Consider the following 72089-nt stretch of genomic DNA (forward strand, 5'->3'; position numbering starts at 1 on the left):
CCAGAATACCTTGATAGAATCAAGGAAGGGCCTCACAAACCAACCAAACTCGCTGTTGCAGTTGCAGGTGAAGCAGTAAAGACCGTACCAAAGGAGAAGAGTGATTATACTGCTGAAGATATAGCATCAATTGTTAAGGATGCTAAGGTACGACACTTACTGCATAGTGCCATTGATAATGTAATGTCAAACAGGGTAATCAACTGCAAGACTGCTAAGGAGATATGGGATGCTCTGGAAACAAGGTGTCAGGGAACTGACACAATTAAGAAGAACAGGAAGACAATACTCACTCAAGAGTATGAACATTTTGACTCAAGGACTAATGAGTCATTGAATGATTTATATGATAGATTTGTCAAACTTTTGAATGATTTGTCATTGGTTGATAAAGAGTATGATCTTGAAGATTCAAACCTTAAATTCCTGTTAGCTCTTCCTGAATGCTGGGATTTGAAGGCAACGACAATAAGAGACAACTACAATCTTGATGCAACAACTCTTGATGAAATCTATGGAATGCTCAAGACTCATGAGCTTGAGATGGAACAAAGAAGCAAGAGGAAAGGAGGAAAGTCAAGGACAGTTACTCTTAAGGATGAAGAAGAATCCCCCAAAGCAGCTTCCTCAAGGAAAGACAAGGGTAAAGCTCTTTTCATAAAGTCTGAAACTGAGTCATCAAGTTCTGAAAGTGATGATGACTCAGATTCTGAAAGCTTTCCTGAGACTGATGCTGATGAGGAGATGATGAAGCTGTGTGTGCTCTTATGGTGAAAGGAAACACAAAGATTGCATACAGGAAGTTCAGAAAGGGAAAGAAGTTTTCCAGGAAAGGCATAAGTTCTGATAAGAAGAATTTCAGAAGATCTGAAGGCAGAGGAGGAAAGTCTGACAGAGGAGATTATACCAATATTAAATGCTATAACTGTGGTGAGAAAGGCCACATATCTCCTGATTGCAAGAAGGTAAAGGGTGACAAAGGCAAGGCTCTTGTCACAAAGTAGAAAAGCTGGACAGACACCTCAGACTCTGAAAGTGAGGAGAACTATGCATTGATGGCAAATGCTGATAAAGAAAGTGCTGAGAGCAGTTCTGAAGCTGCTGAAACAAAGGTACCTCAGACTACTTATGTTTTTCATACTGATGATATTAATGAGTTGAGAAGATATCTTAAAACCATGTTTGTTAGTTATAGAGATCAAACTTTAACATGTGAAAGATTAACTTCTGAAAATCTTGCATTTAAGAAAAGAAATGATTTCTTAGAAAAAGAGTTAGTCATGTTCCATCAAACTCAGAAGGATAGAGATGATGATTTTTATGTTAGGGATGAAGTGCTAAAAATGAATGAATCTCTAAAAACTGAGTTAGAAAAGGAAAGAGAGATTATCAGGACTTGGACTAACTCTGGCAAAACAACTCAAAATTTGCTAAGTAGTGGAAACTGGAAAGAGGGCTTAGGTTATGGAGAAGATAAGAATGATAAAGGAACTGAAGAAATTAAGCCTGTTGTTAAGCAAAAGCCAAAGTTAAAACTTGTTAAGTTTGTAACTGTAAAGTCTGAAAATGAGAAATCAGAAGTTAAAGAGGAATTAACTTCTGACAAACTAAAACAGGAAAAGACAGCTGAAGTGAACATAGGCTTAATGACGAAGAAGCAGCTTAAGCATAAGCTGAAAGATGTTAAGAATGCAAACAAGGTAAAATCACCTAGGAAAAATAGGAATGGAAAGGAAGGTGTGAATAAAAACAATGATTATAAACCTGTTCCTGATGCTCCTAGGAAAACATGTCATAACTGTGAAAGTTCTAACCATCTGGCTTCTTTTTGCAGGAAGAATAAGAATATTAACTCCTTACCTTCAAAATAAGGAGTTAAGAGTCAGTCTGTTAGATACAAACCACAAAATCCTTATTTTCATTGTGGTAGTTTATGGCATTCCATTTATACTTGTAAGGAATATCATAGCTTGTACTATGATTATTATCAAATAAAACCTTCTTTGAAGAAAGTTTCCATTGTTCCTTCTAGTGTAAATTCTGATTCAAAGTCTGATAGTGTAAGTTCTGATAAGAAAAATGTTAACATAAACTCTGATGCTAAATCCGCTGCAAATGTTAACAAACTTAAAAAGCCCAAAGGATCCAAGCAAGTTTGGGTCCTTAAAACTAATAATTAGTGGTCTTTGTGATTGCAGGGCAACAGGAAAAATATTCTAGTTCTGGACAGTGGATGTTCAGAACATATGACTGGAAATAAGGCCCTGCTATCAGACTTTGTGGAGAAAGTTGGCCCAAGTGTTTCTTATGGAGATGGCAACATTGGAAAAACATTGGGATATGGCAATATCAATCTTGGAAATGTCATAATTAAAGAAGTAGCTCTGGTCTCAGGACTTAAACACAATCTACTGAGTATAAGTCAAATCTGTGACAGAGGTTATCATGTTGATTTCTTTGAAGAACACTGTGAAATTGTGAGTAAATCTAAAGGCAAAGTTGTTCTGAAAGAATACAGGCGTGGTAACATTTATGAAGCTAAGCTTTCAAAAAGTACTGATGGTTCTGCAATCTGTCTGATGAGTAGAGCATCAATTGAAGAAAGCTGGAATTGGCACAAGAAACTCTCTTATTTAAATTTCAACAATATAAATGAACTGGTCAAGAAAAATCTTGTGAGAGGACTGCCAAAGTCAGTATTTGCTCCTGATGGCCTTTGTGATTCCTGTCAGAAGGCCAAACAAAGAAAATCTTCATTCAAGAAAGACTGAATCATCAATTCTTGATCCTTATCATCTACTACATGTTGATCTATTTGGTCCAGTAAATGTCATGTCTATTGCAAAGAAGAAGTATGCGTTGGTCGTAGTGGATGAGTTCACCAGATACACATGGGTGTATTTCTTGTACACAAAAAGTGAAACTGCATCTATCTTGATTGATCATGTCAAACATCTGGATAAATTTGTCAAAGATTCTGTGAAAATTTTAAGCAGTGATAATGGCACTGAGTTCAAGAATTTGATAATGGAAGAGTTCTGCAAAAACCATGGAATAAAGCAGGAATTTTCTGCTCCAGGAACTCCATAACAAAATGGAGTTGTTGAAAGGAAGAATAGAACTCTCATTGAAGCTGCACGTACAATGCTTGAAGAAGCAAAGCTTCTAACCTATTTTTGGGCTGAAGCTGTGCAGACTGCTTGCTTTACTCAAAATGCAACACTCATTAACAAGCATGGAAAAACACCATATGAGATGGTGAAGAAAAAGAAGCCAAATCTGAAATACTTTCATGTATTTGGATGCAAGTGTTTTGTTCTAAAGACTCATCCCGAACAGCTATCCAAGTTTGATCTAAAAGCTGATAAAGGAATCTTTGTTGGATATCCACTTTCCACAAAAGCCTTCAGAGTCTATAATTTGAGAACAAAAGTGGTCATGGAATCTATCAATGTCTCTTTTGATGACAAGAAGATTACTGGTCTTGAAGATTTCATTGACCATGATCAGCTGAGATTTGAAAATGAAGACTCAAATTCTGATACTGAAAATCCTGATAGTCTAAGTCCTGATACTGTAAACTCTGATGGATTGAACTCTGATGTTATTGAAACTGTGGTGACTACGTCAAAGGAAGATGCACCTATGCAGGGGGAGCATACTCAAGATCCTACCACATCTCAAGAAACATCATAACATACATCTGGCTCTTCAAGTTCTGATTCGTCAAGTTCTAATAAGCCAAGTTCTGATAGTGCTGAAAATCTAAATACTGAAGAATCCAACTCAGAGAGCATAGTTTCAGGGGGAGCATCAGAAAATGAAAATGAAGACAGCATGGATCATGGGGGAGCATCCAGTTCTAGAGAAAACCTTTCATCTGCAAGGAAGTGGACAAAATCACATACACCTGATTTGATAATTGGAAATCCTGATGCAGGTGTCAGAACTAGAACAGGTACTTCAAATGAATGTCTCTACAATTATTTTCTCTCTCAGACTGAGCCAAAGAAAGTGGAAGAAGCTTTTCAAGATGCTGATTGGGTGCAAGCAATGCAGGAAGAGTTAAATGAATTTGAAAGAAACAAAGTCTGGACCCTAGTGCCAAGACCAAAGAATAGATCTGTTGTTGGTACGAAGTGGGTATTCAGAAACAAAACTGACAGTGATGGCATAATTACAAGGAATAAGGCAAGGTTGATTGCAAAAGGATATTCTCAACAGGAAGGAATTGATTATGATGAAACATTTGCACCAGTTGCTAGGTTAGAAGCCATAAGGATATTTTTGGCTTATGCTGCTCACAAAAAGTTTACTGTCTTTCAAATGGATGTGAAAAGTGCTTTTCTCAATGGAGAATTGGAGGAGGAGGTATATGTTGAACAACCTCCGGGCTTTGTAGATTCCAAACATCCAGATTATGTCTACAGGCTTGATAAAACACTTTATGGACTTAAGCAAGCTCCTAGAGCATGGTATGAGACTTTAGCTCAGTTTCTTCTGGAAAGTGGATTCAACAGAGGAACAATAGACAAAACACTGTTCTACCTCAACCATGGAAATGACTTACTTCTGGTCCAGATTTATGTTGATGATATCATTTTTGGGTCTACAAATGACAGACTTTGCAAGAAGTTTGCCAAACTAATGCAGTCAAGAAATCAGATGAGTATGATGGGGGAACTTAGCTATTTTCTGGGCCTTCAAGTCAAGCAGAATGAAGAAGGCACTTTTATTTGTCAAACCAAGTACACCAGAAACTTGCTGAAGAAATTTGGAATGCAAGATTGTTCTAGTGCATCCACTCCCATGGCCACTGCAACAAAACTGGATAAGGATACTGGTAAATCAGTAGATATTACTGATTACAAAGGTATGATTGGCTCTCTACTCTATCTAACTGCTAGTAGACCTGATATCATGTATGCTACCTGTATTTGTGCAAGATTTCAAGCAGATCCAAGAGAACCTCACTTAATAGCTGTGAAAAGAATCTTTAAGTATCTTAAAGGAACAGCTGATCTGGGATTGTGGTATCCTAGAGAATCAGATTTTAAACTAATAGGTTACTCAGATGCAGATTTTGCAGGTTGCAAAATTGACAGGAAAAGCACAAGTGGAAGCTGCCAATTCCTTGGAGGCAGATTGGTTTCTTGGTTCAGCAAGAAACAAAAGTCAATTTCCACATCAACTGCTGAAGCAGAGTATATTGCTGCAAGAAGCTGTTGTGCACAGATTTTTTGGATGAAGAATCAGTTACTGGATTATGGGTTAACATATTTCAAAATCCCTATTTACTGTGATAATCAAAATGCTATTGCTATGACAGGTAATCCAGTTCAACACTCTATGACAAAGCACATCAGCATCAGGTACCACTTCATAAGGGAACATGTGGATGAAGGTACAGTGGAATTGCACTTTATTCCAACAGATCAACAACTAGCAGATATCTTAACAAAACCACTGTGTGAAGCCACTTTTACAAGATTGGTAAATGAACTTGGAATGATTTCAGGTTCTTTCTCTAAATCTGCTTAGTCTTGTTCTGTATTATCAGACTTTATGATCAGTATTTACAGAATTTAATCTCGTTGTGTATTCTGTGATTAATTGACAAATGTTTTTAAGTACTGACTGATGTCTGATATATGTTTCTAAACTCTGATAAGTGATATGTCTGTCTAAGTAACCATTCAATCCTATGAGGATAACTGTGCTAGATACTGACTTACTAGTCTTCAATAAACAAATGATCCCATGTAAGAAGTAATTATTTTTGTGGAAATCTTATGACACTAGCAAATTCTGATAATTGAGCTTAGTTGAGTTTACTTTGTTTATCTTATTACTAAGTCACAAATTAGAATAATGCTACTCATCTGTTAAGTTCTGATACTAGTAAAACTGCTGAATGTACTAAGTGCTGATAAACCTCACTTGTAAAAAGAAAAATCAAAAGGATCAAAGAATAAAATCAGGTACTCCTTTGAGATCTAGAGTAAAAATGTGGAAGGGAAGACCCAAGTGCATTGCTGGTATTAAGTAAATATGCATTAGAAAAGCAAAATATTTTCTTGGTGACTTTTCACACTCTATGATTACTGGAGAAATACTCTGATAATAGCATAAATTCTGATAAGCAGTCGTGACTCACTTACACTGAGGAGCCACTGTAAAATAGAATTTAAAAAGATGCATAAAATTAGTACAAAACAGTTGAGGTGGACTCAAGCATGAACTCATTCATCAGTAGGTTTCAGGATAATGACAGCTCTTTAGCAAAATTTTAGTTATGCCTTATTTTTAAGATATACTGAAGTGAATCAGACTTTACTCTTTGTCTGCTATTTAGCTTGATGCACACACTAATCACTCCATCTGAATGATGAAAATTACTGTGGTGGTCTATGTTGTTTTAGATAAACAGTCATTGTGTCATTTTGCACTAACTCTGAGGCCAAGTTCTAGTTGCATATTCTGACGATTAAGTTCTGAAGAGTATAACTCAGCACTTGTATGAGGATTTACTTAGATAGGCATTCCTTTTTCGAGTTAAGAAATTATGTTCTGATGACTGTTAAGTTCTGAAATAAGTCTAAGTTCTGATATTACAGTCTAAATTCTTTACTTGACCTATCTGTGGATAAAATTTGATAACAGTCTCGGTACAAACTAGAACATGTGAAGTGGAAGATTAATAGTCACTATGGTTAGGATTAATGGTACTCGTACTTGAACAGTCAACTTTTACTTGTGTCTTGTGCGCATTCAACCATATTTTCTCTTTCCAATGAATGTTATTCTTTATCCAAGTCTGGGGAGACGAGGTAGAATTAATTCTAACTGTCATCATTAAAACCTTTTATGTCTCCTGGCATTCTTTTGCCTATATAAACAGCCTCTTCACATCAGCCTTCCCATCAAATTCTTTCTCACAAATTTACCTTCATACTTTTTCTTTCAAAAACACAATGGTCAGATACAAAATGTTTTTGAACTACCAAAACTTCAATATGGAGCTAAGCTGTGCCGACTGGCAGCAGGAATGGCACGTCACGGCCATTCCTGAGGAGATATGGGACTCTGTCCCACAGGAGGTACTGACCCACCTCCTGTTCTTCTATATGGACTACCATCGCCATCTGGAGCGATTGGAGGAGGAAAGGCTGGAAACTCTCCGCCAGCAAGAGCGAATCATCCGACTCGCCATTCTGGTTTTTCGAGAGTAGGAAGAAGAAATGATTTAATCTCGTCTTCTTCCTATTTTTCTTCATCATCAGCTTTGTCAGGCTTCTTAGCTAGGACTAAAGCTGTTGATGTTAGGTTTCGTAGCTTAGGGAAATCTTGTATAAGTACTGATGTAATTTCCATTTCATGAATGTATTCTCTTGATATATTAATGAAATTTGTTTTTGTTTCAAGATTTTGTCTCTAAGTTATTTTGTAATGCATTGATAAATCCTGATTGATATTCTGATGACCATATAAATTCTGTTTTAATTTAAGTTCTGACTTTCCTTTATCAGTACTTACTCATATGATTTATCTTGGTCATTTTCACTTGATTTCTTTTCAGAATATTAATGATGCAGTGAAAAATAATTAAATCAGTGGGAACGGTTTCAATTTTGAATTAAAACTGTTTCACCTTGATTAATGGAATATCTGGGTAAATGGAACGGTTTTTCCTTGAAAACAGGCAAGTGGGCAAGTAATGATTACTGTTTTCTCGCGCCCAGTAACTATCCGTTATTACTGCATATCTGACAGGTGTTCAACGGTAACATTTTTTTTAAAGTATAAGTACGACAGAGAAAGGATTTCTTTAATCTTTTATTTCCTTCATACTTTTTCTCTCTACTTGCTTTTACTCTCTCTTTCTCTCACGTTGGTTTTTCATACAGACATTTTATCAAACACCTAACAGGCACTTTTAAATCTCATTTTTTCACATGGCACCTAAGGATTTAATCATTGATGGAGCTAAGTTTGTTCCAAACAACTATGCTGCAATTCTTGATCATACTGAAGCTCCATCTGAATTGCATTTTGTGCAAGATCTTCTTGCACACAGTGAGATTGGGTATGCACTGACCCAGCCTTCAGTCTTTTCGAGCCAACAAGTTCTGACGTTTTGGCGGACTGGGCACTTGAATGATGGTGGTAAACATGGCACTCCCAGTATTGTTTTCGAAGTGGGTGATTCATCTTATGCAGTCACTCCTGGTACAATACACAAAGCTCTACATCTCCCAGAAGATTGTACCTTTTCAATTCCAGAAGAATCAGCTCTTCGGGAGTTAATGGCAAATTTGGGGTATGAAAGGAGTTTGGCAAAACTTGGGCAGTTGAAACGGCCTCATATCAGAAGAGAATGGAGCTTCTTCTTCGATGCATCACCAAAGCTTTTGGGAACAAATGTTCGAATTTTGATGTTATCCCAATTCTGAGTCAGCACATCAGGTATGCTATTATCAATCAAACTCATTTTGATTTTGCAACTGGTATAATTGGTTTTATTGGGGATAGGATGACAGAGGATAGGAATGTTGTCTATTTTGCTAGATTCTGTCAACTTATTTATACTTTTTGTACTGATGAACCTCAATTAGTCAGTTCCTCAACCCCACCTTTTAAAGTTGCAAAACGATACTTTAATGACCTGGTAAATGCTGACACTAAGAAATCAGTGGTTAGACCATTACAGATTCTTCAGTCTGTAAAACAGATCTTAGTAAATGCTGATCCCGATACTTATAGATCTATTTACTCTGATGTCCAACCAACAATAAACACCCAAAAACCATCATCCTCAGCACCTACCACTCATTCTACTCAACCTACCCTCAGGAAATATCTCAAATCCTATCTCTCCACTTCACAGACTGATCATCCCTCAGCCTCAGCACCTACTGTGAAGCCTTCATCCTCCAAGCCAAAGAGGACAAAGACTGTTCCTCAAACACCTCAAAAGAGAAGGAGGATTGCCTTGAGAGATGAATCTGATACTGAGGAACAGGTACCTTCTTCAGAACCTGTTGTAGGTGAAGCTGAGAAAAAGACTTCTCAGAAGGATTCTGGAATTGGGGGATCTAGGCTTCTCAAAAGGCTTAGAAGAATGACAGTCCCTGAAACTCCCAAGGAATCCAAATCAACAAAGAGATATCAGAAACAGTGGGCAAAAAGGCCAGTTTCAGATGATGAAGAGGAAGCAGCTAAGGAAGGGGATCAGGAATCTCTAATCTCACAAGACAAGGAATTTGCTCCAGTCACTTCTTCTCCATCAACTCCATCTAAGGAAGCTACTACTGAAAAGGCCAACACACCATCTGTGTCTCCTGTTCAAAAGTCTGTCTCTCCTGTTGATCCAGGCCTAAGTGCTGAAATTGATATTCAGAACCTGGTTGTGCCTGAAATACTTTTCTTAGAAGCTCCACCAGCAACTAATCCTTCTATAACACCTGTTCCTGATGTTGTTCAAACTCCAGAGTTATCAACAACATCTTCTCTGAATCATGATGCTGATGATCAGACTTTAGGTGAGCATCAGGATTTGGCTGTTGATCAGAACTTAGAACAAGATCAGCAATTAGAGGATGCTGAAGCCTCTATTGCTACTCACACTGTTGTCTTATCAGAAGATACTGATTCTTTAAGTTCTGATGCTGCAAATGCTGGAGATACTAGTGATGTTGCTCCAACTGCAGATGCTGATACAGCAGGTCCTTCAGGACATGCTCCTCAACAGACTATTCTAAAGTCTGAACTGGTTAAGAAGTTTGTTACCGGAGAAGCACCAGTACCTTGGAGTGAAACTCCTACAGGTCAGGAGTGGACTAAGGAATGGAACTCAGTTTCATGTGTTCCAACTGAAAAGCATCTTGCTGAGCACTTGACTAAAGCTGATGAAATGTTAAATTCTGATGATTTCAAAACCCAGCTTAGAGTCACTGCATTGAGTACTAAACATCTACAAGGTCTTCATTCAACTACTCATACAGAGTTACACAAGATTCAGGAGAACTTTATCAAACAGGAACAAGTTTGGAAAATTGATAAGAAAAAGTTCTTCCAACCCACCATTGACAGGATTGCTTATATTGAGAAGACTCAAGATCATCAACAAGCTCAGATTGATGAAATTCTGAAAAATCAAGCTTCTCAGCAATCACAACTGACTGAATCCAATCCTCAGTGGAATTGCTTATCTCTCTTCTACTACCTGCTGATGCCAAAAGGGGGAGAAAGTAATTAAGTCCAAATGCAAGACTGACAAGACACTGACAGGAAAGGATGATGAAAAAGATGATCAAGGAAACCCTGGAATAGGTAGAGGTCATAGTCAAGGTAGAGGATTCACATCAAGACAAGCTAGTCACAAGACAAGTTCTGATACTGGGAAGAGAATAAGTTCTGCTACTGTTAGGGCGAAAACACGCGCTAATATTCACGCAAGTATACGCGTTCGCAAGTAATATAGAATACTTTCTAGTTCGTTCCCTCAGAGACTCAGACTAAATTATTGTCTAATTAAACTCACTCACCAATGTATGATTACTTCTCAATGTTAAGATAATAACACTTAAAATTATTGATTAAATATTAACTATAATTAACTACTTAATTAACCACTTAACTAACACTTCAATTTATCAATAATAAAACACTCATGAGATCACAACTTCATTATTACTTCCTTCTATAGCCATTGTTATTACCTTTAGCATGTGACAGTGATGATATTAATCGAATAACACGAAACTGATAAAAGCCAACTTTCATTGTACTAATACCATTCTACCAAGCATCCACAATTAAGATAGAAGTTGAATAGTCATCAATTATGCTGAGTTCCTATATGTCTACAGAAATTGACAACACAACGATTTAAGCTCAAGTTATTCCTTTTAATTACATAGGGCAAATAAAACTGTTAGAGTTACCCACTAATCATGCTCAACGTACATGAACCTATGCTGGCATGGCAAGTTCTAAATCTCAAGATCCACCGTCGCTTCACAAGAGATTAACACCCTATCTTATATGTTCGCGACGCACATAAGACGAATACGCACAACCAATACTAGATATCATGCAATCATCACACACTAAAGTATTAAAAAATTAACTAAAGAATTCCATAATAAATCCATTGCAACCCCATGATCACGATTAGCCCATAATAGAACTTATCGCCATCATGGGTTCATATGAAATCATGATAAACAAACACAAGAAAATAATAACTAAACTAATTATATTAAAACAGAGTACATCACAAGAGTAAATAAGTCAAAGCAAGAAAACTAGCATCCAACGTTACAACGAAACAAGAATCACAAGAATATATGCTCCCTCTTCGTTGCGGTGTGCTAAATCGGTCTTCTTCCTTATCTCCTTCGCTTCTTGCGTAAAACACAATCTTCTTCTTCTTAATCCCCTTAATACTCTCTGTGAAAACGTCTCAAATCTACCTATATAATAGTCCCATAAAACTCAGATTACATAGAAGTTGGAAGCCAAATAGAAGTAGAAGTCTAAAATAATTTATCTTTTTCCTCTACTGGAAAAAATCCAAGTTTGCTTCGTTTCTTCGCCGTAATCTGCCCATTCCTTTCCTCTCGCAATGGTGAACACATGCCAAGGCTTATTCTTGATGATTCCTCCCCCGAAATGCAACTAATACCCTGAAATGCATAAACACTAGAAAAACGCATCAAATACACAAAATACTTGATTTCAAGACACCAATTTAAGCCATTTTAAGACGTTCTAAGTGGTATAAAATGCCACTTATCACACCCCCAAACTTAAATCGATGTTTGTCCTCAAGCGTCACAGACTCAAAAACAAATAAAAATATGCATGAATGCAATCTATATGAAAATGCAACGATCCCCCTTACTACAATTAATCAACCAAATTGCCACATCTCAACGAATGCAGTTAGACAACTAAAGATCAATAAACTCATGCAAACGGACATACAGCCAGAAACGTGGTGTGTGCAAATGCTTAACAGATATGCTTCGGAACTAGACCAATTACTATGACTAGACTATCCTCAAGGCAATCCTACGATTATACAAAGAATAAAAATTCTAGGCACAAAGTGATATACAACACTACAAGAACTCTGGAGCTTACTACGGAATCGTGCTTTTTATTTACAACTCAAATGCTTATTTGACCGTGCAATGAGTGAGGTCCACAAAAGACTTATACAATGGTATCCATGTAACGAGCGTTAGGTTAGCGGATCCCAGACTCTAAAAGCCTTAGGTCACTAGGCACAAAGTCCCCTAAGAACTTAATAACTTGAATACCAAAGAGCCCACTCTTGATCAATTATGCAAAAAAAAAAAAATTCTTTTTTTTTTTTAATAACTTCTGAGCAAGTGCGTTTCGCTCCATCTTGCTCAACCCTAGACTACTCGCAACATATGCGAGCCGGCTACTAGCCATTTGACGCCTAACCACAACTAGCAACAACTTCCATATTTTTTTCTCCAAAATTTTTCTTTTTCATGTATTTATCACTAAGAACCTATAATCGAATTCTAAGCATAATAAGTAGATTGACCTTGAAAACAACCAAATCATAACAACAATCTAGCCCTTACGTATTCTTTAAGACTTAGTGGACTTACAATTGTTTCTAGCATGCATATCAACCTACACAACTTAATATCACTTTAATGCTATCACTACACTCGCATCAATATCACAATTCAATCGATAACTTATTGCAAAAGGGATCATGGTAAATGCATGAGCTACATGACATTCATAAAAAAAAAACTACATGGCATAAATTATGCAACTATATGAACTAAACTATCATGAATATGCAACTAAATGACACACACACACAATATTCCTTAACTACCACCCCAAAACTAAAAATCTTCACTGTCCTCAGTGAAAGTAGTAGAAAGGAACACAGTGTATACCTACTCGGAGTCATCATCATCATCACCCTCAGTGGGTGGAGTATCAGGCGGCGGGTATGCAGAGTCCTCACCAAAAACTGGCCACTGGATATCAGCTCCAAGGCCTCGAAAAGCAGTCCCTAACGCAAGGGTGAGCTCCTGAGCAAACCTGCTCTGCGTCTCATACATGGCATCCATCCGCCGTGAAAGCCTCCTATACTGGGCATCACCCATCCCAGCACCCTCCTGAGCTCTCGAAGAACCAGCCTCATCACGCCCTGGCCTAGCCATAGTAGCACCTCGTGCTGGACGCCCTCCTGGAAGACGATAACCCAGCCCATGCTCCTCAGGCTCGCCACCGGTCCACTCCTGCATCCCATTCAGAGTGCCAGAATCAATCGGAGCTGCTGGCAACTGCAACTGCTCATGAGCCGGCCAGTTCACTCCCACTGCTCGGCATAGCTTTGTAACCGTGGATGCATAAGGGATGTTCATATGCTTTGCTCCCCTCAAAAACTTCAGAATTCCTTGGTAGATAAACTCACCAAGGTCCTCATATTACTCATCATGCAGAATTCCCCACAACAACTGTGCTTTCTCAACTGTGACCTCGTGTGCATGTGAAGAAGGCAAAATATTAGCACATATAAATGCATTCCATGCACGGGCATACATGTTCATGGCGATCGCCGAAAAGTGACGATACTCATTATTGCCTGGACTGCGGGTCCAAACTGTGCCCGGTCGACAGAGAGTCGCACAAATCAAATCCAAGTCAAAATCCTCAGCAGTCTTTTCATTCCAGTTCTCCTCCTCGGGCTTCCTCTCTCGCTGTCCAATCACACGGCGAATCGCCGCAGGATGATAATCAACCGTCAGCCCACGGACTACAGAAAACCCATTCTTTTCAGCCTTCGCGTTCGCGTAGAACTCGCGAACAACGCTCATCGGTACTGCTTCGGGTGACTCACAAAAAGCTATCCACCCCTTCTCTGCAATCATGGGCAACAACTCACCATCCCTCCCTGATGGTAAAAACCCCCTCTCCTTCAGAATTGGCTTCCCCAACAGCCTAGTGTACTCCTCCTCCGCAGCTCTGTCAGTTAACCGAGGCCTTGCAGCAGTACCCCTCGATGAATCAGCAGTAGGAACTGTGCTGCTGCTGTCAATAGTGCGTGCTCTCTTGGGTGCCATTGATTTGTGAATAAAAGTGTGTAAAAACTGATTTTTGATGTTTGTGAGAGGGTTTAAGTGTAGGAAGTTTTGTGGGAGATATGTAGGATAGGTGTATGTATATATAGGGTGTGGATTAGATTAGGGTTTGGGAATTAAGGGATAAAATGATGGGGTAGTGGGAACAATTCGTGGGTTTATGGGCTAAAACTGTTTTTGTGTTTTTGTTTGTTTTTTTTTTCTGAACTGTAAAAAAAATTTCTGGAACTCGACCCCTGCGCGGCAGCTCAGCATAGCTGCGCGGGCGCGCAGAGGGTCTCTGGAAAAAAAAATTTCAGCCCCTGTTTTCTGATTTTTTTGTGTTTTTGGATAGGTTATTAACTTCTAAGGGTTCCTGTAACAACAATTCATGGGTTGCCTCCCACGCAGCGCTTCTTTTTCGTCATTAGCTTGACGTTCCGTACCTTTCTCAAGTAGTCAACAAAATGGCACTAACCACCTCTCGGTTTGCCATGTCCCCATAGTAGTGCTTCAACCGCTGACCGTTAACCTTGAATGCTTGGTCCGAATCATTCTCAAAAATTTCCACCGCTCCATGTGGAAACACAGTTTTGACAATAAAAGGTCCAGACCACCTTGATTTCAACTTCCCAGGAAAAAGTCGGAGCCGAGAGTTGAATAAAAGAACTTGTTGCCCTGGCACAAATAACTTAGGATGTAGCTTCCTATCGTGCCACCTCTTCACCTTTTCCTTATACATTTTGTTATTCTCGTACGCTTGAAGTCGAAATTCATCAAGTTCATTAAGCTGAAGCATTCTTTTCTTACCAGCTGCATCTAAATCCAGGTTCAATTTCTTTAATGCCCAGTAGGCCTTATGCTCAAGCTCCGCCGGTAGATGACATCCCTTACCGTACACCAACTGAAACGGTGACATCCTAAGTGGAGTTTTGTATGCTGTTCTGTAAGCCCAAACAGCTTCATCAAGCTTTAAAGACCAATCCTTCCTTGACGGACAAACAACCTTCTCTAGAATACGCTTTATCTCTCTGTTAGACACTTCCGCTTGACCATTTGTTTGCGGATGATAGGCAGTAGCTACTCGATGATTCACATTATAACGCTGCATCATAGAAGTGAACTTACGGTTGCAAAAATGCGATCCTTCATCACTTATGATTACCCGAGGTGTTCCAAAGCTTGTGAAAATTTGCTTATGAAGAAAATTTAGCACTGCCTTTGCATCATTTATCGGTAAAGCTTTAACTTCGACCCATTTTAAGACATAATCGACTGCCAGCAAGATGTACTGATTATTGCAAGACGCGATAAAAGGCCCCATGAAATCGATTCCCACACATCAAAGACCTCGACTTCAAGCATCACATTTAATGGCATCTCATCCTTCCTTGACAAATTTCCCACTCTTTGGCAACGATCACACCTTAAAACAAACTGATGAGCATCCTTGAACAAAGTAGGCCAGAAAAAACCTGCTTGCAGAATACGAGCTGCCGTCTTCTCACCTCCATAGTGTCCACCATAAACCGTGGAATGGCAGTCTCGTAATATCCCCTCCGTCTCACAGAACGGGATACATCTCCTGATGATCTGGTCAGCTCCCTGTCTAAACAAATATGGTTCATCCCACATATACCACTTCACCTCATGCAGAAACTTCTTCTTTTGAGCGGATGTCAAATTAAGAGGCATTATATTGCTGACGAGATAGTTTACAATATCTGCAAACCATGGTTCTTCCTCCTGAATTGCAAACAACTGCTCATCCGGAAAAGATTCATTGATTAACGTCCTATCTTGTGAAGTAGAATCGGGATTCTCCAACCTAGAGAGATGGTCAGCTACTTGATTCTCAGTACCTTTTCTATCTTTGATCTCTAACTCAAATTCCTGAAGTAAAAGCACCCAACGAATGAGTCTCGGCTTCGAATCCTTCTTAGAAACCAGATAGCGAATAGCTGCATGATCAGTGAATACTGTTACTTTCGTACCAAGCAGATAAGATCGAAATTTCTCAAAGTCAAAGACTATAGCCAAAAGCTCCTTCTCAGTAGTGGTGTAGTTCAATTGGGCACCATTTAAAGTCTTACTCGCATAGTAGACCACATGGAAGAGATTTTTCTTGCGCTGTCCCAGAACTGCACCTACCGCATAATCACTCGCATCACACATCATCTCAAATGGTTCTGTCTAATCTGGTGCTGTAATGACTGGTGTCGTGATCAAACTCTCCTTGAGAGTCTCGAATGCTGCCAAACATTCATCATCAAATTTGAACGGCACATCTTTCTCAAGCAAATTGCACAACGGCTTAGATATCTTTGAAAAATCCTTGATGAATCGCCGATAAAAACCCGCATGACCAAGAAAACTACGGATTCCTTTCACAGAATTAGGTGGGGGAAGATTTTCAATGACTCCCACCTTGGCCTTGTCCACCTCCAGACCCTTGCTAGAGACCTTATGCCCAAGGATAATGCCTTCACGCACCATAAAGTGACATTTCTCCCAATTAAGCACCAAATTAGTTTCCACGCATCTTTTGAGTACGGCGCGCAGATTATTCAAACATTCATCATATGAGTGTCCAAAGACGGAGAAATCATCCATGAACACTTCGACGTTATTTCCAATCATGTCAGAGAATATAGCCATCATACATCTCTGAAAGGTGGTCGGTGCGCCACATAACCCAAACGAAACTCTGCGAAAAGCAAATGTGCCAAATGGACAAGTGAAGGTAGTCTTTTCCTGATCCTCTGGCGCAATACAAATCTGATTATACCCGGAATAACCATCCAGAAGACAAAAATACTCATGACCCGCCAATCTGTCAAGCATTTGATCAATAAATGGAAGAGGGAAGTGATCCTTCCTTGTGGCTTTGTTCAATTTTCTATAATCCATGCATACTCTCCATCCTGTAACTCTTCGAGTAGGGATGAGCTCATTCTTTTCATTTGCGACCACAGTGATACCTCCCTTCTTAGGTACACATTGTACAGGGCTCACCCACGAGTTGTCAAAAATAGGATAAATGATGCCTGCATCTAGCCATTTCAGAATTTCTTTCTTCACCACCTCCTTCATGATGGGATTCAGTCTTCGCTGCTGTTCCACAGTTGGCTTACTACCTTCCTCTAGCAGAATTTTATGCATACAATATGAAGGACTTATCCCCTTGATGTCTGCTATGGTCCATCCTATAGCCGATTTGAATTCTCTCAAAATCCTTAAGAGCTTGTCTTCCTCACTACCTGAAAGGTCAGATGAAATAATAACAGGTAACGTAGATAAATCACCTAAAAAAGCATACCTCAAGTGTTCAGGTAATGGTTTGAGCTCCAAGGTAGGTGCTTCCTCTATTGATGGTTTGAGCTTCCCTTCAGCATTCTTAAGGTCAGAAGTACCAAGAGATTCAAATGGTATGTCCAGCTTTCGCTTCCATGGAGAAGCGTTCAGATATTGTAATTGCTCGTTGTTATCTTCATCATCGCTGTCAAAATCCCCCACTAAGGCCTTTTCCAATGCATCAGACATTAGCATGTGATCGAGTTCCGAAGTAACCGCACTATCAATCACATCCACTTTTAAGCACTCCTCATCTTCTGTAGGGAATTTCATTGCCTTGAATACATTGAAGGTCACATCCTGATCTTGGACCCGCATAGTAAGTTCACCTTTTTGCACATCTATCAAGGTACGGCCAGTAGCCAAGAAAGGCCTTCCCAAGATTATGGGAATCTTCTTATCTTCCTCAAAATCCAGAATAACAAAATCTGCTGGAAAGAAGAGCTTATCCACCTTGACGAGCACATCCTCAACTATGCCCCTTGGGTAAGTAATGGAACGGTCAGCCAATTGTAGTGACATGTACGTGGGTTTTGGATCAGGCAGATCCAGTTTTTTAAAGATCGACAACGGCATCAGATTAATGCTTGCTCCCAAATCACAAAGGCACTTGTCAAACGTCAGATTGCCAATGGTGCAAGGAATGGTGAAGCTTCCTGGATCTTTCAGTTTTGGTGGTAACTTTTGCTGCAGAACAGCGCTGCATTCTTCCGTGAGAGCAACGGTTTTAAGGTCATCCAGTTTCACCTTCCTTGAAAGAATAGTCTTCATAAACTTCGCATAACTAGGCATTTGTTCCAGAGCCTCAGCGAAAGGTATATTGATGTGAAGTTTCTTGAACACCTCCAGAAACTTCCCGCACTGTCTATCCAGCTTTTGTTGCTGCAATCTCTTAGGAAAAGGTGGTGGAGGATAGAGCCGTTTCTCCCCTGTATTAGCCTAAGGCAGAGTGTGTTCAACAGTAGTCTTCCTTGGTTCCGCCGCTTTCTCCTTTTGCTTAGATTCTTCACCTCTAATTTCAGCTTCTCCTTCTTTTGCCTTTTCAGCATCAGCTACTTTTCCAGACCTTAAGGTAATAGCCTTGACTTGCTCTTTAGCTTCCTTTCTGCCTGGTACTTCCGTGTCACTGGGAAGAGTGCCAGGTTGATGATTGAGCACTGCATTGGCTAATTGACCGATTTGATTTTCCAAGGTCTTGATAGAAACCGCCTGACTCTTGCACAACAGCTTAAGTTCCTCAAAATCCGCACTAGTAGGTGCAGCTGCACTTCCCTGTTGAGGATATGATTGCCTTGTAGCATACTGTTGTGGTTGCTGGAATCCAGGTGGGTTAAACTGTTTACTCACTCCTTGCTGATATGGTGGCTGAATAGCATTCTGATTATTCCCCCAGCTGAAATTTGGATGATTTCTGTTGTTAGGATGATAGGTCGCTGGCACAGGCTGTTGTTGTCGCTGATAATTATTCACATACTGAACAGATTCGTTTACAAGAGAACACTGATCCGTAGCATGAGAACCTGCACAAAGCTCACAAACCATAGCTATTTGATTAACTCCATACGTAGCCAAAGAATCAACCTTCATTGATAGCGCTTGGAGCTGGGCTGCAATAGCGGTGGCTGCATCAACTTCCAGAATACCTGCTACCTTGCCTGACGTCATCCTCTGAGTTGGGTTTTGATGCCCATTTGCAGCCATCGTCTCGATAAGATTATACGCCTCAGTATAGCTTTTAGCCCATAAGGCGCCTCCAGCTGCTGCATAGAGCATGGGCCGAGATTGGGCCCCCAAACCATTATAAAAACCAGTTATCACCATCCAATCCGGCATTCCATGATGTGGACATTTTCTCAACATTTCCTTGTAGCGTTCCCAAGCCTCGCACATAGATTCTGTAGGTTGCTGCGCAAACTGAGTAAGAGCACTCCTCATAGCAGCAGTCTTTGCCATCGGATAAAACTTCACCAGAAACTTTTACGCAAGATCTTGCCACGTAGTGATGGACCCAGCTGGTTCAGAATGTAACCAGTCTTTAGCCTTGTCCCTTAGTGAGAATGGGAAAAGCCTCAACTTGATAGCCTCATCAGTCACGCCATTATACTTAAAAGTGTTGCAGATCTCGACAAAATTCCTTATGTGCATGTTGGGGTCTTCAGTTGCCGCTCCTCCAAAAGAAACAGAATTCTGCACCATCTGAATAGTGCCCGGCTTGATTTCAAAGGTGTTAGCTTGAATAGCCGGATGAAGGATGCTTGACTGAATGTCATCAATTTTAGGCCGAGAAAAATCCATAAGAGCTGGATCAGCTTGAACAATACGATCTCCCATGTTTACTGGTTCTTTCTGCTCAGTTCCTGAATCTGAATCCTCAAAATCTAACTTCTCCGGAATATCAAGAACTTCGTCTGTCTCCTCAGCTGTATCTAAAGTCCTCTTGCGAGCACGAGAACGAGTTTGCATAAACGCTTGCTAAAGTACCTGAAACACAACCGAAAAAAATAAGTAACTACTACGTCCTAATCACTGAGTCCTAATGACCAATGATGGTAAGTACATAAACTAAACAAATACGCCGAGTCCCCGGCAGCGGCGCCAAAAACTTGTTAGGGCGAAAACACGCGCTAATATTCAGGCAAGTATACGCGTTCGCAAGTAATATAGAATACTTTCTAGTTCGTTCCCTCAGAGACTCAGACTAAATTATTGTCTAATTAAACTCACTCATCAATGTATGATTACTTCTCAATGTTAAGATAATAACACTTAAAATTGTTGATTAAATATTAACTATAATTAACTACTTAATTAACCACTTAACTAACACTTCAATTTATCAATAATAAAACACTCATGAGATCACAACTTCATTATTACTTCCTTCTATAGCCATTGTTATTACCTTTAGCATGTGACAGTGATGATATTAATCGAATAACACGAAACTGATAAAAGCCAACTTTCATTGTACTAATACCATTCTACCAAGAATCCACAATTAAGATAGAAGTTGAATAGTCATCAATTATGCTGAGTTCCTATATGTCTACAGAAATTGACAACATAACGATTTAAGCTCAAGTTATTCCTTTTGATTACATAGGGCAAATAAAACTGTTAGAGTTACCCACTAATCATGCTCAACGTACATGAACCTATGCTGGCATGGCAAGTTCTAAATCTCAAGATCCACCGTCGCTTCACAAGAGATTAACACCCTATCTTATATGTTCGCGACGCACATAAGACGAATACGCACAACCAATACTAGATATCATGCAATCATCACACACTAAAGTATTAAACAATTAACTAAAGAATTCCATAATAAATCCGTTGCAACCCCATGATCACGATTAGCCCATAATAGAACTTATCGCCATCATGGGTTCATATGAAATCATGATAAACAAACACAAGAAAATAATAACTAAACTAATTATATTAAAACAGAGTACGTCACAAGAGTAAATAAGTCAAAGCAAGAAAACTAGCATCCAACGTTACAACGAAACAAGAATCACAAGAATATATGCTCCCTCTTCGTTGCGGTGTGCTAAATCGGTCTTCTTCCTTATCTCCTTCGCTTCTTGCGTAAAACACAATCTTCTTCTTCTTAATCCCCTTAATACTCTCTGTGAAAACGTCTCAAATCTACCTATATAATAGTCCCATAAAACTCAGATTACATAGAAGTTGGAAGCCAAACAGAAGTAGAAGTCTAAAATAATTTATCTTTTTCCCCGACCCTGCGCGGCCGCTCAGCATAGCTGCGCGGGCGCGCGGGTTGCTGCGCGGCCGCTCAGCATTGCTGCGCGGGCGCGCAGGCCTCTACTGGAAAAAATCCAAGTTTGCTCCGTTTCTTCGTCGTAATCTGCCCATTCCTTTCCTCTCGCAATGGTGAACACATGCCAAGGCTTATTCTTGATGATTCCTCCCCCGAAATGCAACTAATGCCCTGAAATGCATAAACACTAGAAAAACGCATCAAATACACAAAATACTTGATTTCAAGACACCGCGCGGCCGCTCAGCATTGCTGTGCGGGCGCGCAGGCCTCTACTGGAAAAAATCCAAGTTTGCTTCGTTTCTTCGCCGTAATCTGCCCATTCTTTTCCTCTCGCAATGGTGAACACATGCCAAGGCTTATTCTTGATGATTCCTCCCCCGAAATACAACTAATACCCTGAAATGCATAAACACTAGAAAAACGCATCAAATACACAAAATACTTGATTTCAAGACACCAATTTAAGCCATTTTAAGACGTTCTAAGTGGTATAAAATGCCACTTATCAGCTACTGGTAAAAGGATAAGTTCTGATGAACTTTTAGATCTTGATGAGGAAATGTCAAGATAGTTATTTCTTCAAGAAAATCCAGGAATGGACTTGGAGAGTTTAATGAAAGAAGAAGCCAGGCTTAAATCAGAGAAAGTCACATCTAAATTTGAAGCTTCTGGTAAAAAGCCACTTCCAAAACTCAAAGGCATTGTGATCAAAGAAAGGACACTTACTGAAGCAACATTGGCTAGATCACAACCGCAGATAGATCCAAGATCCAAGGGTAAAGAAAAAGTTGGTGAACCTATCAAGGTTTATGTGCCTCCTGAGGATGAAGAAATTACTGATGAAAGGGATGATCTTGCTCTGACTTCAAGAAAAGTTCTTAAAACAACCTCTGACATGGCTCAAGTTGTTCAGAGTCAAGAAATTGTAAGTTTTGATATTCAGAAGAAGCAAGTAACCTCTGACATAGCTCAAGTTAACTTGATATCAGAAGATAGACCAAAGACACTCCTACCAGGATTCACTAAAGCAAAACAGACTCAACCTTTGAAGACTACTGCAAGTGGTTTTAAAGTAAGAGTAGTTACTGGAAAGGAAGCTAGAGATAAAACTGGATTGGGAAGTGCTGATGAAAGAAGAATACATAACACTACCAATTATCTAACTTCCTTGAGTGAACCAGGTATTGGAGCAACTCCTGAGAGATTGAATCAACTGGAATCTGTACAGATGGTTTACCATACCTATTTGAAAGAATACATCATGTTGTATTTCATGACAGATGGTAGGGTTTATCATATAAGACAAAATGCCATTCCATTGAAGTATTTTGAAGAATTGGAGCATATACTTTTCTTACTTCAAGTGGATGACAGAATAACAGGAACTGCTGCAAACTATTTAAAAGAACAGATTCAGAGACAGAAAAGGCTTTATTCTGTTAAGTCTGACAGCACATACGTTCCAAAGTACAGAGATCACAATGGTGATATAGTTGAAATGAAGTCCAACACTGCTAAGATTATAATTACCTTTCTGGGGTACAGGGCTGTTGAATTCAATCTTGAGCCTGATAAAACTTATTTGATCAGACTGGATCAGGATATAAGAAAAGCAAAGATCAATGATCTCAGAGCTGCAATCTTTCAAATTGGTGAAGATACTGCAGAGCTTAAAGATGCCAAAAGGAGAATGATTGATGAACTCAGATATGCTGAGAAATATTTGTTGAAGAACTATCTCAGAACAACTCCTGATATCAGAGAGATCAGATGATGAAGCCAAGTCGATGATCTACAACTGCTTAAATTCTGATATTTGTACAGACTGAAGTTGTTATCAGAAGTTAAATATTGATAAAGCTTTAAGGACTGTAAGTTGTAGTTATCTAGTCTAATTCTCATGCATTTGTACTTAATATTTTTGACATCATCAAATATCTGTTAAACTTGTATATTATGCTAATTTACAAGTTGGGGGAAATTGTTAGATATATTTGATAATGTCATGGCTAATATAATTTATGTTTAGATTTCAGATCTTACTTAACAGGATAAATCAATACTTATACTGGAAGTCAGGACTTAAGGATATCAGTACTTATATTATCACGAGATAATCATCAGAAGTTAGATATCAGAACTTAAGTGCTGAAGGACGATCAGATAAGAACAGTAGCTGATTAAAGGAAAGAAGATCGAGATAAACATAAGAAGAGATATGCATGAAGGAGGAGTTTCGTGAAGAATGGAATACTTGGAAGAAAAGATATCTGATTGATATATTTTAGGAAGCAGAATTATATTCCATATCAATTAGCGATTATCTTGTAACTGTGTAGTATATAAACACAGACTTAGGGTTTACACTATAAGTGTTATCATATTCGAGAAGATTATTCATTGTAACCCTAGCAGCTCTCGTGATATTTGTTCATCACTGAGAGGTAACAGTTCCATACTGTAACAGAGTTTATTGTTTCAATAAAGTTTGTTTTCTGTTACTTAATATATTAAAGTTCGATTTGATTGTATTATACACTGTATTCACCCCCTCTACAGTGTGTGTAACCTAACACTCTAGGTATTTGTTGTTATTGTCTAACAAACAAATAGGGGGAGATTGAAAGGCATATGTCATAGCATATTTGTTTATTCGAGGATTTAACTCAACTCAAATAAGGATGTAACAACTAAATAGTGGTTATATCGTCAGAGAGATCTCTCAAAGTAACATATGTCAAAGGATTAAGTAACATTGTTCGTCTACAGACTTGAGGACTTAATTCACTGGAAGAAGCTCAAGAAATTGATCAAGCCTCAGTGATATAAATCAAGATTGTGGATTTAATCAAATGACAGAGATCTCGTCAGGGTATCAATTAATTACAAGGATTTAGTCTGAAGAAAATCAAGAGTATCAAAGTCAAGGTATGAAGAAACGTCACGAAAGTTAGTCACTCATGAACCAGACAGTACATCGAGTGTCAACATTGAAGTGGTGGAATTGATTCATAATTGACAGTGATTTTCAGAAGATTTTCAGAAGAATGGTTGCTGCTCAAGATTAGTATTAATTCTCTATTAATTAATTAAGTCATATAATTTAATTAAGAAAATAAATTAAATCTGCAAAGATTAATTTATTGATTAATTGAATTAATTGATTAATTAATTCAGAATTATTATTTGATTAAAATCTGTTTTAATCCGGCAAGACTATCTTTTGTATTAGCAAGACAATCGGTATGACAATCAATAGTCATACCGAAAATCATGCTAGTTCTCATTTAGATTGTCTTGCCGAAAGTTCTATCAGTTCAATGGATAGTCCTACCGAAAGTCCTACCAGTTAAAAGGATTGTCATGCTAAGCTAAAAGGATTGTCTTGCCAGTTAAATCAAGGACTGATTTAATATAAAAGAACTGAAACTGATTTTCAATAGAAGCAGTGCATTGAATATCAAACACAGAAGAACACAGAACAGAGAAAAACAACAGAGAACTTATTGCAAATTCACAGATCATTTATTTCTAGTATTTATTGTTAAATCTAATCCACTAGAAATCCTTTTCTTGTTCTTGTGTAACTATCTAGCGGATCAAAATCCCTAGAACTTAATCTCAAATTGCATTTAGCATTTGATCCTTTTTATTACAAAAATAGAAAAAGTTCATGTCGAATTTATTCTAGATTTGGAATAATTTATTTGAGATTAATCCCTTGTAAACGATACCGTTGTTGTAACACCTTTCAAGTTTAATAATAGGTTTATTTAACTTGAATTTTATTTCACTTTTTGTTATTCCGCATTTTATTCGATTAAACGGTATTGTTTGTATTCAACCCCCCTTCTACAAACATATTGAGACCTAACAGATGATAATCCCCGCACCCCCACAACATCAACTTTTTGAGTAAAATAATTATCATGAGCTGTAATTGCTCCTTCAATCCTTAGGACTAGTGAGCGACGCATCTGAAATCTTCTACGAAATATTATTTCTGGATAAATAGGGGTATCAGAAAAATAGTCACGATAAAGTCGAGCGTGACTTTCTTCCCTATTGCGATTGATAACACGGTGATTCACTGTATACCCACCATGTTGTGAAACTGAACTTTCATTTTGATGTTGTCGATATTGTTGTCGATATTGTTGAACATCAGTAGTTATTGTTAACATTTATTCAGCTTCTTCTTCTTCCGCCCTCATCATTTCATGCATCAATCGAATAATATTTGACATAGTGATATATAGGAATTATACTTTGAATTGAATCTTATTTACAATTTTTACAAATTGTGTTATCTATATATATGATATGAAAATGTAGCCGTTGCAAAATAGCTGTTACAATAGAGCCGTTGAAAATATAGCCGTTGAAAATAGAACCGTTGAAAATATTATAGTTAGGATTTGATTAAAAAACAGTAAAATATTGAATTTGAATTATAGATAACCAATATAATGAATACCATTGGAACACACCACCTTTTTGATTCTCTATAATTTAGAGAGTCATTAATATATATTATTTTAGCTAATAATTATAAAGAATGAGGTTAGAGTTGCTCTTAACATTGCATTGGTTTAAAAAAACCAAAGTTTTTATAGGAACATGACCATGTGGTTAATTTCGGAATCCTAAATCTTGTAGTAGTGCAATTATGCATATATAATTACGTAGATACAATTATGTCTTCTATATGTCTTTTAAATGTTAATTCAATTTAAAATTCACAAATTAAGCTAATTAAATTGAAAAAATATTTATTTTAATTTATTTAATTAAAAAAATATGGCTTATAAGTAAAATTATCCAAACACTTATATAATTTATAAGTATGTATCTACTTAGTCACTTAGTTAATTTAAATTATAATTTACTTATTTTAAAATTTCTCAAAAGGCACATATAAAGTACAAGACATTTGAGCTGAGTTAACTGAGTTAAGCATGTAGATAAAAAGAAAATGAAAATCATGACTACATACTCTAACTTATAAGTAGGTTTGACTTGTAATATCTAACAACTTGTGGACATAGTTGAATTTATAATTAGTTGATATGTTGAATTTAAGGAATAACATATTTTTTATTAATTTATTTTTATTTTTAAAATATATGTTTTAAGTATTTTTGAAATTTAAAATTTACGAATTAAAATAATTATATTTAAAATTTATTTATTTTATTTTATTTAAATTAAAAAAATTATAACTTTTAAATAAAATTATCTAAACACTTACTAAATTTATAGGTATTCACTAAATTATCACTTATAAATTATTTATTTATTTTAAATTATAATTTACTTATTTTAAATTTTTCAAGATATATATGTATATATTTATGTAAAGATGGTAGTTGAATGAGTATAGACACACAAACAAATTATCATTAGGTTATAATTATAAAATCCCAAAATAACAACGTCATAACTGAAATATGCTTAGTTATTGTTATATTAAAAAATATTTTTTTGATGATATAGATTTGAGGATTCAATATATATAGTTTTAAAGTAAGAGAAAGATAAAATAATTGAAAATTTATCAAATTTACGAAAACAAAGATACGAGTTATATGTGATTATTTTTCCAAATATTTTTTACAACATAGATATTTTATGTAAAAATCTCACCAATTAATTGAAGACCCGCGACTTAAAGAAAACGAATATATGAAATTGAGAAAATATTTGTGATTGGCAAAGAGGCAGGCCTAAAACAAAGCAAAACAAGAATTACTAGTTGTGTTCGGGGGTAGTTGTAATTGTAACTCGAAAACAATAAAAAAAAACACACCCATATTTGACTCGGTCTGTGTTGTTGTTCTTGTTCTTGTGCTGCTTCAATCTGGAGGATCATCAATACATAAGTGGGTATTTTGGTAAAACAGACAAAGGAAGATGAAAAGCATGGGTGTGAAACAAGTTATTAAAAATCTTGATGCGTTTCCTCGTGCTGAAGATCACTTGTTGCAACGCACTCAATCTGGCGCTCTTGGTATGTCCTAATTTTACAATTGCTTTTGCTCATTGTTATTTTTATGTGTATCAATTGATTGTGTTTAATTATACTAACCCCCCTGAATTGTGTTTGTAATTTCTACTGATTACTATGTCGTTGATTTCTATGATGAGATTTGTGTAATTGGTAGTAGAATTTCTGAATTTGCCCCTGTATGTGTGTATATATTTGTTTATTATGTTTGTTATACATTATACACCCATCGGAGACCCTTAATAAAGTTTCCATTTTGGTAATTGATGAAATTAAGAGTATAAGTATGCAGTTCAAACAAGAATTAATACCATCAGTGGAGTGCTTGAGGTTATATGAGTTCGTAAAGATGGGCTGTTTAAATAAAATGTATGTCAATTTAATTATAGGAGCCTCTGCCTCTTACCATTGGAAAAATGCACTCTTAGGTTGTGCAAACTTCAAAGAAAGTGTAAAATTGCATCCCTCTCAAACAACAAGGCCAGTGGGGCTAGTGAATTAGAATCTTAAAACGTTTTGTATTTATGTAAGAGGTCAATACCTGTAGAAACTTTTTAATTAACCTCTTCAAGCTCCAGATGATTATTTCACCTAGAGATATCAGAAAGGAGAACTGTACTTCTTTTGTGTGTGCTATCCTTTGGTTTACTCCTAATCAGTGACCAAAATTTTAAGCTTCATAGAAGTAACGATATATAAAGTGACAACTGTTCTTCACTATTATGGAGAATGCACACCGTTCTTGAGAATGCCACCTAGACTTTTTTCCGTTTTTGTGCTACATTCTTTGATCAATTTATTGACTTTGGAGGAGAGGGTTATGGCAGTTCACGACTCAGTATAACCAATTCTAGAGGAGAGTTGTGATATTCAGATACAGTTGTGTAATTAATAAGTAATGAGAATGAATACAAATTTTATTAGCTTTTATTTGGAAATTATCATTTGGCTTAATTTTGAGTTCAGCTGCCAGGATTGTCTTCCTTTGTTGGTAACTTTAACATGTCCATGGCCAATAAGTCTTGTTATTTCTGTATGTTTCTTTTATTTTAATATTGTGATTTAGTACTTTGTTTTTGTATTTTTATAATTCTTCTTGAGTTAGTTGTAACTTAATTTGTTTCCTTTTATGTACTAGTATCTGTTATTGGTTTGGTGATAATGTCCACCTTGTTCTTGCACGAGCTGAAGTATTATTTTACAACATACACGGTTCATCAGGTTTGTATCTGTTCCCTATCCCTGATGACATGAAGTCTATTCTCATATCCTTCCTGATGCTTTTTTCGTTCCTCTATGGTTTTTCTTATTGTCATGCTTATGTCTGACTAGATGGCTGTTGATTTGAAACGTGGGGAAAATCTTCCCATCCATATTAATATGACATTCCCATCCTTACCATGTGAAGTTGTGAGTGTGGATGCTATCGATATGTCTGGCAAACATGAGGTGGATCTTGATACAAATATATGGAAAGTAAGGTGTTTACTTGATTTCAGTCATTTTACTCCCCCCTCCTCCCCATCTTCCCCAAATCTCTAGTTCTATTTTCTATTTACGTGCAGAATTATTTTAATGGAAATTTCTTGTGATTTGTTATTTTGCTAAAAAATGTTCTTCTTTGCTGAGTTCAGATATTTTATGCTGTATTCTTTATGATCATTTGTGGATTTGCTAAGTAGTTGTGTGTTTCTGCAGCTTCGCTTAAATAAGGATGGTTATATAATAGGCACCGAGTATATTTCAGACCTTGTGGAAAAGGGACATACAGCTCATGGTCATGGTATATTTTCAGCGGCAACTAGCTTAAGATGATATTTTTTTTTGAATTAGCAGCGACTGCTTTGGCCTCTGAAGTTCTGTTTTAACGTTGTTAGTCTGATTCCTCTTGACATACAACAGGCACCAAATCCATTAGCCATATTCAGTATCTGGTTACCTTTGTGTAATATGTTATTGAACTTTAACATGTGCTTCTCAGTGGAGATTATTAAGTTTATCAAGTTGAGATTTATCTGAAGAAAGTAAATTTACTTTTTATAATCGATTGTCAATGCATAAATTTCACTGATTGCGTTTGATTAGATGAAGAAAAAGATCATCAGGAAGTACAAAAACTGCATCTACATGGTTTTGATCAAGAAGCTGAAGATATGGTCAAGAACGTCAGACAAGCATTGGCTAATGGGGAAGGATGTCGAGTATGAGCTTTTTACGCACACCTCTTTGTGCGCCCTTTTTTAATACAGAACTTTTGTTTATCTAATCACATTCTAACCATGTATTCCTCTTTAAACTAGGTTTACGGGACGTTAGATGTTCAAAGGGTTGCTGGCAATTTTCACATATCAGTTCATGGATTGAACATATTTGTTGCACAAATGGTCAGTTTTTCTGTAACTTCCATTTTCCAAATTATAGTGTATGCCAACAAAGTTGCATGATCATATAATCATCAAGGCAGTTTTTAGATGTATAAAAGTCCAAAAGCTGCACTTGAGGAATATGATACTTGCTAAATATGGTACCAGGGATGCAAATGATGATAAGTGGAGTATTTTCTAGCATGTGCTTATGTAGTATACATAATGATTTAGTGTAAAATGCATTAGCTAAAACATTGCAATTAAAAAACTAATTCATGTTTTTAAGAGATGTGGTTGGAAAAGCAAACATCACACTGCAAGCACAGTTCTTGGTGATTTGCTAATCTTCTAACGAAAATTTAATACTGTGAACTCGTGATTGTTAAGCACGTCAAAACATGTAGATGCTGAGGCCTGCTTGCCCAAAATTTTACCCTGAAATCACAATATCTTCAAAAGACAAAGGCATTATTCAGATACTTTTATAGTCATCATGGAAGCCTTTCAAACTTGTCACCAATTGCATCCTATACTTGTAGAACAGGAATAAATATAAAAGAAATCATTGAAGATACATTTTGGATAGTTATTTTTTTTGGTGAAAGTCTATGTATCTAGGAAATGCTGTCTGTTAAATTGCTCTTATACCTTTGTCATTTTGTTCTAGATTTTTGAAGGGGCCAATCATGTGAATGTAAGTCATATTATTCATGATTTATCATTTGGGCCAAAATACCCTGGCATTCACAACCCACTTGATGGGACATCTCGAATTCTCCGGGGAGCAAGTGGAACCTTCAAGTATTACATTAAGGTTAATCTAGCTTATATCTCATTTCTCTCAATACCTAACTCTTTCTTCTGTAAAGTAACTTGCACAAGTATCTAATGCCAGGCTCTATCTAATTTATACTAGACACCGCACATGATATATACATAGATAGAGATGGAGTTACTTTCAGCCCGACTAGTATATATACTATAAGCTATTTTTTGTACAGTATCAGATATATAAAGAATAATAGAGTTTGTAACATTCAGAGGCAGAATTTTTCTTTCATAGTGATCATAAACAAGCATCTCAATGACTTTTCACTGATTTAGTACCAAAAGAGAATAAGGAAAAAGAAAAAAGCTTCCACGCCAGAGGAATTGTGGAGATTATGATACTTTATGTTTTCTTCTTGACGTAAGAAATTGATTATGATACTTGCCTAGGAGATTTTAACTACTTTTTTTTTGCTAGGTAAACTACAATTTTTTTCATAAACATTTAGCAAGTACATTTTATATATTTTTTTGACAGGTAGATTAATGTAATGTGAGTAGTTCAAGTATTTGATTTCAAGATTGGGTGTAAACATGAGTAAAATTGGTAGTATATGAGTTCAAGCATCTTATTTGGGATTGTGAACTAACGGAAAGCTTAAATTAACAAGAAAGTGTTGCTGGAAGGGAAGGACATCAATTGGTATAGGAAAATACCAGTTACCTAAAAAAAGCTACAATAATCTTTAAATGTTGATAACAGTAAACTTTACAAAATAAGTTACCAGAAAACTTCCCTGATTTTTACTTGCTTTAATGATCGGGATGTCTGTAACTCCTCCCATCACCCTGCATAAGCAAATGTCAATCTGTTTGGATATACTGACTTGCTTAAATTGCGAAAACTTCCTTCCTCCGGTTTCCTTTTAATTCTCACTACTATGGCATTTGAATTCTAGTTTAATGTTTCAGTATCCTGTTTGTGTTTCCACATATGCTTATTTGTGCTTTTGTATTGATAGATTGTTCCGACTGAATACAAGTATATCTCAAAAGAAGTTCTCCCAACTAATCAGTTCTCAGTCACGGAATATTTCTCCCCAATGAAAGATTTTGACAGGACGTGGCCAGGTATTTTTTAAGTTCCACCATTTAATGTCGGATTTTCTTTTGTCATTTTTGTTGTTCACTACATAATTATTTACTATTATTCTTTTCTTTTTTTATGTATTGCAGCTGTTTACTTTTTATACGACTTGTCGCCAATTACTGTGACCATCAAAGAAGAACGACGCAGTTTTCTTCACTTCGTAACCAGGCTCTGTGCAGTTCTAGGGGGTACATTTGCTTTAACAGGTGAGGTCATCCCTTTTATATGGTAAAATACTTTCTTACTAATTTAGTAATTATATAATTTGATCAACTCTTTGCTGTAGACAATATGAGAAGGCAAACAAATGCCTTCACCGGTTTCTTATCTTGTAAAAGCTTATATTGGTAAAAAGTTTGATTCTAAGAGTATACGAGGCAAGAAATGGTTAATGAATTTTAAGAAATAAATTTGTTTAGTGTTCTGTAATGGCTGCAGATGCAGTTCTAATGAAAAATAATGTGAAAATTTGCATATGCTGAACTTGGTAGACTATATAACCATTAAGTGAATGTCTGTGTGGTCGTGGGGTTTAACATGCTCAGTGCTACCTTGCTTTTGAGTTCTTTCTGCATCTGTTCTCTGTATTTCGACTTATTGAGTATGTATACTTGGCAGGAATGCTAGATCGTTGGATGTACAGACTTGTTGAAGTGTTAATGAAACCGAATGCTAGAAGTGTATTGAGATGAATTTGGAGATTTCCATGAAACTTTGCAGTTAGGAACTTTTCCTGTAGCAAGGATTCCGGTGTTTTTATGAAAGATAGCTTCCTGGCCATACCTACCAAGGCGCATGACACTAGATCACTTTGAGTTCGTTATCTCTTTCTTGTTTATTTTCTGTAATGTAACAACTACAAATTAATTATGTAGTCCTAGATTGTAGTCCCGAGCAATGTAAGCAGTACCTTTCTTGGAACATTATTTTTTGTCTAATTATGTACGAGAGTCGGTTTAAGGTAAACTACATCAACATATTCTAGTTAATGTGTAGATGGGGGAAACCCCTGGTTATATCCAAAGAAAAGCATCCATTATCTCTTCTTCCAAAATTTCTACAAGAAAAAGAAACTGTTATTTTAATATGGTTCTGTATTGAGCAGTGCTTGAAGATATCTTCATCCAAGTGTTCGATATGCAGGGCTTGGTAAAGGTAAGAAAGGGAGTGAACAACCATGACAAGAGTGACTATGCAAGTGGCACCCATTTTAACGGTCAATCTGTATATTAAAATGCTACATTCATGTATATCTGGGCTTAAATAGCTGACCAACTACCAGTTTTGTAGTATCTATGAAAGCTACAATGCTACATACAAATTCATGTATATATGGGCTTACTTAGCTGACCAACTACCAGTTTTGCAGTATCTATGAAAGCTTCAAATGGATCGTGCTAAACATCATCAATTTACTAACTGTGTGCGCATACAAAAGTATAATGTCTACTCTAGTTTGTTTTGAAAAATCATGACCACACCTTAAAGGAGCTGAAATTTAGTATGCCTTGTGCTATCTACAATCGACTGAAAATAATTCATTCATTTCTGGGGTTATAAACTCTGTCTGCCGGAAAATTGTTGTCAGCTAGATAGCACCCATGGGTTGCAAGATTTGGGAGTTGTATCAGCAATTGTTGTTTTGGCTGTTGATGATGAAGATTATACTTGGGATTGCTGGCGGTGGTTGTGGTGGTGTATATGTTGTTGATGCTGCTGTGGCTGAATGACGCCATTAATATTTATGCCAGAAGGCTGTGCATTTCTACTTGCTTTCCATCTTAAGTACTCCACAAGAAGAGAGTTCGTGCTGATTGAAATTCCAAATCCAGTAAATGATGAAAGCAGAACAGACAATATTGCATTTACATTTAGCTGCAGTTAGCAAGGCCACTGTTAAGCATAATCTTCAAACAGTCATTTAGAAACATTGTTTTAACAGCCATCTTCTTACCACTGTATAAAAGATGTGAGCAAACAGGATGACAATTGCAAACTGAAATGAAGCGTATGCCCAAATATAACTCTTGCTTACTGTCACCAAAACATGTCATCAGATACAGCTATTCTAGCTTAAATAAGAATGATTGCAAACTCTGTATATTCAACATAAAATGTGTATGTTATTCAGAATGGCATTGCAAAATACACATATTTCATTTCTGTTTAGTTAGTGTCATGATCTTGGCAAAATAGAGGTCCATCAACCTCGATTCTCTCATGCTGATTACAAAACCACAAATGTCGTTTACCTTGTGTTTCTTAATTTTATGCTAGTAAGACAAGTCGATAATCTTACCCATGGTTGAGGCTATCATGGATGAGACGAGGCCTAGGACACATGAAAAAGGTAAGGAAATTGCAAGAGCACTAGGTCCCATATCTGTCACCTGTTCAATTCAGAACAACTAATATAAATTTAACTACAAGTGTGAAATCGTGATATGTATGTATCTGTGTAAACAATTCAAATAATATTCAGCAGAAAATGTAAGTTACAGCAAAATATTTAAAGCAATCTTACGCGAGCTACACTTATCATGATCATACAAGGATAAGGCACAAAGAGCACCCCTTCTTATTTTAACAATGAAAATAATCATGCAAGAACTGATGGTACTATCCTCCCACTGGGACAAAATAATAAGTAAACGAAAAAATAGAATTTACATTCAGAAGTGCAAGGAAATACCAGGAGCTGCTCCAGAAAGCAGAAATATGCAAGCATGCTGACCATTACAAGAATTGGTACATCTTGCCAGACTCTGTGAAGCAAAAAACATAAAATTGTATTTATGTCACAACTCACAATCATGTTGAGAGATAATAATTTGTGGATATAAAAAATCAATGTACAGCTCCACAGAAATACCAACCATATTTCCTAGCATCTTCCTGCAAATTTGTTTCATTTCTCACTTTGACTGTGGTGCCATTTTTGGATTGGGAACTAATGGAAACTTAAAAGGTGTCGAATTCAAAATTAAGACAACCTCAGAATTTATATAAACATCGGGTTCTATTGCAAGCTTTCCAGCATATCAAGAAAAAACAAAATGTGAATTCATTGACACAATCAAGCGAGATTAAGTAGAAAGGATGTTTAGCAAAATAAACAAAAGGAAAGTGGACTTTCAGTCTTCAAGTGATTCTTGTGCATCTTCTGCTACATTAACATTCCACTCATCCATTCATCCCTCGATACAGAGTAACGATAAATCAACACATTGTAATACATAATGTCATATTCTGTGTATAATATAGTGCACAGAGAGTTGTCTAGAAGTTGGTCCGTCATCGTACCCCCAAGGTGTATTTAAACATATTACGATTGTTTTTATTTCTTAATACTAAAAAAGGACAAGGGTTTGATTTCTGACAGCTAAAAAATACACATTGACATTAAAATACTTAATTAATTAATTGCCACCCTTTATAAATGTTTGCATTTGAACTTTTAATTATCAGTTTATCACTAAAACAAACTGAACCACAGGACTTCGTATCCCCTAAACCTAGATAATTCTCTATTATCTCAAATTATTGATAACGTGCTTTTAAATATTAGGAAAAAAAATAAGCAGAAGTTGAGACTGCCCTCTGTCAGACTTGCCTGTAACGAGAGACTACCCTCTGCTGTACTACCGTAGGTGGCCTTCTTGTAACAGTCTGTGGATTTTGTATTTTTAGTAAAGTTACTGGAAGGTTTCGAACATCTTGCTTGCAGACATCACAAGTCTTGTTTCCTTTAATGCTAAACCACTTAACAGCACAATCTCGATGAGCAAGTGCAAGCTCTCCTTTACAGCTGCACTCCAACTTTAGAGTTTCACCCCCTTCCCCAAGCTCAACGAAACAAATTCTGCAAACTGCCTCTTCTTCAGGTATATCCTCAGCAGCATCTTCACTACCTAGATGAAGTGCAGCATTTAAAAACACAGCATATCATTCCTAAAAAGATCAAATTCGAACCAGAAGTAACATTTTATTATGTCAAACCAGTTCCCATTTAAATCTAGGGTAGTTGATGGAAATAAACATATCTATGGAGCAATTTGTACATTAATTAAACACACATGTACACTTGGCTGGTAGAACTAAGCAGTCACAAGTTACAACAGCAGTTTAGATATGCTTATTTTTTTCCCTATAAAGTCGAACAATAGATGCATGCATGCAGCTATAGTGTTTTTACAAGATCCGGTCACAAAACAGCAGAACTGAAGTGCACCTTTAGATTAGACTTTTCTTCACTCTGATGGATTAATATTAATTATGTAGGTACAAATGCATTGAGAATGAGATTACCCGCTTCTGCTTCTGATATATCTAGTGAAGTGCTATTAGCCAAAGTAGACCGAGGGGTTGCTGATATCACACGGATTAAACCCCCCATAGAATCCATGCGCTTTAAGCTTCGAAGTTTAACATTAATAGGAACTGACAAGGAGCGTGTGATGTGATGCTGAAGGGCACATCATCATACAGAAATGAAGAAAATAAATATAAAACAGAGGTACATGAGGAATTAGTCATAGACAGACAACTTTAAAATATTTACAAGGAACATAAAACACTCACAGAAGTTTTTGTATCATGATCCAGCTGCCTTCCCTGTACACAGTCAATACCTGAATTTGCAATTGGTGTCACTGGTAAGGAATGAGCTAATTTTGTTGGCGTAGAGAACAGAACTTTGTTGAGAGAGCATGACTTGGAGGTGGTAGGCTTATCTGAAGGTGGAGTGTCTGGGACAATAAGAACAGCTTTCTCACCCTCCTCGACTGAGTTTTTTTCCTTGACAAGGCTCTTCTGGAAAACCAGATTTCTAATAGACGGCCTAAGCTTGGTTGAATGTGGTCTGGGTGGCAATCCTGCTCTAGCCGAACTAGGACTTGGAATGTCTATCCTTGTAAAACTAGGCAATGCATTTTCTATAGACCTCAAGGGTATTTCTAAGGATGAAAGATTGGGTCGCCTAGATTGTTGTTGCTGCTGAACTGACGTTGATTCAGGTTCTTTTATATCTTCTTTCTGATTTATCATACCATTGAACAAGAAGCATATTAGAAAAATCAAGAAAAAAATTTACTACCTAAAGTTTTTTTTTGCCTAAGTTACTTAGAGTGAGAAGTAAGAAGTGAAAATTATAAGTTAGTATCTGTTTGAATAATTTATGATTATTGGTAACTTATGAGTTTATAAAATAATCAAAATAGAAATCAATAGGTTGTACATTATTCATGAATGATGACATCAATTTGTATCAAATAAAATTACAAAAATAAAATAAGTTGATCACAATAGTACCTCCTATAACTTAACTGCCATCTTTAAGCTAGTTTTTTTAACTTCGAGTCACTTTTTAACTTATTACTAGCTTTACACGGGGGTGTGTATGTATATATAGGTCCTGATCAAACAGAAACAGAATTAACAGGTTCCGGGCCAATTTTTAATCACAGTTTTTACCTACACAAATCACCCGTTTATACATCCCCCGTTTATACATCACATACATCACAAATCACTATTTTGTATATACCAAATCTATTAAATATAATATATACCTATCGATATATGTAATACAAATATCATCATCAACAACCATACATCCATTAGGAACCTCAAACATTATGACCAACACCTTCCATGACTAATCACTGCCGCTTATCACCACAACTACTCACCGCAGCTTACCACCATAACTTCGACAAGTAGCGACTACTAATCACTACCACACATCCCCTCTCATTAATTACTACCACGATATACCTCATGCAACTACAATTTACCATCAACAATCAATCACCAATAGCTAAATTTTCTCAATTACGAAAATTAAGTATTGACAATTTTTCATTGATCAATTGTGTATAAACGGGTGATTTTGTAGTTATAATTGGTAGTTCCCAGACTGTTTCTAGTTTTTATTTTAAGATTTGTTTCCATTTGACCATTTGCTTATATTGTTCTATATTGTTTCATTGTTTCTAATTTTAATATAAGTAATAAAATATTAAAATTAATTAGCATAGAATTATAACATTATTATGAGATTTTTTTTTGTAGGTAACCCGCAGCCGCTACAATTCGGGTACACAATGGGTAAACCCCACGGGCTCACGCAATAGCTTGCAAACCACGTGAACCAAGATAAACCGCTTAAGTGCGAAATGCTCTAGTTCAGGAGGCATAATGACAAATTCTCCTCCCGTGATCAAGAAAATGATCCCCTTTTTTTTAACCAACTGAGTCAACCCCATAATTTTAGTTTGAATGATCAAATATTGTAAAATAGTATATGCTTATTTGTATCTTTATCAATAATAATATATATGTTTGTTGTCGGGGGATTCCAAAACGAGAGCTTTTTTGTATCTTTATAAATATAAATAATAATTTAAATATTTGTTGTACGTGGGTATGTTTGTTGTGGGTAGAATTTGAACCTTGGAACTTGGATAGTGTATAAATAATAATATAAATTTTTGTTGTTGGCAAAATTCGAACCTCAGAACCTCGGTAGTGTATTCTTTTGTTATTTGGATCTAACGGTCTTGATCATTCGATTAAGAAAATTTGACGGTCGTAATTGAAATGATAACTAAACCAACCAAAATAAGGGTTATACCGCATTCCAATTATTATAGTTTAGTTATAAATGTTTGTTGTTGGTGGGATTTGAACCTCGGAAATAGTGTAATTTTATATTATTTGGATCTAACCGTCCCCGATCACTCGATGATCAAGAAAATTTGACAGTCATAATTGAAAAGATAACTAACCCAACCAAAATGAGGTGGATACCAAATTATACTCATTCTGGTTATTATAGTTTAGTATAAATTACACAAACACGGGTCAGAATTCACTCCAGACTTAAAAAGCTTAGAAAAACCGCTCTCAACTAGAATGAAATAAAACCGCTCTCAACTAGAATGAAATAATTACACTTGTTGATAATGGTAATATGCAGATATACAAAACTTGGGCAGGCATATAAGCCTAATTATTAAAAAACTCAAAAAAAAAATTGTATTTACGAAAAATATCATTTTTGTGTTAGCAATTACCCATAAAAAAAACTAAAATAGTCAAACAAAAATCAGCTCCAAGTCAGATATAGATTCACTGACAGCTACAACATTTATATAAATATATAAAGTGCAGATTTATTACTACTTCTTTTTCTCTTAACACAATCAAGAACATTCAACATCATTATATCTGATACATACACACACATACAAATAAAAAAAACTAAACTTTTAGCTGCAAAAAAAAGAGAAGAGAGATGGACCTGGAGATTGGGTTGGTGATGAGATAGTTGATGGGTTTGTTGAGCAACAAGAGAGCTCTCCTCCATTCTCAAAAACACTGTTTAAGGGTTAAACAGAGGCCCTATATATATATATATAAATGAGTTGGGTTTGCAAGACAATTAGTTTGGTATTGTTGTTAAGAATGAATAAAATATAAAAAACATCACAAGTGTTTTGCTTTGAAGATGAGTCAGATGACAGTGGTGCCACTGAAACAAGAAAGAGAAAAGCTTCTTTCTTGGTATTAGAGCTGCTTTTATTAATACATATTACTATTAATTTTTATTTACTGTAACACACTAGAATAATTATCTACCTGTAAAACGAAATTAAAAAAACATTATGGGTTAAATTTTTTAAGTGTGATCTCATCTTGCTCATGGCTCATGGATGTGTATTATTTTCTTTTGTTGCTATATACATACCTGCCCGCCACTTGATCTATGTTGTCTCCTCCTGATTCGTTTTCTTGTATTTCATTGTTAAATGCTGCAAGTCGCAAGGGTGTACTATTTTCAATTAGGATTTTTTTGGATTTTAAAATTTTTGCAGTATTTTATTTGATTCTATTTTTTTTTAATCTGATATATTCAATAAAAATTGAAATAAGTCTTTTAAAATATGGAGTATTCATTTTAAATTTTAAAAAGTCCATTAAAATCTGTTAATATTCAGTTTGAATTTTAAAAAATTCATAAAAATCTGGTGGTAATCGAAAGTGCATGGATTTTTTTGTATTTTATAAAATTGTAGATTTTAATGAATTTACTAGTGTATTTTATGTTTTCAAAAATATTAGCAAAATCCAAGAGATTTTGATAGATTTTAATTGATGGATTTTAAAAAATCACTACTCAAATCAGGAAAACTCTACCAGATTTAGGCGCCGTTTGGTATTATTGTTGCAGTTAAACTCTGGAAAAGCGTTTTTGGTCTAAAAACTGTTGTTAACAAAAACATGTCCCCCATTTTTTTGGAAAAAACTGTTTTCAGCTTTTGTAGAAAATAACTATTATATCAAACATTCTCAAAATATTACTTTTATATATTATATCTCAAACTATGTATAAATTAAAAAATATATTAAACAGTCATCTGATTTTTCTGACAACACTTTTTCTCACAGCACAACAGTTTTCAAGAGCACTCCCAAATAGAGCCTTATTCAACAACTCCGCTAAAATCCGCGTATAACTAAAATTAATCAAAATCAACAACAATCATTCAAAATCAATTAATTATTATAAATTTTCTAAAATCTGAATTGAATACACCTCTAAATGTTAATGTCTCTCGTAGTCGTACATAATGCACATAATGATAACACGTTATTCGATTGTATGGTTATTTAGCTTTGGGTCAATAGGGGAGGGGGTGTTTGAGGTGTTTAAACCGAAATTATTGATTTTTCAAAGCGTTAGGCACAAATTAAACCATTAAATAAAAAAATATTCAAACCAATTCGCTTAAATCCATTCAATCTGATATCAGTTTAAACTACTTAAGGTTCCATGACAATGTAGCCTTCAAAACCAAGTTTGCTACACAATTCTTTCATCTTTGCATAACTACTCATTATTTCACTTAGAAAAATAAACGAAGGACTCACAGTATTGGTTACGTCTTTTAAGAACTGAATTTTTACAGGAGAACGCAGACCTTGACAGTTTCAAGTTAGAGCATTCATAATGAGTGGCAGCCCTTCAATAATTCATTTTTTGACACTATCTCATAATCATACGGTGTTTCCATTTCTGAATCGATATATTGGGCTTTTAGCATAAGTTTCTCCTGATCAATGCTTAACCTCCGTCTCTTAGGGTCAAGTACAAATAACCACTAGAGTCTGACCCATTTATGTTTTCTTCGAATTTGAATTTGAGATTTAATTATTTATCTGATTTGGCTCCAGTTGCTTAAATCTCTCTAACGTACCACCAACACAGCCTACATTATCTCCCTTATCAGTTAAACCATCTCTCAATCAAATCCCTAATTTGATGCTAAGTTGTTGCATCTGAGTTACTTTCTCCGTATTATCTTTATCTACATTATTAGCATCGCCTTCACTGGATGTCCTCGCCTGAGAACTTCCTCCATTTCTTAACCATTTGCTTCCTATCGAGTGTGTCTTTCTTCTAGGATCTGCACAAAGCCAGGCATCGTATGGTTTATCAATGTTCTCAAGTGGAGTTTGAAGGATTTTGTCACATAAACGTTCACCATGACCAATAATCCCACAAATAAAAACAAAACTATGGATTGCCTCATACTTAGAATTAACCAAGCACCACTCCTTATCTGATTTCCTCAGTTTCATTATATGTTTGATAGGTGTGTCAATTGCTACTGACACTCATATGCGTATGAATTTCCTACATACTCCCACAAAATTATTGGGGTCTCCATCCACGTAATTGTCTATGTAATTATCGATGTTCGTAGTCACCCGCTGTGACATGAACCCAAACATTCATATTGTGTAGTTGCACCCAAAGATCAATATTCTTAATCTCCATCGTTTTGGGATTATCTCATTCTCTAAGCCTTTTCAGTACCAAATGAAATTTCCCAAACGTCCATGGGCTTCTTTCTATAACCCCTATAACCCCCTTTACGTCAATCTCATGGTAGAATTGGAAAAGGAACTTGTTAACATCTAGTTGCTTTACATATAACCCTCTAACAGGTCTTCATAATGAGGCCATCTTATGTTGCATGACTTGAAAATCAATATCGATTATGTAAGAAACCGTCCCACGAGACACCATTTTATTTCAATCTCGTTTAACTCATCTGTATCATTTTCATAACTAAGTCCATCATGTTCTTCGTCTTCGATTTGGATTGTTGCAAACGTCTCCTCCATTTCCTGCATGTGTGGTTTTTGCTTCTCCATGATGACCCTAGGTGATAAGATAAATAGTGATTACTTTTTAAAACTTAATGAAATATGATAAAATCGGAAGACAACTGAGATAACTATGACGAATTGACTATCACTTCACATATCCATACATGTCACCTGCAAGACCACCTCAGAACTCCTAATTTTAAACCAATCACATTATATTAAAAATGTCCTTATTTACCATTGCCATCTAATTATACTAACCACAATTAAAAATATTCAACTTTGAATATAATAGATATCCAATTCAAAATATTTATAGATTTAATTTTAAAAAGTTATTGAGTTAAGTTTGATTTATTTCATTTATATCCTCTTCAGTTATAAAAACCAGATTTTGAGGAACTCTATAGTTAAAAATATTTTAATTTTAATTTAATAGATAATTAATAATATTCTAAATTTATAATTTAAATTTGATAGATAACTAATTTAACATATACATATATTTTATTGTAAAAAAAATTTGAGCAAAACCGAACCGAAACCGAAAAAATGAAAAACCGAACCAAACCATGTTAATTCGGTTCAGTTCAATCCTAAATTTTTCAGAAATTCAGTCTATTCGGTCCAGACCGAATAGACCGAAATAAAATTCAATTCATTTCGGTTCGGTTCGGTTCGTTTAACAAATATTTCGGTCCGGACCGAATAGACCGAATAGACCAAATCATAAATACTATAATTTCGTATTATATATATTTTACATATATCTTAAAAATATAATCAAAATTTTTAATTTGTAATTATATTTATGGAGTATTAGAACTCTACATATCACATTACTTTAATTATATTTTAAATTTTATAATTTGTGATTTAATTTGTAATGCAATATTCTTTTTTTAAAAAAAAATCGGTATATTCGGTCCAAAACCGGACCGAACCAAATTATTTTGGTTCGGTTATGTCCGGTCCATAATATAACTTCGGTCCGGTTCGGTCAAAAAATGCCTATTCTGTTTTTCGGTCTATTCGATGTAGTCCGGTTTTGGATCGAACCGGCCGAATTCTCAGCCCTATGAATTTTACAAAATTATCTATAATTTAGCAATGATTTAAAAATTATTAACTAACGAAAGTTATCCCAAAATTAAAAAGAAAGGACATGTACGAATTTCACATTAAGTATTCAATTAATATTTAGAATGCCTACTTATTTTTTTGATTTAAATAATAAAAATATAGAATTCCGTTTTAGAATGAACAACTACCATGTATTAATTTCAAATCTAACCGTCCTTTGAAAGAGTTGAGAAAAAATATAGTCAAATTGGAGTTGAAACAAATAAGAAGAATAAATATGCTTAGCAATTTTTTAACTGAATTCGTTTGATTTTATTTTTGTTTTAACGTGGACTCTAAAAATCTTATTTTGGCAATTTTACTGTACAAGAAGAACTAATGAAATAATACATAATTAAGTGACGATTTAAAAGTAGTTTATAACTAAAATTACTCAGAGTTCGAAGAAAAAAGAGAGGTACGAATTTTGCATAAATACTCAATTATTTTAGACCAATAATATAACACTTCTTAAATTTTATACCGGTCTCATTATATTAAATGATTTCCTTATTCATCATTCTGATCCTCCAACACTAACAGCAAATAGTGACATATTGCTATTCAAATTTAACCAATGCGAAGCCACATCTAAAAAAATAGATCAATCAGATTATAAATCTAATATTCTAATTTATATCATTCCTCTATTATAAACTCTCTGACCATAAGTAGGTAGGCAATTAGGAAATCATAAAATTTTGAATTATTTTAGACTAGTAAAAGAGAACTCCTCAATTTTAGATTAATCACATTATATTAAAATTTTTAATATTCGTCATTATCATCTAATTATAGTAACCATAATGAGTTAATAATTTTAATTTAAATATAATAGTTACGAACTTTAACATATTTATATATTTTTATTAAAAAAATAAAATATAATCAATTAACTAATATAATCAATTGATCAATTGATCACAACTTTAAAAATAACCAAATGAACTAATTGCAAGTTTTTGTAAAATCTTAGGTGTGTCGTGTTTCATAATTTTTTTGATATATATATAAAGATTAGTTAAATCAAATATAACTCAAAGAAAACGATAATGGTAGAGCATCAAAAAAGAGGGAGACTAGGGCTCTGTTTAGGATTGCTGTTAAAAATTACTGTGCTATTAGAAAAAGTGCTGTTGAAAAAAGTTCTGTTATAAAAATCAGATGACTGTTTGATAATTTTTTTAATAAGTATATGTTTTGATGCAAAAAATTAAAAATAATAATGATTTTGGTAAACTTTGATGGTGAAATCAACATCTGCTTCCCGCAACAGCTAAAAAACAGTTTTTTCTAAAAGTATTGGGGCACTTGCTTTCTGTAACAGTAACTTTTAGATCAAAAGCACTTTTCCGAAAATCAGCTTTTAAATTTTACCAAACAGTATTTTAACTATTTTTCAGCAAAAATCTGCTGTTTATGTCTGTAACAACAATACCAAACACAGCTTAGATGATGATATAAAATTGTACATGATGAAAGATTGATGATGATGATGAATGACGATAAAGACGCGATGGAGGATACATAATGAGAGAAACAACAACTAATCGTATTGTTAAAAAAAGAGTATGGAAAAAATGTAATAATGAAATAAAAAAAGGAGACACCATAATTTTAAAATAAATTGGTAAAATGTATTTTTTGTAAATCCTCTAATTTTTTAATTCTATTTTTATATTATAATATAAGTTTAAGGATTATGGGGTAGATCTTGAAAAATATTATCTAAGATAGTAACTGATTTGTGTGTATTTTACTACAAATTTACATATTCATTATCCTAATTTCAAAATAAAACAAAAGATAATAAGTAAATACATATCAAGAGTGGGTTATGATTTTCACATAATCTTGAAAAAAGATACTAGATTAACATCATGATTCTTACTATCTTATTTACTAGATTAACATCATGATTCTTACTATCTTATTTTGTTGTAAAGATAATTGTGGGTCGTCGGTTCGGTGCATAGCACAGATAAAACACTAGTATATAATAAAAAGTTGAAGTATATAATATTTTAATCAATAATATGTATTTTTTCAGTAATTTATGTTTGAATGTTAATTTCTTTATTTAAATTGTTCGAACTATTCTGTTTACAAGAAATGGTGGGCGATTACTAATTATACATAATTAAATTTTCCAAGAACAAATAATTATCTCAAATATCAAAAAGAAAAGTAAATAAAAAATGTCTACTTTACTCAAAATAAAAACACCACTACAAAACCCTTCACTTGTTCTTCTCCACGACCTAAACTCATTTCGCCCCTTCTTCCCTTAAACCCTAATTAAACCCATCTTTTTTGACTCCAAAATGAACAGCCTCTTTCTCCTCCACTCACTCAACAGATCAAAGCGAGTCACACTCGCACTCGCTTCTCTAACTCACCAAGCTCTCTCGCTTCTCAACCCCACCACCACTCCTCTCAATCCCCACAATTTCTCCACTTATACAAACAATACTTACACTACCAATTTTATAAATAAACCACTATCCGAGTTTAATTCGAGGAGATATATTCACAACGATGTCGTTTTGAGTGTCAGGGCTACTTCCAATGTGTCGAGGCTCGCGGCCGAGGTGGATGATTTTTCGGATGAGGATTTGAAGAAAGGAGGGGCTAGTAAGGATGATCAGGGTCTTGAAATATCGAAACTCGGTATTGCCGATGAAATTGTTACTGCTTTGGCTAAAAAGGGTATTACTAAGCTTTTTCCAATTCAGGTATGGTGGAAATGCTATTTTGTTTTCGTTGTGGTTAATTTTATAGTTATACTGATAAAGTTTTAATCTTTAAGTTGATGTGTGATAAAATAGGGGATTTACAGAGTGGGATCATAGAGATACTCTGTATAGACTAATATTTGTTGTTGCTATTATGACTCTTCTGTATGATTATCTAGCGAAAAAAATTATGTAATGTACTAATTGTGATCACGTTGAGCGTGTGGGATTACATAATTTCTCTTGAGTGAAGTGTTGTGAAAAATATGGTGTATATAATTGAATTTTTGAAGTTATAAGTAGTGTGTTGCAGTATGAAATTAAAATAAGTGGTCATATTTTTGGTTAATGATTTGAAATAAACAGTCTCTGTGTTCTTCTAGTTTATCTTTGCCTGATGAAGTTTTTGGTTTATTTTCCCTTTTAGAGAGCTGTGCTCGAACCAGCAATGCAGGGGCGTGACATGATAGGTCGAGCTAGAACAGGGACAGGGAAGACTCTTGCTTTTGGGATTCCAATTATAGATAAGATTATCCAGTTCAACAAGAAGCACGGGTTTGTTATTTTCTTTTATATTGTGTTTCTTTTCATATTGTGAATTAACATGTTTATTGCTACTTGTGCTGTTTCCTTTTATCGGGACTCTTTTTGCAAGAAAATGATTTATATTTAGCTCTGTAAACAATAAATTAATTATCTCTGTCCTTCCTTTTTGTAACAGACAAGGAAGGAATCCTCTGGCTTTATGTTTGGCTCCAACTCGGGAGCTTGCTTGTCAAGTTGATAAAGAATTCCATGAGTCGTGCAATTTGGATACACTCTGTGCCTATGGAGGTACTCCAATTCAACGCCAAATGGAAACACTAGATCACGGTGTTGATATACTTGTGGGAACACCTGGACGTGTTATTGATTTGATTAAGAGGGGCGCACTTAATTTGTCAGAGATTCAGTTTGTGGTTTTAGATGAAGCTGATCAAATGCTTAATGTTGGGTTTGCTGACGATGTTGAAACAATCTTAAAGCATCTGCCACTAAACCGTCAGACCTTGATGTTCTCTGCTACAATGCCAAAATGGATTGTTCAACTTACACGGAAGTACCTAAAAAATCCTTTGACTATTGATCTAGTGAGTGCCAAGATGAACGAACATCTCCTAATGTCGACATATCTCGAAGACATCAAATGTTCCAGAATACAATCACTTAACATTTATTTTTGCAAATTTGCTAATTGTAACTTAATTTCAGGTTGGAGAAGATGATCAGAAATTGGCGGAGGGGATCACACTATATTCAATTGTATCAGATATGCATGACAAACCTGGAATACTCGGACCACTAGTAACAGTATGATCACAGTGCTTTTTTCTTTATACAGTATATAGCTGCTCCGGATTTTGTATTTTTCTTAATCCTTGTATTTTAGACCAAAGACATTATAACATCTTCTTTTATCTTTGTTTTTTGATTGGTGTTTTCAGGAACACGCCAAAGGGGGTAAATGCATTGTGTTCACTCAAACAAAGCGTGACGCTGATAGATTATCATATGCAATGAAGAAGAGCTTTCCATGTGAGCCTCTTCATGGAGACATCACGCAAGCTCAGAGAGAAAGAACTCTTTCAGGCTTTCGTAATGGACAATTTAATGTTTTAATTGCTACTGATGTTGCTGCTCGTGGTTTAGATGTACCTAATGTTGATTTGGTGAGTACGAATATGCAATGTGCATTTGTTTTTAAGTTTATCTTGAATCTTTGATGTTATTTATGTAAAAGCTGTCTTCTTTGAATATTAAGAAATGATAAAACGGAGAAGCAAATGACCCCAAGCTCTTCTCCTGTCATTAAATTTAGACAATAGAATGAAAAAAGATCATGGCTTAAGCAGAATGAATACGAGTTGTAACAGAGAAATGGAGAATGATATATGAACTTAACTGCTGAGGTAGAACCGAACTTTATAACTTAAAATTTAGCTATCAGGTTTTCCGTGTTCAGATCTTCCTGTGTTGTTTATTCAGTCATTGTGTTTTTGATCATTTCTTGTCCTGACCTGTAATATTGTTCAGGTGATTCATTATGAACTTCCAAATTCTTCAGAGATTTTTGTGCACCGATCTGGTCGGACAGGTCGTGCTGGGAAGAAAGGAAGAGCAATTCTTATTCATTCATCAAATCAATCTAGGGATGTTAAGGGCATTGAAAGGGATGTAGGGTGCCGTTTTCAAGAGGTAAGACGAATCCATATTAATGTCCCTTGTGGTTTGCATTTCATCATTCCAATTTATTGAACTAATAGCTGCAAGTGATTATTTTGTGGAATCAGCGTGGTGAAATATTTTTTTTATTCTTGTAATTCATTCATTTTGATGTTACTTGAGGTGTTTCTGGGTGGTATTGCTTTAAATAAATTCCTTTGCGAAAACAGTTGGGTAACATAAATATGCATAGTTAATTGCACCCATTTTTCTCTTTCCCCACTCCTCCCTCTCTCTCTCTCTCTCGCCCCCCCCCTCACTCTCTTTATATATATATATTTATCATCCTTTAAGTTAGTTAACTGATTTATGTTCTTTGTAATCAGCTATCGAGTATTAAAGTTGATGCTGGAACCAGAGACATGTTTAGAGACATGGGAAGTAGTGGCAGCCGTTTCGGATCATCCGGAAGTAGGGAGGGTGGTCGATTTGGTAGTTCAGGGTATGGTCGATCTAGTGGTGGATTTGGAAGCGGTAGTTATGGCAGTTCTGGAGGCTCGTCATATGGCCGTTCAGGAGGTTTTGGTGGGTCTTCAGGCCGATCAAGCGGCGGGTTTGGAGGATCAGGATCTAGGTCAAGTGGCGGGTTTGGTGGATCAGGATCTAGGTCAGGCGGTGGGTTTGGTGGATCAGGATCTGGACGGTCGGGTGGTTTTGGAGGATTTGGTTCAGATTCTGGACGTTCAGGTGGTTTTGGAAACCTGGGAGGCTCTGATCGTTCAAGTAATAGAACCCGGTCTAGCGGTTTTGGCAAATTTGACGACAGCATCTTCTGATCTTTTAGTAAGGTAAATTTGTTCCCTCATCTCTCTTCACCCAAGGGACTGTTAGATTTTATGAACATTAGAGGTAGAATTGAATAGTTCTTCAAACCTGCATTTTGAGTGAACAACTTGTTGTCTATTTTAGTTTTGTGATTGTATTAGGCGTTGACTTGATTCTTTTATGGGTTTCTTGTTGCTAGAGGATAACTTATTTTGAACAAGGTATCCCACCTTTTTTCTTTCTTTTTGGTCATCAAGCCCTTAAGTTCTATGACCCTTGCAACCTTATCAAAGAGTCGACCATTTGCAGTTCAGTCCATCTAATATTTGATTAGCCTGTGAACTTGTACATGTTTAGCATGGATATAGGGTTTTCAACAGATTAGAATCAACAGATTAGAAGAACAAGATGACTCTGCTTGTTATGAGGATGAAATTCTAGGTGGGTTATCACATAAAAAAGGGAAGTCTTCGGAGAAAGATAATCCACTGTATGCCATATGTGATGTTTATTAATAATATACATATAGTAGAATGGTCCTATCACCCTTTTCACTACAATAGCCAAAAATTATGTTGAGCTGTGACATTGTTAAAGTGCAATAACGAATGCTTCATATATTTAATAGTTGTAAATATCAAGTGTTGCCTTTTCATTAATGGGATGTTTGTTTTAGTGTAGCAGGAAAGAATGTTGGAGAAAAGATGGCTTTTCAAGAGAGGAGCCTGCAAAAAATAATTCGCTAGCATACACATACGAAGTTCGTTCACAAGGGGGCAAGTTCAGGAACTTAGCTGGTGATATTACAAATTTTTTTGTCATGTGGAGACTGTCTTTTTAGGAATATATGTTGCTTAGCTAGAATATTAGATTCCTTGCATGTAATATTAACATTTCACTATGAGGTGAAAACAATATCTATTCGCTGTTATCTATCATGTTTATAGTTTGGTACTCTTCAGAGCTGACATTTATGCATTTTATAATTGGACTCTGTACAGTGATTTACCTGCTAGACCTCATGTTGAATTTATTAAATATTGTTTTTATATTTTAACATTTCCAAGTTCTGAGTTAATACTGTTTTATTGCAGAACAATCTGGGTGATGTGCATCCTGCATGATTGTTCAGTCATGTTTTTGTTGACCTTTAAATTTACCTGAACCCAATATGTTGAATATGAAAAGACATGACAAGTAAACAATGCTTCTCACCGGAAATTAGAGTAATATAATGGATATGATCACACGCCTTAAGACAAATGAAAGGTGATTTTTTATTGCATATTTTCCTAAACATACCTGAGAATGTATTTAGTGGGATGCTGAACGATGCAGCTGTTGAACCTGTTTGTTTAGTTATTTCACAAGTCGGAATCAAACTAGACTTTTCAACATAAAATCATTTCTTATGCAAGAGATTGAAAAGTTTATCTAACATACAGAAGTTAATTTTATAACTTGCACTAGCCCTTCATTTGTAGAATCTCCTCACATATCTTAAAGACGTCAATAAGTAATAAAAAAGGTCACATTGTTCACACTTCTTAGATGAACCTCCAGTCAGGGCGATAATCCAGCTGGTAAATCAAAACATATATCCTCCTTCAATGTGATAAAATGACTTTAAAACCAATAGTATATTCTAGTCTCATTGTACAAAAAAAATATATTTAACTGCTTGCAGTTTGCATTATGGACACATTGTTCTTGACACATTAATGGATACATCGTAGCACAACACAGTTCCTTGACTTACGTCTACGTTGTCACAAATCATACATATTTAATTTCTTTGCAAATACAGAGTACATAAAGTAACCTAAGAGGTACCTAAGGCACTTCAGCTAGATTACAATCATCAACCAATGCAACAGATAATAAGGCGCATCGGAGGACAAGAATATGCATTTACCTAAATAACTCGGAGATATGCACTCTTAAAACTAAATTCGTGAAATCAACAGTGGAACAGACACTGGGGTGTCCTCTCCCATGACTGGCTGGAATAGATCCACCTCCCCATACCTTTCCAAAACACGCATTCGGCAGTCCTCAGCAGCCAATACCCCAGTTGCATATGCACCATGTACAGAGCCAGGGTAATCCATACTGGTAGCTTCCCCAGCAAAGAATAAGTTATCTACAGGGATCCTTAACCTCTCATATAGATCATGGGAATTTCCTACTACATCATAGCTATAGGATCCAAGTGAGTTCACGTCTGTGCCCCAATGAGAAACAAGATACTGAATCTGCACATTGGTGTTGGTGGGGGAAAGTTGTAAAGTAATGGTCAGAATAGGACATAATGTGGGAATATACATGCTATACGGAGTAGACCATTATTCAAGCTAAATTGAACAAAGCACACCAGAAGATTAAGAGGAGCAGAACTTACTGGATTAGATGCATCTGGAAGGATCTTTTTAAGTTGGGTAAAAGCAAAATCAGCTGCAGCCTCATCTGACATTTTCTCGATGTCACGGGCCAGCTGTCCTGCAGGCATATACACAAGAACTGCATGACCAGTAGCCTTGTGAAGATTCAAGAAGTAGCTGCATTCATAAGATGTCTCTGCAACCACTCCCAGAAACTCCACATTTGGCCAAAATACCTCTTTAAAATGCAATATTATCTTGTTTTCAACTCCTACCCCAAGGTTCGCAATTGCTGTTTCCTTCCACTCAGGCAGTCTTGGCTCAAACTTGATGCAATTTGATTTCAAAACACCAAGAGGGACTGCAACAATAGCAGCATCAGCAATGAATGTTCTCCCATCTTCAACAGTTACCTTCACACCATTGTTTCGTCTAACTATATTTTTAACCCTTGAAGAATACCAAAAAGAACTGAATGTAAGTCGCATGATCACACGTAGCTACATAATAGAAGTCACTGCAGTAATTAACTATTATTACCTGTGACCCAAGCGTATATCAAGGCCTTTAGCAAGTGTATTTATAACAGGGAAATAACCACGGACCATAAGCCCATGCCCACCTGGAAGAAGCTCTTCCTAAGTATGGGAACAAGCAAAATAAGATAACATGATGTCTTGCAGCTGACATATAATGCTATTAAAATATAAGATATTTTAGTGCTGAAATACCAATCAACAAGAAAAAAAAAGAAATATGTTTAGCAACATAAATGGAGATGAAGTATTATCTCATCAGAGTGGGTGGAGCTCTATCCGCCTTGAAGAATGTACAAAAGCGTCTCCAATGGGAATGAATAAAAGAGTTTAAACATGTCAACATGACATTTGCATTCAGTGGGAACACATATAATGGGAATGAATTAAAGAGTTTACATTTGCATTCACAATTTTCGCACATGTTATAGCATTAAAAAGAAAGAAGAAAAGAATTAAAAATTGAAAATAAACGAGCTAAAAAAATGCTTGCCTCATCCCAACATTTGAGTGATATGGTATCAGCATCTGCAGCGAACCAACCTTCCATTCTACATAGGTACCACTGCAACACCTTATGAGGCAGTCCGTCAAGCCTGCAACAAGACTATCCTTATATTCCAAAGATTAAAAAAATAAAAGAATAGAAAAATAAATTATTGTAACACATGTAAAACCTTAAGTCAGGGCGTCTCTTGAACACAATTGATATTGCACGGGATACTGACATGTCCTTACTGTTTTCTGCTCGTACTTGATTTGCCTGCTTAAAGAATATCAACTTTAGAACACCGAAGTTATATATATGCATTAAAAAGTTACAAAAATGCATTAGACAACAAAACCAACAGAAAAGACATGCCTCTTCCAAAATGCTCTCAAAAGCCTCGCCGACCTTTGTGACTAAATCTTGAGGAACCTTATTTCCATCCATGTCAAACAGAGCATAGCTGAAAATGTAAAAGAGTATGATGAAACATCGCTCATGTGTTTTGCATATACCCTTTAAATTTGTACAAAAGGTTGTTAAAGGTAAAAAAGATGATCCATAATAAGATACACCACCTTCACAACAAGAAAATAACTTAATGTCCATAACCCAAACAAAAACTAAAGAACAGACAAAATGAAGCCGGGTACCACTACCCGTTGGTCGGGTATCTTAGGGTTTCTGGGAGGTCCGCTTTTGGAACAAATGTTTAAACCCGACTTAAATTGACATGAACAACACTTAAATATCTACTTGAAACTTGGTGTAAATTACCAACAGCAAAACTGTTGTTACCTTTCCAAATCATGGTCATATAATACAGAGTTATCTCCGCTTGTACGATATAGAGGTAGTCCTAATCTTCCAATAATAGGTGCCAAGGGATTCTCCTCACACACACCATGCAACCTAAAAGCAGTTGTCAAAAACTTAGGATGCAGATATTATATGGTAGTATTTTGCATTTAAAAAGAAGAATTTCCCAACTCTCTATTACCATGAAGCACCTAAGTCAACAGGAAATCCAAATGAGTAGTCAGTGCAAACTCGACCACCAATTCTTTCCCGTGATTCCAAAAGTACAACCTGAAGAAAAATAAAGATATGTTATATCAATAACTCCACTAGTGCCATGAATGTTAAGTAAAAAGAAAGCAGTTCACTTGCAGCAGTATTATGTACAAGTCTTTAAGTGTTTAGTATAGAAGAAAATCTTTACTAAAAGCACTAGATACAGTTATAGTGGTGACAAGTATCTAAGTAATCATGCCAATATATATGAACCCCAGCATTGAACCATAGGAATTTTTGCCAGCATCGCCTACCCTTATTTAGGGTGAACTGGCTAAGTACCTGAAATGAAGCATCATGGAGAGCTCGAGCAGCTGCAATTCCTGCCATTCCAGCGCCTATGATGATAACAGATGGCGAGGCTGTACTCCTGCCTTCAGTACTTGAATAGCAAAGAGCTACAAGTAAAAAATATAACGATTGTCAATCGCTAATACTTCAAAAATAGGCATAACACAAACTTTTCCAAATCAAGAACATGTTCAATTGTTCATGAACATATGAGAAACCTATGGTACATTGTACACCGACATCTAGTCCATATCTTTAATCAGAATTCTTTAATCTTTTGCAATATATACATTTTTATACAGGGTCAGGTTCAAATTAGAATCGGAGAACGGTGTTCTGTTTGGTACTTAAACACACTTCTCTAGACAAACAAAGTGTAAAACAGTACATACTGCATCATTTGAGCTAAACCAACACATATAATCCATATATAACATAAACCACTTAAATTAAAATATATCTCAACAACATTCTATACAAAAAGCTACAATCTTTACTTCTCTACCCAAGAAACTATAAAGCTACGATCTTTACCCAAGGAACTGTATAAGCTGAACAAAAATCACACAAAAATCACAAAAATACATAAAATATATGAAAAAGAAGAAGACAAACCTCGATTTAATTGACGATCAGTCCTTGAAGCCATGATGAAAGCAAGATTGAGGAAAGATTAAAAAAAGGTTTAAAATCACTTAACAATAATAACAACAACAACAATTTATTAAAATTATAATTGTTGGTGTTGAAGAAATAAAAATTAAAACCCAGGTTGATCAAACAGTTCATGCGTATGCAAAACCGATCCAAAAGCAAAATCAACGATGTTTCGGGGATGTTTGTATGCAAATATAATTATCAACCAGCTTAATCTTAATCGGGGGGATGGTGTGTATTTATATATTTCTAACACCAAGATATTTATTTTCAACAAGGGTCGGTGGGTGGTGTCTTTATTTTTGCCGGTAATTTGTAAATTTGGGATGCGTCTGAGTTTTGATATTTGAGTTTGGCCGGTAATTTATTTCAACGATCATCTCAATTTTGACTTCAAATATTTTATAAGATAAAGGTTAAATTAATTCTTGGCGAAAAAATAATAAAAATATCACTTTTTTTAGATTATGTGACAATAATTTCACTTTTGAAAATTTTTGGTCAAAAAAATACCACTCTAATATATATTTATAATCTGAGTATTAGTAATACATATTTTAGAAATAGATAACAAATATTCAAAAAAGATTTTTTTTAAAAATCAAAAAAATATAAAATAATGATACACATTACCACGACTTTAAAAGTTGTGATACACATTCTGGTAATGCTTGTCTCATTTACTGATTTTTTTTAAAAAATAATTCATTTTTTTTAAATTTTTTACATGATATCCATTTATCAAATGCGTATTAGGTTACCCATTTCTTAAATACGTATTAGACTTATATTTTTGGCCAACAGTTTCAAAAAGTGGTATTTTGTCATATCATTTCCCGCATCCGCTATCATTCAGTTGCGCACTAGATAAATCCTACGGGCTCACGCAATAACTCGCCCTTCTAAAATCCCCGAACAATATACAATTTTGGGGCCCCTTAACTATAAATGTAAATTTATAAGTTATTCAATTTTTCAATTTTTTTCGTTAAATTTGAAATAACATCATTATATTTTTGGGTTTAAAACAGTTTTAAAAGTTGAAATTTGAGTTTCGAAGATCAAAGAATTTCGCTAGGAAAGTAAAGAACATCCTACCGGAATCTTGGAAACCCGATTTCTAGCCGGTGTAACTCTAAATTCCGGCCAACACCCAACAAAAAATCTGATGAGCTCGAATTTTTTGATATACCAAAATCGACCCAAAATTCAATTAATGTGATACATAGATAACATCATATGAGTATATTAGGCTAACTTATAATTCTAAATAACATCAAATCATGTCGGAGAAAAGAAGAACACCAACGACATTAAAATTTTCTAACGACGCTAATTCGAACACCAAAAATCACAAAAATTATATGAACATGTTCACAACCGCACGATCTATCAATCAACATCATTAAAATCACTGAAAAGCTATTCGAATCAAAATTAATATTCAAGTCAAAATTCAAAAATTACCCAAACTAAAATTTGATTGTGTAGATGGATATGAGTTTGAAAAATGAGCAATTTGGTTACCCGATTTTCGATTTTGGATACTAGATACACCTTCAAAGTTGTCTTCGATTCTCTGAAATTTTAAGAATATTCCTGAGAGCTAAATACACATTTTTTTTATATTTTTTATAAGATGCCACATCATAAAAAAATAACGGCATTACTTAAAATTTAATTGAGGGACCGCGATGAAAAAAAATTCAAAAATTGGATAGGTCAGAGACCTTGAAAAAAGTGCCTATAATTCAGGAACGTTAGAATTAATTTTCCCTAAAATTAAATTATCTCTGAGTTAAATATTGTTCAATAATTTTTTTTTTCATTTTTAATATTGTTTACCTATAATTTTTTAGAAATGTTAAGCAGTTAACCCCATCCTTGCTAATAGGCCTATAATCGAAGTGCTAAGCCTTTGATTAACTATATATTCTCTGTGATTCAAGGTCGGCGTTAACTCCAATAATCTCGAGTAAAAGATTTGGCCACTGCATTTCGAGAAATTAGTCGGACTTCTAAGGCCCGTGATGATTTCGCTATAGTTGGTACCCGCGATGGCCCCAATCTTATGGCTTTGGGAGTGAGAAATCTTACTCACAGAGGTTTTTTATTCTTCATAAATTACGTTTGGATTTATTTCTATAAATAAGGGCTATGCACATTATATGTCACAAAACAACCCACTCGAAAAAAGAAGATAATTTTACTGTCTATCTTAATTACAATTCGTTCTTCCATACAATCTCTTTCGATCCCATAATGCACTATCTACGTTATTCTCGTCGTCAATTAGCACCACGATTCCATAATCCCTCCTAAATTTATACTCTGTTACCAATTTAAATTGTACAGACACCTAAATAATTTATAGATATATTTTATTTTTTGCACTACAAAATTGCGGGAAGCATTCTGATTAGTAGATTTTGATTATTTTGTCTAAAATAATTGAGTGTAAATTAAATTAGATAATTTACGAAGTTTACTAAATCATATAATATTCATCCCCTAGGTTTTTGTATTTATGGCATTTTCGAGAATCAAGTCTGTTAGGTAATGAATTACACACAGGGGGTGAATGTGTTTTACTATTTTTAAACTTTTCTTGAATCTTTTATGGTTGAACAAAGTAAATTAAATCTTGTAGTAAAAGTGTGTTCATGCAGAAATTAAACTTGCAACAATAAAGAACACAGATTTTCAAAACTCACTTAATTTTATATTAAAATTAAGAATGTTTTGCTATAAAATTTCTAGGCTCTTTGTTGATAAATAGCTTAGCTTCTTCTTAAGAGTGTTACTAGATTTTCTATCTAAATTGTTATAACTGACTGAAGGACCAATGCTAACTTTATAATTCAGTTAACTGCCGGTTTACACAGTGTACAATAAGACATGCTATTAGCTTTAGTAAACAGTCACTTGTCATTTTCATTTATAGAAAATTATATCTTTTATTTTTGGCTTCATCTTAGCATCCCGTGTTTACTTTGATCTTCCTTTGTCAGTTAATCTTTACCATTGATCTTGCACATCCTTCAAGCTGCTTTTTGTAAACTTGTCAGTCCAGCTGTTTGGATTGTTTGTTGATTGTTAATCTTGGATATTGAACTGATCTACAATTTTATACTCTGAGATTTTACCTCGAGATCTCCATTTGGTCTTTAGAGAACTTGACATCTCGATAAGTATATTGGCTTATCGAGATATTTAATATCCCATAGCAAATTTGACTTGTAGAGGTCTCTGAGTTCTCTATAAGAGAATTTGGCTTGTAGAGATCTCTAGTCTTCATATCTTCACTTTGACTTATCAATATCTCTGAGTTCTCTAGTGGCTTATTGACTTTTCGATAAATCAAAGTTCTCTAGTCAAATTTGACTTGTCGATAACTCAGAGTTCTCTAGTGAATTTTGGCTTATCGATATCTCTGAGTTCTCTAGTGGAATTTGACTTATCGATAACTCAGAGTTCTCTAATGAATGTTGACATGTCGATAACTTTGAGTTCTCTAGTGAAGAAATGACTTGTCGATATATCCAATCTTCATTTCTTCAATTTCGCTTGTCGATATCTCTGTGAGTTCTCTAGTACCTTTCCTGACTTCTCGATAAGTCATTTGGAGTTCTCGAGTGACTTCTCTATAATACTGAACCTGAGACTTGTAGAGATCTTGACTTAGAGTATTTTTCCTAAAACAGATTTATTCAACTCCAAGCTTCTTCATAATTATTCCGAGGCATGATCTTCTTGATCTTCTTCTAAATAGAATTCTTAGGCTTGACACTGTTTATAGAAAAAGACTCCAGTCTGCTCCTTTGACATTTTTATAGACTTTAAATATTACAAGTACAAAATACAAATTAAGATAACAATACAACTTACTTAGGGTTGCCAAGTTGTCTTAGTTTTGTTAAAGTACAGGCATGTCTTGCACAACAATCTCCCCCAATTTGTGAGAAGATTGCTTAACACAAATTCATGTCTGTTAACAAGACTAACCCCAAGTTTAAAATGATGGAAAATAAAATTAATACACAAAGCTTGATATAATTATAACTTTTGTACAACATGAGATTTACAAAGTTCAATGGTTACAAGCATCAGGTAAAGATAATTTTTGTATCTGCTTCTTCCCTAAGAACATCCTTCAAGTGATCAAGAATTTCCAATTCTTCTATAATAGGTGTTCCACTTAGAGCTTATACAAGTTTTTGTCTTGCTATCTTGGGATAACCACTGTCTAGCAGATCTATTATAAATCTTGAGAATCCACCAACTTTGATGTTTAGAAATTTCCCATCCTTAGAGATTCTGCTCATTCCTTTTGCCTTGAGCTCTTCTGATCTTTTTATAAACATCTCAATTTCTTCATCATACTTACTCCTTCTATCTTCAACTTCACTTCATTCCTTTTTCTTATTTTTTCCCTTTCAATCAACCTCTCAGCTATAACTGATCTCCATGCCCTTGTGGCAGTATCCTTATCCTTTAGCAAACTTATTATTCTCTTAATTTCTGTGGGAGAGAGAGAATCCATTAGATCACTGCCAAGAAAGGTGAAAGAACCATCTTCATAGAAAATTCTAACTTCCCTAAGAGATACAACCCAGACTCTGACTATTTCCTCAGCAAGTTGTTGAAAATGATCTGCATCTGAGATGCACCAATTTAAAGGTAGAAAGTCAGATTGCTTGAAACAGTTCCAGATGGCTTTTTCAGTGACTTCAACTTTTTCAGAAGACTTGACTTTCTTAGTTTTTCTTCCAACAGATTTAAGATTGACTTTTAGTGAAGGCTTGGTTAAAGGTAGGGTTGAGATTTTCTTGAGAGTTGTTTGGCTTGTGGTGTTTGGAATTTTTAGGAATGAATTTGCAGTTTGTTTGTAAAAAAATTTAGGCTTTGGAGTTTGGGAGGATATAATGTTTGAGATGGTTGTTTTTGAAGGTTGAGATAAAGGTTGAGCTATGACTGTTTGGATTTTTAGGGCTTGTATTTCTGAGCTATCATGATTCTTTTTGCTCCTCCTCTCACTTCTTCTCTTATTCTCTTCATCTTTCTTATCATCCTCCTTCTTTTTCTCTCCACCCTTGTTGCTAGATGGCTTACTGGATTGACTTGGATTTGAGCCAGAAGGTTATTGATCATCTTTTTTCTGCTCATCATCATCCAAATCATCCTTGCTGATTTAAATTTTGGGCAAGTGGGCTTCTGCATTATTCAAGTATCTCACCAATAACTTTATCATCTCCATGTCATCAAAGTTCTTGTTCAACCATTCTTTTGTCCAAGAAATCCACCTTGGTTGCAAGATCATAATTTTTCCTGAGCTGTCTTTTGATGTCTGTCATTGTTGTCTCTGGAAGTCTAGCTTCCAACTTGTCAGAGATGTCTTTCTTAAGCTGATCAACTTCATTTTTGATGAGGGAGACATTTTGACTTTGTTGGTAGCCTGAAATTTGCTGTAGTTGGAGAGATACAAGATGTGCTTGCAGAGGCTTCTTGGTGCTAGCATTTGTTATTGATTGAAGTGCAGACTGTGTTTGTTAGGAGTGTATGTGCATTAGTTTGATGATATGTTTAACAAAATACTTAAGTAGAAATTTAGTGTCTGTAGCCTCAACGGATAAGACCACTTTGGCTATCCGTTGATGGTGTAGCTTTACTTAGAAATAAGTCTAGTGTTGTAGCATGTTTCAGTCTCTGCATTTAAAATGTAATTCTTGGAAGTTGAGAGAAACTATGAGTCATGTTGACTGCTAGATGATATGCAGATAGGAAGGCCAATTGTAAATACTTCATGCCTTGTAATTTTGTATAAGTGAAGTGGTATCAACGGATGACTTAAAGACCTTCAACGGATGAGAAGCTAAGCTTCAACGGATGTCTCTAAAGCTTCAACGGATAAAGTCATCAATGGATAACATCCTTCAACGGATGAGTGCATCAACGGATGAAAGCTTCAACGGATAACATCCTTCAACGGATGAGTACATCAACGGATGAAAGCTTCAACGGATGTTCTGATGATTAGCCGTTGATAAGGGGTAGTTGTACCTTCAAACAAAGGCACATGGGTTGATAGAGACAACTGAGATGTGGTAGCCGAATTTCAGGAACAACAGAAAAAGCAGCCGTTCTTCTTTAGTACAAAGATGCAATAGTCAACAAAGTACTGGAGTGAACAGGAAAAGAAGCAAGTGAAGATCTTATTTTATTACTGTATTTTATATTGTTCTTCACTTGTACACTTGGTAATATATAAACCAAGTAGAAGCTAGTAATTAGAAGAGAGATTTTCCAGAGCTGTTTAGAAAAATATTGAGAGAAAATTCATCTAGTTTGTACTAGGATGCAGCTGTGATCAACATTGTTTAATCACAGATTTTCTAAAATACCATCTCTGGTGGAACAACAAATCCACCAGAAAAGTTTTTAAGGTCTGTTGTGTTCTTTACATTTGTGCTTGAATATATATCTGTCTGTATTAGCTTAAAGCAATTCACACACTTGTTCTTCTTGAACACACAACTTTCATAAACTGCTCAAAACTTGAAAAAGTTTTGAGATTTACATTCAACCCCCCTTCTGTAAATCTCATTGTTAGTCCACTAGGAATAACAATTGGTATCAGAGCAGGCTCTTGACATACAAAGAGTTTAAAGATCTTGGAATCTAACAAAGATGAGTAAGAAGGATATTGGAGTAAAGATCCCAGTTCTTGACAAAGACAGTTATCACCATTGGAAGGTGAAAATGCACCTTCATCTACTCTCCCAAGATGAAGGTTATGTAAACTGCATTGAGAATGGTCCTCACATTCCCCACAAAGTAGCAACAGTTGCTACAGCCACAGTTGCTGTTGGTCAATCCATTCCAAAACCTAGAGCAGAATGGACAATGGAAGACACAGAAGAAGTCCACAAGGATAAGAAGGCTATGAACATTTTGTTTAATGGTCTTAACATGGATATGTTTGATAATGTGATAAATTGCACAACTGCCAAAGAGGTTTGGGACACAGTTCAACTACTGTGTGAAGGTACAGAACAAGTGAAAGAAAACAAAATGCAGCTTCTCATTCAACAGTATGAATACTTTCATTTTGAAGAAAATGAATCTTTAAATGAAACATTCAATAGGTTCCAAAAGCTGTTGAATGGACTGAAGCTGTATGGAAGAGTGTACCAGGTGAAGGATTCAAATCTTAAATTTTTAAGATCCTTGCCAAAGGAATGGAAACCCATGACTGTCTCCTTAAGAAACTCTCAAGATTATAAGGACTTCACTCTTGAAAGATTGTATGGAATCTTGAAGACTTATGAACTAGAGCTGGAACAGGATGAGATATTGGAGAAGGGGAGAAAGAAAGGAAATTCAGTTGCATTGGTAGCTGAAGATGAGAGGAAATGTAGACAAGAAACTGCAAGATCTACATCAAACTCCAAAGATGGTATAAGAAATCAGGAATCAAGCAAGGGGAAAGAGCAAGTTGCTGAAAATGAAGACAACTCCAGCCAAGATGACTCAGATGGTATTGATGAGCATCTTGCATTTCTGTCCAGAAGATTTGCAAAGATGAAATTCAAGAAAAACACTAGAGCCACTAAACCTCACAAAAACACTGTGGACAAATCCAAGTTCAAGTGTTTCAATTGTGGTATAAGTGGACACTTTGCAAGTGAGTGCAGAAAGCCAACTTCTGAAAAGAAGAAATTTGAACAAGTAGATTACAAAAAGAAATATTTTGATCTACTCAAGCAAAAGGAGAGGGCTTTCATTACTCAAGAAAGGGACTGGGCAGCTAATGGAGATGAAGAGGATGAAGATGTGGAGTATGTCAACCTTGCTCTCATGGCTGATTCTGAAGAAAATGAAGTTAGTTCATCAAGCAATCAGGTAATCACTACTGACTTAACACAGCTTACTAAAGAAGAGTGCAATGATACTTTTAATGACATGTCTACTGAATTGTATCATTTGCGTGTGTCTCTTAAATCTCTTGCTAAAGAAAATAGTAGGATTAGAGAGAACAATCTGTTTTTAAGTAATAGAAATGCTTTGTTAGAAGATAAGATGATTGACCTAGAGAAAACAAAGTTGCATTGTATATCTGTTGAAAATGAACTAGCTGAATCTGTTAAGAAAGTAGAAATACTTTCCAATCAATTAGAGAAAGAGCAAGAGGTGATTAAAGCCTGGAAGACATCTAGGGATGTAAGTGCTCAAATTGCTAAGGTCCAAGGAATTGAATCATTCTGTGAAACTGCCTGGGACAAAAATAAAAAGAAACTGGAATTAATTGATGGGCTGTCAACGGATGTGGAATCAACGGATGATGAAAGTTATCCGTTGAAGGAAGAAAAGGAGCATCCGTTGAAGGTTCCTCAATCAAAACAGGCAGATGTTTCTAAAAGAGAGAATCTAAAGAAACTCAACAAAAAGTTTGGTTCAACTTCAAAGAACTTTGTCAAAGAAGAAGCAAGCACATCCAAAGATGTCAGTAAGGTGAATGTAGGGCACATGACCTTAGAACAGTTAAATAATAGGCTCAAGATGGTTGAGGATAAAAAGGAATCTAAAAGAAAATCCAACAGAAATGGGAAGGTAGGAGTTAATAAACACAACAATTACACACCTGATAGGTATGCTCCTAGAAAAAGCTGTGTGCATTGTAGTAGTGTTAATCATCTATCTGCTAATTGTAAATCCATTAAGAAGACTCCCATAACTGTACCCTCTTCTATGCCTAATATGTCTGCATCACCTTTGCATGCTATGCCTGTTATGTCTCAACAAAATCCTTATGCACATTTTGTAAACATGCCATATTTTAACAATCCTTATCTTGCTGCATTTAGTATGCCTCAAATGCCATACAATATGCCCATGTGGAATGACATGTTTGCACAATCAATGCCTAATAATTTTACAAATGTGCTAAATGATTCTGTGACTAACCCTACACCTCAACCAACTACATCTAAGACCAAGGTTGACTCAAACTTACCTAAGTCTAAAGATGCAGGAGGAATGAAGTCTAGGAGAAAGGCTAACAAGAATGGACCCAAGGAAACTTGGGTACCAAAATCAAATTGATTGATTTTATGGTGTGCAGGGAAATGGAAGAAATCTATGGTACTTGGACAGTGGTTGTTCAAGACACATGACAGGAGATTTCTCCCTGCTCACAGAGTTCAAGGAGAGAGCTGGCCCTAGCATAACCTTTGGAGATGACAGCAAAGGGTTTACTATGGGATATGGCTTGATTTCAACAAGGAATGTAATCATTAATGAAGTTGCATTAGTTGATGGTCTCAAGCACAATTTACTGAGCATCAGTCAACTATGTGATAGAGGGAATACAGTTTCCTTCAATTCTGAAGCCTGTGTTGTCACTAGTAAGAAAGACAACAAAGTGGTTCTAACTGGAGTTAGAAAAGGAAATGTGTACATAGCTGACTTCAACTCTACAGATGCAGAATCCATTACTTGTCTCTTCAGCAAAGCAAGCACAGTTGAAAGTTGGCTATGGCACAAGAAGCTATCTCACTTGAATTTCAAGACAATGAATGATCTAGTCAAAAAGGACTTAGTTAGAGGAATCCCTCTAGTTGAATTCTCAAGGGATGGTTTGTGTGATGCTTGTCAGAAAGGCAAACAAAGGAAAGCATCATTCAAAAAGAAGCTTGAAACAACAATTGATGAACCATTACAGCTGCTACATATGGATTTGTTTGGACCAGTCAATGTATTGTCTATTGCAAGAAAAAGATATTGCTTAGTGATTGTAGATGATTTCTCAAAGTTCTCATGGGTCTATTTTCTTGGATCAAAGGATGAAACAAGTGAAATCATTATCAATCACATCAGGCAAGTCAACAATCATCCTGACTTGAAGGTTAGAAATATCAGGAGTGACAATGGAACTGAGTTCAAGAATTTGACATTAAGGCTGTTCTGTGAAGAAAATGGAATCATGCATGAGTTCTCAGCTCTAAGAACACCTCAGCAAAATAGGGTTGTTGAAAGAAAGAACAGATCTTTAATTGAAGCTGCCAGAACAATGCTTGAAGAATCAAAGTTACCAACATATTTCTGGGCTGAAGCTGTTAATTGTGCCTGCTTCACTCAGAATATTTCTTTGATCAATCAAGCTAAAGGCATGACTCCTTATCAGTTGTTCAAGAGAAGAAAACCAACTCTAAACTTTCTTCATGTCTTTGGATGTAAATGCTTTATACTGAGGAATCAATCTGACCATAAAGGAAAGTTTGATGCAAAGGCTGATGAAGGGATATTTGTTGGTTACTCAGCTGGAAAATCTTATAGGGTCTACAATCTAAGAACCAACATTGTTATGGAATCTGTGCATGTTGTGTTTGATGATAAAAAGATTGATGGACTAACAGATGAGGGACATAATGAGAGACTCAAAATTGACAACATTGAGACATATTGTGATGATAGTGAAGAGGAGACTGATGGAGATGACACTTCAAAAGGGATTCAAAACATGCCCTTGGATAATGCAGTATCCGTTGAAAGACATAGTGCATCATCCGTTGAAGTACAAAATGAAGCATCCGTTGATCATAGTTCATCAACGGATAATCGATTTACATCATCAGTTGATAGAACTCCAAGTTCCCTGCAAAGGACCAACAACTCAGGGGGAGTTTCAACTAGTCAACACTCTGTCTCACATCATGACAATACTGAGGCCACCTCATCTAGAGCACATCTTCCACCACAAAGGAAATGGACCAAGAATCATCCCTTTGAACTGATCATTGGTGATGCATCATCTAAAGTGCAAACAAGAAAAGCCACTCAAGATGAATGTCTGTATAGTAGTTTTCTGTCTCAGGAGGAACCTAAGAAAGTGGAAGAAGCTCTATTGGATCCAGATTGGATATTAGCTATGCAGGAAGAGCTGAACCAATTTGAGAGAAACCAAGTATGGAAGCTGGTACCCAAACCAAAGAACAAGAGTCCTATTGACACAAAGTGGGTATTCAGAAACAAGATGGATGAAAATGGCATTATCATAAGGAATAAAGCCAGACTGGTTGCTAAAGGCTATTCTCAGCAAGAGGGAATAGATTTTGATGAAACATATGCTCCTGTTGCAAGACTTGAAGCCATCAGAATATTTCTAGCCCATGCAGCCCATGCCAATTTCAAAGTCTATCAAATGGATGTCAAGAGTGCATTTCTAAATGGGAAATTAGAAGAAGAAGTCTATGTAAGTCAACCTCCAGGATTTGAAGATCCAAATTTTCCAGACTATGTGTATTATCTATTGAAAGCACTCTATGGACTGAAGCAAGCACCTAGAGCCTGGTATGAAACCTTATCAAAATTTCTTTTGGAGAATCACTTCACTAGAGGTACTGTTGATAAAACTCTCTTCTTTAGGGATGTTAATGGCTCTAGTATACTTGTTCAAATTTATGTAGATGACATAATATTTGGCTCTGTAGATGATAAACTTTGCAAAAAGTTTGCTAAGCTAATGCAAAGTAATTATGAAATGAGCCTAATGGGAGAACTAACCTATTTTCTTGGTTTACAAGTTAAACAAGTTAGTGATGGAATTTTCATTAGTCAAACTAAATATATTTATGATCTTTTAAAGAAGTTTGACTTAATGGAATGTTCATCTGCAAAAACTCCCATGGCCACTGCCACCAAACTTGAATTAAATAAGACTGAAAGGTCTGTGGATATTACAAGTTATAGAGGCATGGTTGGTTCACTTTTATATTTAACTGCTAGCAGACCAGATATAATGTTTGCTACATGTCTATGTGCTAGATTCCAAGCTGATCCTAGGGAGTCTCACTTAATTGCTATCAAAAGGATTTTCAGATATCTCAAGGGTACACCAAATTTAGGTATTTGGTATCCTAGAGAATCTGGCTTTGATCTAATTGGTTATTCAGATGCAGACTATGCAGGTTGCAAAATAGATAGGAAAAGTACAACAGGCTCCTGCCAATTCCTGGGAAACAAGCTTGTATCATGGTTTAGCAAAAAGCAAAATTCAGTCTCTACTTCTACAGCTGAGGCTGAATACATTGCTGCTGGAAGTTGCTGTTCTCAAGTGTTATGGATGAGGAACCAACTCCTTGACTATGGACTTCATGTTGATAGAATTCCTATCTTTTGTGACAACACAAGTGCCATAGCCATTACAGAGAATCCTGTGCAGCACTCAAGGACCAAGCACATTGATATCAAGTACCACTTCATTAGGGAGCATGTCATGAATGGTACAGTGGAACTACATTTTGTTCCAAGTGAACAACAAATTGCTGACATATTTACCAAGCCACTTGATGAATCAACATTCACTAGATTGGTAAGTGAGCTAGGTATGCTTAATTACTCTTAAAATTCATGTCTTTATTGCAATTTGAATTGAAGCCTGAAATATATTAGTTGCTAAGAACAAATTTGACTTTTAACATAGTTTATTTCATCAACGGATGTTCCCTATCCGTTGAAAGTCAAAATTGCTCTATCAACGGATAGTCATTATCCGTTGAAAGACAAATACATTTCTGGAATTTTTATCCGTCAACGGATAAAACTGAAGTACTTTTCAACGGATGATAATTTGCCTTATCCGTTGAAATGTCACATCAATCGATTCAGGTGTTTAACAGCCGTTGATTCTATTCTCTTAACCGTTGATACTCATACATACATCTGTATGTATTGGTTTTAAAGGTAGTTTTTAGAATACTTACAGTTTATTCTTAAACGGCTGAAATTCACTAACGCATATTTATTGATAAATCTTTCTTTTATATTTTTGTTTATTAAATTGAGAAAGCATATAAGTCCTTCTGATTGTTCATTTTTACTTTACGCTTTCTTGAAATTTCAAGCATTTACCATTTTCTCTCTGCAAAAACTTCAAGTTATTCTCTGCAATTTCTACTCACAAAAATGGCACCAGTCGTGAAGATTATGTCTCAATCTGGGTTCATCTATGAAAAGAACAATTTCATAGCTTTGGTAGAAAAGAATGAAGCCCACTCAGACTATCACAAAATGATGGACTTCATCAAAAACTGTAAACTTAGCTATGCAATGCTGGAAGCCCCAACAATTTTCTGTGAAGTAGTTGAGGAGATTTGGACAACTGCTGAGTTCAACTCCATGGATATGACTATCTCCTTCACTCTCAAAGGTAAAACTCACTGTATTAACTGTGATGATTTACAAGCATGTTTTAAATTGCCTGAGAACAATGCCATAACACCACACACTGATAGTGATGTATCCAGCATGTTAGATTCCATAGGTTATTCTCTTAACTCTGCTAATTTAGGGAGTATTAGAAGAAAAGGCCTTAGGAAAGAATGGAGTTTCCTTGGGGATGCCTTTATAAAGGTTTTCTCTGGGAAAATTAGTAATTTTGATGCCATAACTTCATCTCTGGTTAATATGCTCTATATGCTTGTTTCTGATAGGTATTTTAACTTTAGCAACTATGTGATGCTAGAATTAGGTACTAGATTGGGTAACAAAGCTAATAGACCTAATAACATCTATTATGCTAGATTCTTTATGTTATTGGCTAACCATGTTGCTGAAGGTTTAGTCATAATCAATGAGAATAATAAACTCAAGTGCTGGGCACAAGAGAAAAGAGTTCTTGCAGACTTGAAGAGAATGGATCTTAACAGTAGTGTGCCATTGGTATATTTACCAATCATGAATGCACCTCAGGTAGGTGAGGTAATTGCTTCTACAACTCCTACTTCTTCCAACCTCTCTATTTCTTTATCTTCTAGTGTGGCCATAAAATCTGTGATGCCCCAACAGATTTCTACCAAGGTCACCAAAACTAAACTTTCAAAATCCAAGACAAAGAAATCCACCTCTGTTGTTTCTCAAAAGACAACAGTTGTAACACCAACTATTAACCCTGAGGTGAGTGAACAGGTTGTGAGTGGTGAGGGGAGGGGTGAACATCAAAGAAACCCCCAGGATAAGGAAGGAAAGTTGAGTGCTTCCCAAGCTAGCCAAGCCACAGTTTCTCAAAAAGCTGTGGTGGTTGAAAAGGTATCTAGCACATCCCTAGTAGCGTCCTCCCAAAAGGATGTTACTATTGAAAATAGTTCCAAACCAGGAACACATAACAAAAGAGGGAGGGACACTAAAGCCAAACACTCACCAACAAAAGCCTTTATTAGAAGAAAGAAGGCCAGAACCCAATCTTCTACACAGGGTGCACACACTGCACAGATACATCCATCTGTATCTATGCCTTCTCAAACTCAGTTTGATGTGACTCCAATAAATGTGGAGTCACAGCCCCATTCTCTCACAATAATCACACATCAATCACCAAACACTTCATCACCATCTCTGGATGTGGATATGTTATTCCCATCAATTCCTGATTCTCCCTCTTTACAACTCAGGGAGAAGCCCCACTCAAATACAGGTGATCATCATCTCTTAGATGATTTGTTGGATCACCCGCAAATTCTTTCAGATATAATTGAAGGATCTGTGTCACCACATCTAAAATCAATCTACACAGATTCAACAGTTATAACACTTTCAATTTCAACTTCTTTTCCTTCTTCAACGGATATCACTCATCCATTGACAAGTGGTTGTTCTTCAACGGATAAGCTTAACAGCAGTTATCCGTTGATAACATCAGTTTCATCTTCAACGGATATTCCACATCCGTTGACAGTCTCTACACAAATAACTGAATTAATTCCAAGTGTAGAAGACATGAATACTGTGCAATCACTCTTAGAATTGAGGGAAGGGAGTGACAATTTGAGTGAGAGGCTGGGTTGCTCCCAGGCAAAAGGAGAGATTGAGAGCTCAAAAATGCATGCTATTTCTTCCAGCATGGCAAAAGTAAGTGAGTGGAGTACCACCTTAGTAGGTGAAGGTGAGGGAGTGAGATGTGTGAGCCAGGGGGAGCCCCTGATGTAAGAACATAGAGAAAAAGAGAGAAAAGCAGGTACAGTAGATACAAGGGTGGAACCAGCCATTGCTAATGAGTCAATGATTGTGGATGATGCTGAAAAGGAAAGACAATTTCAGCAACATTACAAAGCTGTAATTGATAACATTTCCTTGGATGCTGACACTTTTACTCATCCTGTGACAACCTATCAACTGTTGGCTGCTCAGGGCAATGAGGAGGCAGCAAGGTCACTACATCTAGTGCACACAACAGAATCTCTTCAAAGGGATAAAGCTGCCATTAACAAAATGCCTTCTACAGCTGGTGAGCCATCTGAGGAATTTGGAGCAAATTCTGATGATGATGACTCTATTTCTTTTGATGGAAGCATGAACTTAGGGGGAGATGAAGGCCCTAGTTCAATTCCAAATCTACCTGAATGGGCCTTGACTAAGGAGTATAGATCAGGGGAATTCAATGTCTCTTTAGTCAAACAAATCAACACTATTCAACAGGCCATTCAGAATACTTCACATGCAAGTATCAAGGCTATCCTTCAAGCTCACCTGGACTCACTGCATCTCATGAAGCTGCAGCAAGTGAAGCAGAATCTGAGTATGGATGATCTCAGGAAGGATATTGCTGACTTGAAAACCTATACTTCAGAAAAATTGGATTCAGTCATGCCCTATGGTACATTGCAGGACTTGGTGTTGAGATTGAAGAAAGAATCTGTTACTGAAAAACGGTTGGCCAAGTTAGAAGACAGAGTTCAAGCTATTGAAGATTCTGTGGCCACCATTCTTCACAATCAACAATCTCAAACCAGTCTCCTAATGAAGCTGGCAAAAGCACAAGGCTTGACCCCTCTCCTTGATGATAACAAAAAGGGGGAGAGTAAAAGGGAAGGGGAAGGAGAGCCATCTACAAAAGTCAACATATCTAAAGTGCTAGTTCCTGCCATCACTACTTCTCCAATCATTCAAATCAAGGGCAAGCCTGATGGAATTGATTTGATTCAGCTAGCAGCAGCTGAAATTCAAGTGAAAGAGCAAAGGAGGAGAATTGATGAAAGGTTGCAACTGTTGTTTGGTTCTACACAAGACAAATCAACATCTGTGAAATACAGCACAAAAATTGAACCAATCAACATGGAGCTCATGCCAGTAGGAAGTCATAAGGATGGAGAAGCTTCTTTCAAAGAACTACAAGCTATAATTCTCAAGCCTAATGAAAGATCCAATAAGAACTCAACAAAGAATCCTTTAAAAGAAGTGGACTTTCCTCCTCCAAAAGATGATGAGAACAAGATTTTAGGCAGGAGTATTGCTTATCTCAAAAAGACCATGGATGAGGCTGTAAGGAGAAATAGAGCTATTATCATTAGAGAGGGAAAGAGCATATGTGTGATGCAAGGACATCCCAAATTCTCAATAGCCAAGAAGGAAGAAGCCAAGCAATTAAAGGCTGACAAAAGAGCACAAGCAAAGCTTGAACAACAGCTAAAGTCAAGTCTAGTTGAAAAAGAAAAAGGGATTGAAGTCAGGGGTGAAGACAAGACTACAAACCTAGATGAGGTTTTAGGGAGTATATTTGGTGAGAGTGTGGAAGAAAGAGAGGAATGGCAGAAGGGAAACAGAAGAAAGGCCAAGGCACATAGAAAGAGTGGAGATAACACTGAAGTAACCAAATCTATATCTAAACCACTACCTTCCATACCTGAACCCCTTGTTGCTGATCCCACAATAAACATCCATGGTGAACCAATCATTCCAAAAGAGGAACCTATTGATTGGGACACTATCAAATTGCCTACCTTTCTAACCACTCTTCCTCTACCAAAGAAACAGAAAAGAAAACCAAAATCTACACCTCCCATAACCTCTAAGAAATTCACTCAAAAACAAAAACCTAAGCCTAAGTCACCCATTTCTAAAGATGATTATGTTCACATCTGTGACATAAAAGAAATTTCAGATATTGAACTCTATCTGGATGAGCTGGAGGATGTAAGGGGAATAGCTGCCTACAGACAGCTACCAGAGAGATTAGTGTTCAGATATAAAGGAGCTGGGGAAAGAACATGGCCTCTCCACAGGATTCTGGATGAAGGCTACTCTACCTTGATTAGAGTCTTTTCAGCTATACAAAAGGATTCTGGCTTTACCAGAACTGCCAAGACTGAAATTCTCAACAAGATAGCCAATATAAGGAAAACTTGGAGGGAGCCCAATGCTTTACCCAGGACTTTACTCATTCAAGAAAGGGAAATGAAAATTCACAAATCACCTCATTGGTTGATGGAATTTAGAGATGATAAAGGAGTCAGAAGATTTTTCAGACTTGAAGACCAACTCAAGATTGCCAGCAATGAAACTCTCAAAGAAATGCAATCTAAGTTGGATGTCAGTGTTGAAGATGAAGCTGAATTCTTCAGACAACTCCAACTCCAAATTGAGGAAAATGACAAAAGGCTGGGAAAGAGAACCAGGGAACAAAGAAGAAAAAGATGATTTGCTCAGACTAAAGGAGTGTCCTTGGAAACACTGTAAATCTTCAATTACCTCCTAGTACATACACTTTTGCAGCATTTTTAAATTTCTACTTAGTTTCAATTCATATATCTGTTAAGTGTTTTGTTATCATCAAGTTAACCCTGAATTTATGCCTACAATTCTTATAGACATAAATAGGGGGAGATTGTTAGGAGTGTATGTGCATTAGTTTGATGATATGTTTAACAAAATACTTAAGTAGAAATTTAGTGTCTGTAGCCTCAACGGATAAGACCACTTTGGCTATCCGTTGATGGTGTAGCTTTACTTAGAAATAAGTCTAGTGTTGTAGCATGTTTCAGTCTCTGCATTTAAAATGTAATTCTTGGAAGTTGAGAGAAATTATGAGTCATGTTGACTGCTAGATGATATGCAGATAGGAAGGCCAATTGTAAATACTTCATGCCTTGTAATTTTGTATAAGTGAAGTGGTATCAACGGATGACTTAAAGACCTTCAACGGATGAGAAGCTAAGCTTCAACGGATGTCTCTAAAGCTTCAACGGATAAAGTCATCAATGGATAACA

The 72089-nt window shown here is 35.8% G+C and overlaps 4 protein-coding genes and 1 non-coding gene across 9 annotated transcripts; 3 read left to right on the forward strand and 2 right to left on the reverse strand.

Moving 5' to 3' along the window:
• Positions 1–19311: 19311 nt before the first annotated feature.
• On the forward strand, positions 19312–19418 carry LOC141722388 (small nucleolar RNA R71). Its single transcript, XR_012575408.1, has one exon. It is a non-coding gene; the product is annotated as a small nucleolar RNA R71 (small nucleolar RNA).
• A 7570-nt stretch (positions 19419–26988) lies between these two features.
• Positions 26989–32600, forward strand: LOC141721086 (uncharacterized). The gene is made up of 10 exons (XM_074523828.1): positions 26989–27280; positions 28416–28498; positions 28610–28753; positions 28976–29060; positions 29363–29478; positions 29578–29661; positions 30311–30457; positions 31434–31542; positions 31648–31767; positions 32180–32600. Exons 1-10 carry the CDS (start codon positions 27184–27186, stop codon positions 32251–32253), a joined length of 1059 nt encoding a protein of 352 aa, XP_074379929.1. The 5' UTR covers positions 26989–27183; the 3' UTR covers positions 32254–32600.
• Positions 32601–32869: 269 nt separating this feature from the next.
• On the reverse strand, positions 32870–39339 carry LOC141721085 (uncharacterized). Of its 2 annotated transcripts, XM_074523827.1 has the most exons (9): positions 39312–39339; positions 38865–38965; positions 36143–36595; positions 35870–36026; positions 35175–35472; positions 34254–34326; positions 33861–33951; positions 33516–33595; positions 32870–33436 (listed from the first exon to the last, which is right to left on the reverse strand). In XM_074523827.1, exons 2-9 carry the CDS (start codon positions 38928–38930, stop codon positions 33224–33226), a joined length of 1431 nt encoding a protein of 476 aa, XP_074379928.1. In that variant the 5' UTR covers positions 38931–38965; positions 39312–39339; the 3' UTR covers positions 32870–33223. The 2 variants fall into 2 exon arrangements, with proteins under 2 accessions (XP_074379928.1, XP_074379927.1); XM_074523826.1 differs by lacking the exon at positions 39312–39339 and having other exon boundaries at positions 38865–39228.
• Positions 39340–45092: 5753 nt separating this feature from the next.
• On the forward strand, positions 45093–49683 carry LOC141721087 (DEAD-box ATP-dependent RNA helicase 53, mitochondrial-like). Of its 3 annotated transcripts, none has more exons than XM_074523830.1 (8): positions 45093–45597; positions 46025–46152; positions 46319–46727; positions 46849–46947; positions 47082–47306; positions 47671–47832; positions 48186–48647; positions 49301–49683. In XM_074523830.1, the coding sequence occupies exons 1-7, from the start codon at positions 45187–45189 to the stop codon at positions 48633–48635; spliced, it is 1884 nt and encodes a 627-aa protein (XP_074379931.1). In that variant the 5' UTR covers positions 45093–45186; the 3' UTR covers positions 48636–48647; positions 49301–49683. The 3 variants fall into 3 exon arrangements, with proteins under 3 accessions (XP_074379931.1, XP_074379932.1, XP_074379933.1); XM_074523831.1 differs by having other exon boundaries at positions 49306–49683; XM_074523832.1 differs by having other exon boundaries at positions 49309–49683.
• Positions 49684–50390: 707 nt separating this feature from the next.
• Positions 50391–54359, reverse strand: LOC141721088 (polyamine oxidase 2-like). 2 transcript variants are annotated; one of them, XM_074523834.1, is made up of 10 exons: positions 54009–54355; positions 53385–53500; positions 53029–53117; positions 52827–52940; positions 52404–52491; positions 52219–52304; positions 52035–52137; positions 51546–51643; positions 51026–51455; positions 50391–50879 (listed from the first exon to the last, which is right to left on the reverse strand). In XM_074523834.1, exons 1-10 carry the CDS (start codon positions 54040–54042, stop codon positions 50571–50573), a joined length of 1467 nt encoding a protein of 488 aa, XP_074379935.1. In that variant the 5' UTR covers positions 54043–54355; the 3' UTR covers positions 50391–50570. The 2 variants fall into 2 exon arrangements, with proteins under 2 accessions (XP_074379935.1, XP_074379934.1); XM_074523833.1 differs by having other exon boundaries at positions 52219–52491; positions 54009–54359.
• Positions 54360–72089: the final 17730 nt, after the last annotated feature.

The sequence above is a fragment of the Apium graveolens genome, chromosome 4 (assembly GCF_009905375.1).
Source record: "Apium graveolens cultivar Ventura chromosome 4, ASM990537v1, whole genome shotgun sequence".
Classification (NCBI taxonomy): Eukaryota; Viridiplantae; Streptophyta; class Magnoliopsida; order Apiales; family Apiaceae; genus Apium; species Apium graveolens.

Bases quoted from the DNA above. Each gene is read 5' to 3' on its own strand.
- LOC141721086 (XM_074523828.1), top strand. From the start codon at position 27,184: ATGAAAAGCATGGGTGTGAAACAAGTTATTAAAAATCTTGATGCGTTT. The intron at 29,061-29,362 runs GTATATTTTCAG...GCGTTTGATTAG, and splicing joins ACATACAGCTCATGGTCATG to ATGAAGAAAAAGATCATCAG. The intron at 29,662-30,310 runs GTCAGTTTTTCT...ATTTTGTTCTAG, and splicing joins ACATATTTGTTGCACAAATG to ATTTTTGAAGGGGCCAATCA.
- LOC141721085 (XM_074523827.1), bottom strand. From the start codon at position 38,930: ATGGAGGAGAGCTCTCTTGTTGCTCAACAAACCCATCAACTATCTCAT. The intron at 36,596-38,864 runs GTCCATCTCTCT...ATGATAAATCAG, and splicing joins ATCACCAACCCAATCTCCAG to AAAGAAGATATAAAAGAACC. The intron at 34,327-35,174 runs GCAAGTCTGACA...TTTGCTTCACAG, and splicing joins AGGGTAGTCTCTCGTTACAG to AGTCTGGCAAGATGTACCAA.
- LOC141721087 (XM_074523830.1), top strand. From the start codon at position 45,187: ATGAACAGCCTCTTTCTCCTCCACTCACTCAACAGATCAAAGCGAGTC. The intron at 46,153-46,318 runs GTTTGTTATTTT...TTTTTGTAACAG, and splicing joins CAGTTCAACAAGAAGCACGG to ACAAGGAAGGAATCCTCTGG. The intron at 47,833-48,185 runs GTAAGACGAATC...CTTTGTAATCAG, and splicing joins TAGGGTGCCGTTTTCAAGAG to CTATCGAGTATTAAAGTTGA.
- LOC141721088 (XM_074523833.1), bottom strand. From the start codon at position 54,042: ATGGCTTCAAGGACTGATCGTCAATTAAATCGAG. The intron at 53,501-54,008 runs GTTTGTCTTCTT...TTTTACTTGTAG, and splicing joins TGATCGTCAATTAAATCGAG to CTCTTTGCTATTCAAGTACT. The intron at 51,456-51,545 runs GTAATAATAGTT...GTATTCTTCAAG, and splicing joins GATATACGCTTGGGTCACAG to GGTTAAAAATATAGTTAGAC.